The 60,948-nt window shown below is 41.1% G+C and overlaps 1 protein-coding gene across 1 annotated transcript; it reads left to right on the top strand.

Annotated features, from left to right (window-relative positions):
* Positions 1–7,253: 7,253 nt before the first annotated feature.
* LOC106606520 (somatostatin receptor type 5) lies at positions 7,254–26,027 on the top strand. Its single transcript, XM_014202779.3, has 3 exons — positions 7,254–7,784; positions 21,460–22,213; positions 22,961–26,027. Exons 2-3 carry the CDS (start codon positions 21,464–21,466, stop codon positions 23,462–23,464), a joined length of 1,254 nt encoding a protein of 417 aa, XP_014058254.2. The 5' UTR covers positions 7,254–7,784; positions 21,460–21,463; the 3' UTR covers positions 23,465–26,027.
* Positions 26,028–60,948: the final 34,921 nt, after the last annotated feature.

Raw genomic sequence — 60,948 nt, 5'->3', positions numbered from 1 at the left:
GATTACACATGGTGGTATTTTGCCTAACAGATGTGGGAGTTTATCAATGCTGGATTTGTTTTCAAATTCCTTGTGGGTCTGTGCAATCTGGGGGAAGTATGTGTCTCTAATGTGGTCATACATTTGGCAGGAGGTCAGGAAGTGCAGCTCAGTTTCCACCTCATTCTGTGGACAGTGGAGACATATCCTGTCTTCTCTTGTGAGCCAGGTCTGCCTATGGCAACGTCTCTCAATAGCAAGGCTATGCTCACTTAGCCTGTACATAGTCAATGATTTTCTTAATTTGGGGTCAGTCACAGTGGTCAGATATTTTGCCACTGTGTAGTCACTGCTCAGGGCCAAGTAGCATTCCAATTTGTTTGGCTGATTCTTTCCAGTGTGTCATTTAGTTATCTTTTTGCTTTCTCATAGTTTGGTTGGGTCTGTTTGTGTTTGTGAACAGAGCCCCAGAACCAGCTGGCTGAGGGGACTCTTCTCTAGGTTCATCTCTCTGTAGGTGAGGGCTTTGTGGTGGAATGTGTGGACATTGCTTCCTTTTAGGAGGTTGTAGAATTGAACATCTCTTTTCTGGATGTTGATAACTAGTGGGTGTAGTCCTCATTCTGCTCTGTATACATTGTTTGGGGTTTTGCGTTGAACACAAAGTATATTTTGTCAGAATTCTGCATGCGGATTCTCAATTGGGTGTTTGTCCCATTTCGTTAATTCTTGGTTGGTGAGTGGACCTCAGACCTGACAACCATAGAGGGCAATTGTTTTTATAACTGATTTAAGTATTTTAGGATGTCAAGTTTTATGTTCCTTTTAATGGCATAGAAGGCCCTCCTTGATTTGTCTTTTAGATCGTTCACAGCCTTGTGGAAGTTACCTGTGGTGTTGATTTTTAGGCCGAGGTAGGTATAATTCTTTGTGTGCTCGAGGGCAATAATCTCTCTCTCTCTCTCTGTCTCTCTCTCTCTCTCTCTGTGTCTCTCTCTCTCTGTCTCTCATATTACCACACTAGGCTCATACATACTGAGAATGCATCATCTAATGGGCAATTACTTTGATTCCCACCATTAGTTCATTTTAGAACAGTGCATCCACTTACCTGAGTATCAGCTTTTGTCAAACCCGTGGGTCTGGAAAGATGATTCTCTTCTTCAATAGTGTGCAGCAAATTCTTCTAGATGAAAAATCGAAATTAGTATGACATCCTGGCATTTAAAGCATACTCAATTGTAAAAAATGTGCATACCGAAAATGCCTACTATTTAGAACACGGGTATTCGGACACGGCCAGAGCGAGGGAGAGGGAGGGAGGGAGAGAGAGAGAGAGAGAGAGAGAGAGAAAGGGAAAGAGAGAGACAGGAAGAGATAGGAAGAGAGAAATGTACAGTCACTCTAACCTATAATAGTCCTTAGTAAGTGGTGACACGTAGCTATAGTGGTCCCTTGACCAGTGCTTCACACTGCCGCAGCCTGGAGGCTGCCCCGGGGCACTGGGCAATCTCATGGTGGTTAGCGGCCCATCTCAGGGCTACAGGAGACTGGTGGGGGCAGTTGGGGATGGTGGATTGAGATGTAAGGAAAAGGGGGATTTGAAGACTTGGAATGGAGAGAATAGGGCAGTGAGGAGGAGAAGAGGAGAGGGAAGGAAAGTACAGGAAGAGGTAGGCATATGTCTAAAAGAAGGTATAAGGTAGTGAGAAGGAGGGGAAGAGAGGAGAGGGGTGGTGGCAGTTTACCTCCTGGGTAAAGCAGGGCAATAGAGGTGGACTCTTAGACATATCAGTTCATTCGTCAGAGTGACAGCTATAAGGTGACTAGTCGGCCATCTTGAGTCAGATTGTCTCAGGAGACATCGTTCCCACTTCCCAGGAAATCACTATCAAATAACTTCACCTCCCCTTTCCTCTCTCTCTCTCTCCCTCCCTCAGCCCTCTTTCATCCCCCTTTCCTCCCTCTCGCTCTCTCCCTCCCTCAGCCCTCTTTCATCCCCCTTTCCTCCCTCCCTCTCTCCCTTCCTCAGCCCTCTTCATCCCCCTTTCTTCCCTCTCTCTCGCCCCTAGTGTAATATGTCTTTAAGCCCCACGCCACAATGCAATATCTTTCTTTCTTTCTTTCTTTCTTTCTCTTTCTTTCTTTCTTTCTTTCTTTCTTTCTTTCTTTCTTTCTTTCTTTCTTTCTCTTCTTTCTTTCTTTCTCGTCTGTCTGTCTGTCTCTTTCTCTCACTCTCCCTCTCTGACCCATTTCAGTTGAAGGCATTCAGTTGTACAACTGACTAGGTAGCCCCCCTTCTCTCTCTCTCTCTCTCTCTCTCAATTCAATTTAAGGGGCTTTATTGGCATGGGAAATATATGTTTACATTGCCAAAGCAAGTGAAATAGAAAATAAACAAAAGTGAAATAAACAATAAAAATGTACCTTAAACATTACACTCACAAAAGTTCCAAAATAATACAGATATTTCAAATGTCATATTATGTCTATATACAGTGTTGTAATGATGTGCAAAATTTGACATTTGAAATATCTTTATTATTTTGGAACTTTTGTAAGTGTAATGTTTAAGGTACATTTTTATTGTTTATTTCACTTTTGTTTATTTTCTATTTCACTATTTAATAGTTAAAGTACAAAAGGGAAAATAAATAAACATAAATATAGGTTGTATTTACAATGGTGTTTGTTCTTCACTTATTGCTCTTTTCTTGTGGCAACAGGTCAACAGGTTGCTGCTGTGATTGCACACTGTTGTATTGTTATTGCATTGCATTGTTATTTGGCTGCGTTTACACAGGCAGCCCAAATCTGATCTTTTTTTTTCACAAACTGGTCTTTTGTCCAATCACATCAGATCTTTTCACATCAGATCTTTTCAGAGCTGATCTGATTGGTCAAAAGACCAATGTCACAAGCGTCGTTGTAGGGAGCGGACCAAACTGCAGTAGGTATGTGAATGCTCATCTTCCTTTTACTGAAGAAAACCAAACAAAACACTTACACAAAAACAAACGACGAAAACAGTCCTGTAAGGTGCTCAGACTATACACGGAAACAACCACCCACAAACACAAGACAAAATAAACCCACTTACATATGGCCTCCAATTAGAAGCAACAACAACCTCTAATTGGAGGTCGTTCCCAAAACTAACATAGATATAGAAAAACTAGAAAACCCACATAGAAATAAAAAACATAGAACATAAACCAAAACCCCCGAAACACACTAAACAAACACCTCCTGCCACGCCCTGACCACACTACAATAACAAACAACCCCTTTTACTGGTCAGGACGTGACAACCAATTAGTGAAAAAAGTACCAGAATTGGGCTGCCTGTCTAAATGCATCCTTACTTTCTCTCTCTCTTTTCTCTCTGTTTCCTATATACGCTGAGTGCACAAAACATTCGGAACACATTCCTAATATTGAGTTGCACCCCCTTTCACCCTCAGAACAGCGTTCAATTCATCGGGGCATAGACTCCACAATGTGTCGAAAGCATTCCACAGGGATGCTGGCCCTTGTTGACGCCAATGCTTCCCAAAGTTCTGTCAGGTTGGCTGAATGTCCTTTGGGTGGTGGACCATTCTTGATACACACGGGAAACTGTTGAGCGTGAAAAACTCAGCAATGTTGCAGTTCTTGAGATACTCAAACCGGTGCACCTGGCATCTACTACCATACCCCGTTCAAAGACACTACAATATTTTTTATTGTCCATTCAACCTCTGAATGGCACACATATACAATCCAAGTCTCACTTAGAAATCCTTCTTTAACCTGGCCAGTCATGGAAAGAGCAGGTGTTCCTAATGTTTTGTACACTTAGTGTAGTTTTCCATATAATAAAAATAACCCAAGGGCATACTAAACAATAACACAAGGCAATGCTAAAACACAGGAAAATACAAAAACACTTCCCAGTAGCATAGGCAGGAAGTTGAGGGATGAGTCAAATATATAAACCGGTTTCTCATGGTACTGTTCCTGCCAAATCCAGATATATGAACATAATTAGTACAACTTTGGCCACATGGGATTGATAGATAGGCAATACTTAAACAAGTAATGGAGGGTACAGGTCAGTGTTTCCCAATCCCAGTCCTCTGAGAGAAGAAGAGGGAGAAGGGGAAGGAACAAAGGAGGAGCGAGGAGTTGGAAAAAACATGTTTTGTTTTGGAGTTCCTTGAAATTGCTGTTGTTTTGTGTTAAAGTAAAATGTTTGAAAGGAAGGATAATCTCACATTTATATGCTATGGAGTTCCCTTGACATTTCTGTTGTTTGTGTTTTGCATTGTGTGCGTTTTGTGTTTCTGTTGTAGATTTTCTGTTGTTGTTGGTGACTGTCATACATTTAAATTATAGAAGTAAAATCTTTGAAAAGAAGGATAATCACATTCATGTGCTATGCCAATAAAAATGCAGTCTGAGTGCCAGTCTGTTTGTGCTATCATGCCAACTCATTGTCACTCAATGGCTGCATTTACACAGGCAGCCCAATTCTGATCTCTTTTCCACTAATTGGTGTTTTGACCAGTCACATCAAATCTTTTCACTTCAGATCTTTTTCAGATCTGATCTTATTGGTCAAAAGACCAGTTAGTGGAAAAGAGATCAGAATTGGGCTGCCTGTGTAAATGCAGCCATTGAGTGACAATAAGATCAGAATTGGGAGGCCTACATGAAAGCAGCCATTAAGTCACATATATAAACCAGTTTTTCATGGTACTCTTCCTAACATTTCCATTGTCGGTTCACCACAGGGGTTCGAAGTAAATCCAGACATATGAACATAATCAGTAAAACTTTGGCCACAAGGGGCCACAAGCATAAATCAACTGATAGGGGCTAGTCAGTGTTTCCCAATCCTGGTCCTGGCCATGAGGACCATAAGGGGTGAATAATTTTGTTTTTACCATAGCACTAACACATTGAAACAAGTAATCAACTCATCATAAAGCCTTTTATCATGTCATAAAAGGCTGTGTTGGTGATAGGGCAAAAACTAAAATGTGCACCGCATTGGTTCCCCGGGACCAGAGTTTGTAATTTGAGAAACAACTGGTGCATGTGCTTTATAAGGATTTCAACTTGTGTGACTTGATGTGTGATGTGACTTGTCTAGGCCCAACTGCAGCAGAGACAGTAGTGGTTATACCAAGATGGATAATCTGTGGTTGTGGTTATTTCCCCTGGAAGGACTGGATACTGTATGTCTTCCAGGGGAAACTTGATAGGTTTCTGTGCATCTGGATCCCCGTGGTTCAGTATAGGGGAAAGGATGCAGTGTTGAGAGGGGTTGGCTAGCCCGTAAGAGAAGAAGACGAGGGACAAGGGAAGGAAAGGAAGAAAGAGTGATGAGTTGGAACATAGTGACAATGCTGGATTATTCTTCTTCTTCTTTTTCTAGTAGGTTTTTGGAGTTCCTTGACATTGTTGCTGTTGTGTTGTGTTGTACATTGTGTTTGTGTTGTATGTTTTCTGTTGTTGTTGGTGACTGTCACGTGTTTAAATTATAAAAGTAAAATGTTTGAAAGGAAGGATAATCTCACATTCATGTGTAAAAAAGTCATACAAATTTAGCATGAGTGTCAATCTGTTTGTGTTGTCATGCCAACTCCTTATCGCTCATTATCATGCCAAACATGTTTGGCTTGACCAGGCTAATGCCCACATTCCACCCTGACAATGATCTCTACTACGGCCACAAGGGTGTGACAGAGGGCCATAATCAATCATCTAATGGGGTGGATATTTTAGCTTTTGCCCTAGAACTAACACATTTTATTAACTTGATTCAACTCATCATCAAGCCTTTGATTATTTCAATCAGGTGTGTTGGTGATAGGGAAAAAATTATAATTTTGGGTTCCTAGGAAAAGGAAATGTAATTTGGGAAACAATTATGTATTTATTTAACTAGGCAAGTCAGTTAAGAACAAATACTTATTTACAATGACAGCCTAGGAACAGTGGGTTAACTGCATTGTTCAGGGGTAGAACAACAGATTTTTCCCTTGTTAGCTCGGGGATTCGGTGTAGCAACCTTCCGCTTACTAGTCCAATGCTCTAACCACTAGGCTACCTGCCACCCCGTGTATGTGCTTAAAGGGTATTCAAACATGTTTGGCTTGACAAGCACACAAACATAACTGGGACCAGGCTAATAAAAATGACTGGAATACATGTCCATGCAATATTGTATGTCTCAAACAAGATGAAAAGACCCCATGCTGGTAGAAGAATCAATTTTCTATGATCATAGTTCATTAGTGTCTGACACCCAAACCATACAACCATTCATCTGTCCACATAAAACAACATGAAAGCATTCCTTGCCAGAAATCACAGCCGTGGGTTTATCCTATGGGGAGAGAGTCTCAAATAATGAACTCTGTATTAGGAATATAGCCAATATAGTGATATAAACATCTTCCCTCTCAAATTAATGTCTTGAACCATACATCAATCCAAGTGTAGAATCTTTTTTTTATTTTTATAGTATCCTGGATAGTCCTAGCCTAATAAAAAACATATCCTTTTTAACAAAATATAAAAAAAAAAAAAAAAAAGTTAAGACTGATATTTGGAAAGCTGTAAATAAAGTTGATAATGCTAAAAACAGCTGCTGTGCAAAGATTTAATCAGTCAGCTTGGGCTCATAGAATAGACGTGACATAGTAAACGAAGATCAGAGTAACTCAATTTGTATGATATGTTACATTTGGTATGGTGACATATATAACGTGAATGTCTAGCGACCCAAAGGTTGCATGTTTGAATCTCATCACGGACTTTAGCACTTTAGGTAATTAGCAACTTATTAATGAACTACTTACTACTTTTTAGCTACTTTGCAACTACTTAGCATGTTAGCTAACCCTTCCTCTAACCATAACACTTTAACCTAATGCCTAACCTTAACCCTAACCTTAACCACCTAGCTAACGTTAGCAACAACAAATTGGAATTCGTAACATATCATACGCATTGCAAATTCACAACATATTGTATGAATTGCAATTCTTAACATATCATATGAATAGTAATTCATAACATATCATACAAAATTGATGATAGATATCCACAAATGTATAAATACCATACCAAATGTAACATATCATACTAATTTGAACAGCCACGATTGTCCTTTAATATGTTACGTCTAACCCTGAGTCCAGGTTGCATCAGTCCTATTGCCTTAGCTTGTGCAACAGGTGAGTACTGTATGTATGGCTTTATGGTGGATCAGTAGCTATTGGTGAGAGACCTGCACAGAAGCATGGTGACGTTGTCACGTTATTGTGATATATAAATACCAGCGCAGCAGCCAGCCTCCCTCTCCAAAAGGACTAGCCGAAAAGCTTCAGATGAATTAACTGCATTCCCACCTTCAAATGAATTCTGCACCCCGCAGAGCTGGAGCTTGCTGTTTTACTTTGCTAACAGTAAACTACCCATTCATCACAATCAAACAAGATACTTTGATTTGATAAGAAAATATATCTTAGTTTACATAACAATAATGATGAGATTGTAGGCGTTTTGAGATCAGCAAAGATGAAAAAACGGATTATTGAGTGTGTGCCGCTCTTGGAATTGAGACGAGGACTTGAACGTTGACTTCATCGTTGTGTGACAGTCAATTTCTTCAAAACATTTCGTTGCTTTGATACAAGTCTAACAGCACCACGTCGATAAAGGCGCGCGTCTGAAGTGGAAAATATATGGAAATGCGCACTGCGCGAATGGCTAAACTCGGACGTGCCATGGACAGTGTATGAAACGCTCAGGTAAGTCTTTCAATAGAAATGAATAAAGAGAGCAAATATGTTAGTTTTTTCATGGGAATTATTAAAACAAGATTAAAGTTACATTGTTTAATATGTCCCTAAGCAATGTAATATTAGGCTTGAAGGATTGGTGTGCTTGGTGAAAGCAAGACTACTCTAACACTCTTACAGAGGAGCTACTGTACACCTGGATGGCGCGTACCCAAACTGTGAACAGGACGTTAGTGCAGTAATTTTACACGCTACACCAGAGAGGGAAACAGATGCGTGGGTGGAAGCAGAATCAGTAGTACTAGATCTCTTCTGCAAGGAATCTATTGATTTTGGGTCCAATATGGGTATATGACTATATGACGACAGCCATATTTCTCATGACATCAAAAATAAAGTTGAGTAAAAATTCTACAACCATCTGCAGTTAATTCATTAACCTCATTCATTAATTAACAATTGAACAGTTGCTGGCTAGCTGCAGTGGTGGCCTGCCCATTTGGGCGTAAGGGGCAGATTGGTGTGATTGGTCAAATTGTAAAAAAAAAATATATATATATATATATATATATATATATATATATATATATATATATATATATATATTATATAATTCATGATTATGTTTTAAATGGTTCATAAAAGTGTGGCAAATGTGTACATTTTCATGTTTAAAAAATATATTGTTCAAAACAAGTGGTGCAGTTACTTACTCTGCCAGCAGCAGCAACTCCGTGGGCGTATAGGCTGTGCGAACATTGCTTGGATTGTTTTGCCACCTATTTGATATGAGGGAGAACTGCCCCAATGAAATCACTGAATTTTATAGCATACATTTTTACAGCACTAAGTAAATGGACCACCCTGGAGCGCTCAAATGTTCACTCAGTCAGAACTTCTGGGTCTGCTCTAGTCTTCCTCCCAATGAGTCTCTCACACCAGACAGCTTACTTCTGCTTGAGACTAGATCTGCTCTATCAGGTACAGATGATGCTAAAGCAAAAAGCTAATTGTATTTAACTTGTAAATAAATAATCATAACAGTCATGGGAGCTTGGGACCTGATAAACCGTACATCTACATCCAACAAGTCGAAGGACAGAGGGATACACTAGCTAGAACCTTCTCATCGCAGATCTGGTAGGGCAAAAAAGCATGACTGTGGCTGGTCAATTGTATTGTTTCCCCCATGATGTTTATCAGGCGACATGTTGTGTGTTGACTTACACAGCATAAATCTGGGTTCATCACAAAGCATGATCAAATTAGTTAGCTAGCCATAGTAACTTTGAGAAACATTGTGAACTAGTTTGGTAGTATCATGACACAAGGCGAGACCCAGATGCAGACAGAGGAGGCAGATGGTTGGAGTCGTACAATGTTTATTAATCCAAAAGGAGTAGGCAAGAGAATGGTCATGGACCGGCAAAAGGTCAAAACCAGATCAGAGTCCAGGAGGTACAGAGTGGCAGACAGGCTTGTGGTCAAGGCAGGTGGGTACAAAGTCCAGAAACAGGCAAGGGTCAAAACCAGGAGGACTAGAAAAAGGGAGAACAGGAAAACCGCTGGTTGACTTGGAAACATACAAGATGAACTGGCACAGAGTGACAGGAAACACAGGGATATATACACTGAGGAAAATCAGCGGCACCTGGAAGGGGCGGAGGCAATCACAAGGACAGGTGAAACAGATCAGGACGTGACAGGTAGATTTTTGGGTCAAATGAACCCTTTATCTACCTTTGATAAGCAGATAGCTAGCTATAGCTAGCTGGTAGCTTGTTAGCTAATTAGTTCCCATGCCAATTTCAAGTCTTTCTAAACTAATATCTGACTAACTTGGAAATAGGAAGTTATTTCAGAATGAAAGTTAACTTGCTAGCGCTTCATGCTTTGTGACATTATGTTAGCCATCCCCAGTTAGATCATGTGTTTTCACTTATAGCATCTGCATGCTTGTTGCATTCTCCCTGGGGCACTTGTTCATTTGTGAGCTGGCTGCTCATTCTAAATAGACCCACACCCCTGGGTTTCAACCAATCACAGCCGCCACTGGCTAGCTGTCTGTACTTTGCCGGCCAGAAGAAATGCACATCAATTGATTTTGTTGACAAAACATACCTTGTTCTCCGAGGACGGTTGCTACAGCATTCCATGCTTTTTCTTTGGACAAAGCGTCCTTGTATTTGGGGTTGCTGGGGTCGTACAGCAAAGGGTGCTTCTCAACTTCGATGATCAAACGGGTGTCATCCATTTTGCCAACTTTGTCCTGTCCTGTCAAATCAGAATAACTTCCAAGGAGGGTTGGAGGAGGGGTCTACTCTACAGCATCCTCTGCCTCAAAAGATAATACAAGGTAGACCATCAGCTCTGCAACTGCCTTTCTGTTCATCAGCTGGTTTGAATGTTTAAATGTTTCAAAAAAAAAGTGTTGCTACTATACATATAACAACCTACCTCCAGTTATGAACTAGGAAGACTACAATCAATCAATCAATCAATCAATCAATCAAATGTATTTATAAAGCCCTTCTTACATCAGCGGATGTCACAAAGTGTTGTACAGTAACCCAGCCTACAACCCCAAACAGCAAGCAATGCAGGTGTAGAAGCACCTAAAACTACACTTTCATTTATATTTGAATTTTATACAGGTAGCCTTCTACTATTGTATTGATGTTGCCTACTACTATTATTCATGTTTCTATTACATTTTCACTATGAAGCTGAGTGAATATGTTTTTAGGTGTCAAAAAAAGATTTAGGCACTTTGTATGGTGTTCACGCATGTGGATCCGCGAAAAATAGACTCCAAACCTAATTTTAGGTTGCTGCTACAGCAGCTGCACAACACCTATGCTTTATGCACGTGCTGATATAGCAAGTAACATTGACAACAGAATGACTCTTATCAACTCCGTATCAAGCAAGTCTCACGGAAATCCACGCGTGGCATAGCTGGGCCGTTACATGCTCTTATTATTATTAGTGTGCTTGCTGAAGGCAAGACCACTCTAGATCTCTTACATAATAATATGAATAATATTTTGGGGGGCATAAATTAACGTGGGCTTGAATGAGAACAATTGTAATACAGTGGTAGCTATTCAACATTGTCCAGCTCCTCAGCCAATTAAGCTACAAGACCAACTTTAAAATGTTCAGGCTATCCTAACTACAAAATTCTCTAAAACCTTTCTAAACTATATAAATAAATGTATTTGCATAAATTTGAATAACACTTAATGGATTCAATGCCAGCCATAAGAACACAGTGGTGGACATTTTAAAAGCTACCGCTCTTTAACCATTTCAGCTACAAATATTAAAACAACTTTAAAATTGTAAGAACTTTATAAATTATAACTATTGACATTTGCATAAATTACCATAACATTACCCATCTAAAATAGCAGTAACTCTTGAACCGTTCAAGCTAGAAACAACAAACCAACTTTTACATATTTAGGCTATCAATCAATAAATCAATTAATCTTTCAATCTACCTACTTTTTCAACTGTAACTGGTCACTACCGTTACTACTGCAGTCACTAGCACTACCATAAATACTTCAAGACAAGCTAGCAAGCACACACATATTTTTTAGGAAATGTACTTTTCTAGTATGTATGTGTTATTCTTTTCACATGGCTGAACCAACTTTATATGTATTATACAATTGTAAAATGTGAACAATTCAAAGCATGAACATTTTTTGCCTGCAGGCTTTTGCATTGATATGCAGCATTGCCTGTGTCTAGTTTTTTTTATTAGTTCAATGACTGACTGTGAAACTATCTGACTTGACGTTAGGTATCTGCCCAGCGTCACCTATCATAGCATTTTACTGACAGAAGTCACCCGGAGATCAGCTGATTTATTGCCAGGACATGCATGTCCTTAAAGATAAGAATGTTCCAATGTGGTTAGCTAAAACTGTCATAAGATAGTTTACAAGGCCATCATCCAGAGTTTCAAATGAACAGATATGCCACTTTTCCAGTTCGTTCTTATTGCAGGGCGCGTTGACAGGAATTAGAATTTGACTATAGAAAACCATGCCTTTGTTATGTGTGACATGACAATTGGAGAGAAAGAAGATTACACAGGCTGCCAAATTCTGATCTTTTGCCCAATTATTGTCAAAAGAGCTGATCTGATTGATCTGACCAATTAGCAGCAAAATATCAGAATTGGGCTGCCTGTGTAAATGCAGCCAAAGAAGAGGTGTGGAAAGAATGTCACCATGCAGGTTTGCAGATAGTTGTCACGTTTCCATCCAACCATTTTCTGTGTAAAAGGTAAGTGGTATGTAGGAGGGAAACATGATGGTATTCTGTTAATAGGCTATTTGCTCCAAAAAAGCATTTTCATCACCATGTGGATTTACACAAGTGATCACATAACCTTTCACATGTGAAACCATGTGGTTTTGGAACACTTCACACATGATGATATTTCACATTATGTCACGTTCTGACCAGTAAAGGGGTCATTTGTTATTGTAGTTTGGTCAGGACGTGGCAGGGGGTATTTGTTTTATGTGGTTCGGGGTGTGTGTTTATGTAGAGGGGTGTTTGTTTAGAATATTCCGGGGTTTTTGGGTTATGTTCTATGTGTCGTATTCTAGGTTCTATCTATGTTGTGTATTTCTTTGTGTTGGCCTGGTATGGCTCTCAATCAGGAACAGCTGTACATCGTTGTTGCTGATTGAGAGTCATACTTAGGTAGCCTGTTTTCACCTGTCCCTTTGTGGGAAGTTGTATTCGTGCACTGCTATGTTTAGCCTGCAGAACTGTTAGCTGTCGTTTGTTTTGTTGTTTTTGTGTGGTGTTCGTAATAAAATAAATATGAGCATTCACGTACTCGCTGCATTTTGGTCCACTTCCTACGACGGCCGTTACACATTAACCTTCACATGTGAATTAAAATGTTCACATAATGCACTGCAAGCAAAAATGTGTCGTTAGGATGTCCCCGGAACATCCTGAAATAGCCACAGTGTTTTCAACTTACAAATGTGATGTACATGATTACATTGTGTTTGTATATTTATACAGTCATTATTATTCAACATGTTCTCACCCGGGATTTGAACTCATAACTTCTTAGTTCCCGGTATTCTGATCCTCCTGCTACACCACCATGTCTGTGTGAATAACTGAGTTCACCTGTACACTGAGTTCACTTCCTACACTTTGGACTTCAAAGTAAATCTCAGCATTGTATGAAGAAAAATCAAATGGTTTATCATAGTGATTCAGGAGTAACATTTAAAAATAACATTAGACAACTATACAAAAAAAAGATCTAATTGCTGAAATAAGTAAATAGAATCAATGATGAGAGAATAGTCAGATTAACTGATAACTAAAATAGCAGTGCAGATGGTACTCTTTTGCTAAGTGCAGAGATGTTTTCTAGGTACTGAATGTGATGGGTCTTCTGAGAATGTTACAGACTTTGTGGTGCAGCAGAAACATCAGCATACCCAGGTGGGGTCATATTGAAAAGTCACTACTACGTGATCATGCCAAATGTAATCATATTGTCAATGATACAAGATTTGTACACAATTTTAGCTGAACAGCATACCACTTACCTTAAAACCTCCATTTCATTACTTCTCTTACAAAAAAAGAAATCACATGAAGAGAATAACATGTTTTCACTCATTTCAATTTTCACATGTGAAAATTAAATGAGCATTTTCACATGTGAAAAACTGTCACTTGAAAATGTAATTTGCACTTTAACGGGAAACACTTTCAAAAGCTGTCACATGGTTTCATGGTATCACATGATGAAATTTTACATCCCCATGTTGTCACATTTATTTCACATGAGATCATGTTTTCATATGTGTAATTTCATGTTGTCACATGTTTCTTTTACATGTTGTCACATGTTATCACATTAACTTCACATAAGATCACATATGAAATTCATATGGTTTTTCCTGCAAGGGTACTGCAGTCACTATCACTACTATAACTTATTTCAAAACTATAAATACTTTAAGACAAGCTATTGTCGTGTCTTTGGGGTACCATTAAACTGAAGACATGTTTATCAATTAACTCCCTGTAATTATTATCACGCGATTAAACTGATTAATCGTTTAATTGTAATTAACTAGGAGATCGGGGCACCAAGGAGAATATTCAGATTACAAAGTTATAATTTTCCTAATATAACTTTCCTATTTTATAATATAGGCCGATTATCTTCTGGTTTAAATGGTGTATTTTACCTCGCGTTCAGTCTCATTCCAAACGTCGTAAATTGTTGTATCTGCACGAACCCAGTCTTTACTAAAATCATCCATACATCAATTGTCTTAAAATCATTTATTTACTACACTAAGTAATTAACAGAAAACATACAAACAGTAATTATCGTCACAAAGGATTGGTATAGTAATGTGCCCTAATGGCTAACAGGCATGGCTGGTCTGTTAGACAATGGGTCATAAACGGTCAGCTGAGAATGCACACCTACAGAGTTCATTAATATTAACAATTGACAATTGAAGGCTCACTCATTTGGGAACAATTGCAATCAATATATATTTACGCTCAGTGTGTCGTTCTGATTCTTGTTGGAGAGTTCTGTTCTGTTGGGGAGTTTTGTCCGCGTTCTCTCTCTCTCTCTCTCGGTTAGGATGGATCTTTCAGAGCGACATTCATTAATGTCGTCATAGAATGGATGTTTCGTTGGTCTTCGCGTTCGATGATATAATTTACTTAGCTGCAGACTAATAATTAATATCAAAGACTTGTTCTTATTCTGTCGGTATCAATAGTCTAAAAGTTAACCACGTGGTATGGTTCACTTTCAGTAGAGGAATTGGATGGTAAAACCTATTGGCCATGGAGTGGAGGCCTGGTCTGGAGAAATGGAAATCAGGGTGGGTTTTATAGTGACCCTTGAACAGGCTTGTCAAATGACGCCTGGTCCTGTATGTGTCCCTGGGGGCGTGCCTATGACTGAGTTAGACTTGGTTACAGAAATACAATTCTATCACATTACATCAGTACATAGCATCTCAATGTATTACAAAAGCTTTATCCTTATTAATACATTCTATACTACCATTATGATGCAAGTCTCAAGCTGAGGCTATTATATAAACTGTTTTATGGTAATATGGCTATATTGTCTCTTCTGAGTATCACAAAATTGTACCAAGCGGACCAGTTCGTAGCTGGATTCTTCACCAATCTTCCATACCTTCTCCAGAACACAAATGTCGCTTGGCTCCCCAATTCTGTGAGTTGGAAGAATTTCCTGTGTCTCTCTATGGGCCATGTGGCCAGAGACTCTCCTGGAATTTTAGAGTTTTTACAACCCTTTCACACAGGGCCTGGGTTGGGGGGAAGGTAGGTTGGGTGGTGGTGCAAAAGGGAGGGGGTCAACTGTCCTCCCTGTACCAAAAGAGGCCAACGTCATGACACTATCAAGAACACAAATGTTCTTTAGGAAATTTACTTTTGTAGTTTGTCTATTTATTCCACTCACTCTAGCACTTAAACCGCTAACGCATTCAACACTAAACAAACTATAGAATGGGTAGACAGCCCCAACACACATTCAACGCTAAACAAACTATAGAATGGGTAGACAGCCCCAACACACATTCAACACTAAACAAACTATAGAATGGGTAGACAGCCCCAACACACATTCAACACTAAACAAACTATAGAATGGGTAGACAGCCCCAACACACATTCAACACTAAACAAACCATAGAATGGGTAGACAGCCCCAACACACATTCAACACTAAACAAACTATAGAATGGATAGACAGCCCCAACACACATTCAACGCTAAACAAACTATAGAATGGGTAGACAGCCCCAACACACATTCAACGCTAAACAAACTATAGAATGGGTAGACAGCCCCAACACACATTCAACGCTAAACAAACTATAGAATGGGTAGACAGCCCCAACACACATTCAACGCTAAACAAACTATAGAATGGGTAGACAGCCCCAACACACATTCAACACTAAACAAACTATAGAATGGGTAGACAGCCCCAACACACATTCAACACTAAACAAACCATAGAATGGATAGACAGCCCCAACACACATTCAACACTAAACAAACCATACAATGGGTAGACAGCCCCAACACACATTCAACACTAAACAAACTATAGAATGGGTAGACAGCCCCAACACACATTCAACACTAAACAAACTATAGAATGGGTAGACAGCCCCAACTTCGATTGCTTGAGATTTTTCCCCCTTCTATTTATACCTTTTCTACTACAACAATTCTTAAATGCATTTCACCAAATGCTTTTCAATGGCAATAAAAGTGCCTGTAACACTTTATTTTAAGGGTACATAATGAACCATTTATAAGGCATTTATAAGGCATTTGCTCACCATGTATTAATCATTACTCCCACATTTGTAAACGTTAGTAAGATAATTATTCACACGTATATATATTTCCTTCAACATCCTGTGTTGTTGTCTTATTCTTTTACCAGGTACTACAGGAATGTCTACCAATGGCATGCCCATCTTTTTTTACACTGGTCACTCAAAACATTTATGCAATATTTATATACATAGCACTCACTTTAGATGAAAAATGCAAAAATACTTCACTTGATTAGTAAATGGTTTATTCATGTGGGAGTAATGCTTAATAAATGGTGAACAAACAATTTATAAATGGCTAATAAATGGTTTGTTACAGACCCTTGAAATACCACTTGAATGGTCAAAACTTAACGCTACTCCTCTTGAACCGTTTAAGCTATCAAAACCAAACAAATGTTGAAATATGCAGACTGAAACAATATAATAATTGCGCACAGCTTTTTGATACTATTTATACTTTTCGAACCATAAACATTTTAAATGTGCATTATAATGGAAAAAATTAAGACGCTAGCATACATCCAAATGAGTAAAAAATGTATTACCCTTCAGAAATACTTGTAATAGGCCTTTGATTATTGATAAAAACATTTTTTTTAAAGGGCAGATTGCATCATCTGTGGATCTATTGAGGGGGTATGCAAATTGGAGTGGGTCTAGCGTTTCCGGGATGATGGAGTTGATATGAGCCATCACTAGCCTTTCAAAGCGGTAGTCATTTAGGCAGATTACCTTCGCTTTCTTGGGCACAGGGACTTTGGTGGTTTTGTCTGAAATGGCAAAATGTATCAACTTGACCAATCCACATTTTGTATTTTGCCCTCAAAAACATACATTTTTTAAAAGATCAACTGTTTTGTGGATTTTCTATGTAACTTTATTTTAGTAATATTTTGTTGTCCTTTATGGTTTAACTTGGAGACATACCAGGGTTTAAATTGGACCCGGTCTGCCAGGTAACACTCCAAATGAATGGCTCAGAAATAAGAAATAATCATTTCTAACACACTTTAATTATTATACTCAGATAAGTTGCCTTTTTACAGAATGGCATTACAGAATTTACACTTCCATATGTGGAAACATTGCTACTGCAACATGTTAACACCACCTTTTCACGTGAGGAGAATAACACTATTTCACCATCACATGTGAAAGGGAGATTTTCACCTGTGGAGTTTTTGTACATGTGGGGGGGGGGGGGCGCGCAACTCAATATTAGGAAGGTGTTCCTACTGTTTGGTATACTCTATGTTTATAGACATAATGCTAATAAACTTTAACCACTTCAGCTACAAATATTAAAACCACTTTACATTTTTAAAAACGTTAAATTATACAGAGTGGCTACGCTAAAGATACTGAGATTTTGGCGCATGTGCAGGATCGAGTCCTTTCAGCTGTTGCCTTAGTGCTCACTCAGTTCGTGACTCCCCTGCCGCTTGTTCAAACAAACTTAGTTCATTGTCTGTTGTAACAGTAATCAAAGCAAACATGAGAACGACACAACAGGCAGTCTAGCAATTTCATGTTCTTTTTTTCAGGAGGGGAGTTGGCGTACATGCAGCTATTTAGGCAAGCTAGATGTACACAGCATATCAAAAAGCAAGCCACAGACAGGCAGTAAGTAGCGATTCGATGTGCAAGCATTGGCTATAGGGAGACAGAGTTCTTATTTTAGCAACTGGCTGTATGGCAGCATAACTATAAAGATTACATCATCACAAAAAATGCTGTTGGTTTTTCCCCAATGCAATGTGTAGACTGCGTCTTGCTTGTGCAACGGCAATATCCGTTACAACAGACAGATAGCCTTCATATATATATACACTGAGTGGACAAAACGTTAGGAACATCTGCTCTTTCCACGAAATAGACTGACCAGGTGAATCTAGGTGAAAGCTATGATCCTTTATTGATATCAATTGTTAAATCCACCTGAGTCAAGTGTAGATGAAGGGAAGGAGATGGGATAAAGAAGGATGTTCAAGCCTTGAGACAATTGAGACATGGATTGTGTACATGTGCCATTCAGAGGTTGAATGGACAAGAAAAAAGATTGAAGTGACATTGAATGGGGTATGGTAGTAGGGTCTATGCCCCGACGAATTGAGGCTGTTCTGAGGGCAAAAGGGGATGGTACTCAATGTTAGGAATGTGTTGTTGATGTCTTGTACTCTCAGTGTTTATATTTTTTGAATGTTTGTTCAAATCGCCAACAAGTTTTTATTTGAGCTGTTCAGAAATATGAGGCAGAGACATAGGTAACATCATCATGTCGATCAAAGTGGTTGAGGCTTCAGAAGAGGGTGACTAAAGCATAGAGTAAAGAGACAAACTTGAATGTGTGTATTAAATAACATGCGCAGAACATGATTCTGATTATTTGTTTCGGGGAAAAAGTTTCCAGAACATGAATGTACTGTAAGTATTTTGTTGGATGGTGTATACCTGTCACGCCCTGACCTGAGAGAGACTGTTTGTTTCTCTATGTGGTTAGGTCAGGGTGTGGGGTGGGCATTCTATGGTGTCTATTTCTTTGTGTTGAGCCGAGTATGGTTCCTAATCAGAGGCAGCTGCCTATCGTTGTCTCTGATTAGGAATCATACTTAGGCAGCCTTTCCCCCCACCTGTAGTTGTGGGATGTTATTTTTGTACTGCTTGTTGTAGCCTGCAAGACGTGACGGTCGTTTGTTTAGGATTTTGTTTAAAGTGTTCTGGTTTATAATAAATGAAGATGAACACTCACCACGCTGCACCTTGGTCTACTCCTTTGGACGGTCGTTACAATACCATGTGTATTCTGTAAATATCATTTATAAAACTTGACATTTTAAACTTGAACCGCACAAGCTAGACACCAAACCAACTTTCACATTTTCAGGCTATCCTATCCTATCACCCATAAATACATCAAGACAAGCTGGAAAGCACACACATTGTCTTAGGAAGAGTCCTTTTCTATTTCTTTTAACTACAATAATGAGTTTTTCACTACTGTGGGCTTATGCCAATCATGGACACTTCATAGCTTTTTCCAACATCTTAAGTGGGAATGACTGTCACTGTATAATATACTGTTATTAATCTGCATAAGAAATTAGGCTTATAAGAAATTAAAATCAACCCACTGGCAGTTTATCTTCAATGTGTCCTTTATTAATCTTTTATGGACAGACTATGTAAACAAAAAAACAGATTACGTGTGATTTTAGGTCTGGGTTAACCGAGATTGGTCCTTTATAGATAGCAAAGTGTAGTTTGAAGGGGCAATCTGCAGTTCAAAATATTACAAAGCAGTCACCCCGCTACTTGTTTTGGTAAACAGCTGAGGGGTGGGGCTTGAGTAATATAACCCCTCACAAATTCATAGACAAAGCTATGGATGTAAGGATTTACCATCCATGAGATTGAAATGATAGTTTCACCATGTTTTAAAGCTATAGTGGTTGTTTACATTGACTTTGTTTACAAACATTGGAGTAAAACGAGCTTATATTTTGGCTTCTGATGGGCTCCTACAGTTGAATTAAGCTCATGAGGCATTGATAAAGTATATTATTCAAGAATCAATGCCTATATATCAATCATTTAACGGTCCAAAAATGGAAGTAGTAACTGCGGATTGCCTCTGTAAATGGCACAAACATGAGTTATTAAAGTCATGTTATGTTTTCTTTATAAATTAGAATATTATATAACCAACTTTTGGGCACTGGAAAGTGCAATTTTTCATGAGTGAAAATAGAAACTGTCATGATTTTGCGCTAATAGAGTCAGACAATTATGTCCCTACAATAGTTTTGACTTAGATTGACAGAAATGTCAAACCGATTTATGCAACTTCGCCTCCATGCCACATGCAATTGTTTATAGTCACAACACTAGGCTGTTGAATGGACGTCATTCCAATGTTTTGGACTGCGGTTCAATGAATCCCCACATCAGACCACTTATTGGCGCAACAGGTTTCAGCAGCTAGGGCTAGGGGTTTACTCAGAAACACTGACCCATCTTGAACAAGAACATGTCAACCCTTGACCTAGCCTTGACTGAGTCTTCAATCAGATACACCCAGCATTGTCCAGGACTTGCACGCCATTGACAGACTAGCCAGCCTACTAAAATTGTGCTGATTGGAACCTGCTTGTCCATTTCTGTCTTAACCTAAAGTAGGGGCAATCTGCGATTGTTACGTCCATTTTTGGACTTCAGAATTCATCATATAAACCCATTGAAGAGTATAAGAGTTTAGTTCCATTGTCTTACCGCATCGGAACCAAACAGAACCCCATCAGAACCCAAATATAACCATGTTTTACCCCTTTGTTTGTAAACAATGGTTAAAAGTATAATTTGGATATCTTGGATGGTCAGTCCTTGCATCCATAGCTCTGTCTATGAACTTCAGAGTGGTTACATTTCTCCATCAGCTATTTACCAGGTCAGTGGCAGGGTGACCACTTTGGTTACATTTCTCCAGCCCCATCCATCAGCTATTTACCAGGTCAGTGGCAGGGTGACCACTTTGGTTACATTTCTCCAGCCCCATCCTTCAGCTATTTACCAGGTCAGTGGCAGGGTGACCACTTTGGTTACATTTCTCCAGCCCCATCCTTCAGCTATTTACCAGGTCAGTGGCAGGGTGACCACTTTGGTTACATTTCTCCAGCCCCATCCATCAGCTATTTACCAGGTCAGTGGCAGGGTGACCACTTTGGTTACATTTCTCCAGCCCCATCCTTCAGCTATTTACCAGGTCAGTGGCAGGGTGACCACTTTGGTTACATTTCTCCAGCCCCATCCTTCAGCTATTTACCAAGTCAGTGGCAGGGTGACTGCTTTGTAGTAAAGCGGCATGGGGAATACGTGGAAGAAGCGCATGGATGTATGCCTGCCTGAGGTAGTCCATGGAAATTTGCTGTTTTTTTTATGAAGTACACAGTGAACAGTGTCAATATGGGCCCCCTGCCCAGAGAATGTCCATGTGCTGTTGTGGGTGAACAAAGTGGAGTAGTGAAGCAGTATAGTGGAAAAGGTGAAATAACACACTATTACATAACAAAAACATTGAAACATCACTCAACCCCTCATCCATAAGATGGTTTTCATAGACAAATGTCAGAATGACTAATGATGTTCAATTCTATTCTAATTTATTATATATTCTTCTTCTATTCTGTTCTTTTCAAAATGTCCATTAATTTAGGCTACTAGAATGTCTATTTTCCATCCTCAAAAACTGACAGTTCTATTTTTATTTTCAGCTTTATGGGCCATTTCCTGATTCATCTTCCTGACTTCCAACCCCACCCCCACCTTCCCGCTATGAATCCCCAAGACTGCACCTCCATCCCTGGGGATTTCAACCTCTCCTCCTCCAGGGGCTACTCCACGGTCACCAACCTCTTCATGAACGAGTCCGGCGAGAGCGCTCCCTTCCAGGACAGCAGCACCGTTATCACTGCAGTAATCTCTATGACTGTATTCATGGTGGGCCTCATGGGCAACATGCTGGCCATCTACGTGGTCCTGCGCTATGCCAAGATGAAGACTGTCACCAACATGTACCTTCTGAACTTAGCCCTGGCAGATGAATTGTACATCCTAGGACTTCCCTTCCTGACCACCCAGAACGTGCTCTCTTATTGGCCGTTCGGGCAGTTTCTGTGCCGCGTGGTCATGACGGTAGACTCCATCAACCAGTTCACCAGCACCTTCTGCCTGACCGTGATGAGCATTGACCGCTACCTGGCCGTGGTGCACCCCATTCGGAGCGTCAAGTGGCGGCAGCCGAAGGTGGCTAAGATCATCAACGGGCTGGTGTGGGTGGTGTCGTTCGTGGTGGTGCTGCCGGTCACCATCTACTCAGATGTTCAGGACCGCTTCAACTCGTGCAACATGAGCTGGCCTGATCCCCAGGACCTGTGGTCAACGGTCTTCATCCTCTACACGGCCATTTTGGGCTTCTTCGGCCCCCTGCTGATCATCTGCCTCTGCTACCTGCTCATCATCATCAAGGTATAGTTGGGTTGTATTATAACCCACATCCTCTTTTAGTCTTATGTTGTTCATTGTTTGTTCATTGTTTAAGGCCCCTTTCATTTGTTTGAGACCCCATTCCATTTGTTTGAGGATCCATTCCTTTGTTTGAGACCCTATTCCATTTGTTTGAGACCCCATTCCATTTGTTTGAGGATCCATTCCATTTGTTTGAGACCCCATTCCATTTGTTTGAGACCCCATTCCATTTGTTTGAGGATCCAGTCCATTTGTTTGAGACCCCATTCCATTTGTTTGAGACCCCATTCCATTTGTTTGAGGATTCAGTCAATTTGTTTGAAGCCCCCTTCCATTTGTTTGAAGCCCCCTTCCATTTGTTTGAGGCCGCCTTCCATTTGTTTGAGACCCCATCCCATTTGTTTGAGGATTCAGTCCATTTGTTTGAGGCCCCATTCCATTTGTTTGAAGCCCCCTTCCATTTGTTTGAAGCCGCCTTCCATTTGTTTGAGGCCCCAATCCATTTGTTTGAGGCCCCATTCATTTGAGTCCTTAATCCCTGCTTCTTACTGTCCCAAACTGAATTCTAATGGTTCTTAGGTTTGTTTCTATTTCCAAACCCAATGGACCAGTGCCTTAGACCCTGGCCTGGGCCTAAAACCTCTCCAAACCACTATAAAACCTCTCAATATAGTGATCTTCAAAGGTGTCTATGTCCAAAGGTATTCCTTCACAAAGTCACAGACCAAAACCTCCCATTCATTACAGGTGAAGTCTGCCGGGGCCAGGGCGGGCCTGACCAGGCGGCGCCGCTCCGAACGCAAAGTCACCCGCATGGTGGTCATCATCGTGGTGGTCTTCGTCATCTGCTGGCTGCCCTTCTTCACCACCAACATCGTCAACCTCGTCTTCATCATACCAGAGAACAGTGTCACTGCCGGCGTCTACTTCTTCCTGGTCATCATGACCTACGTCAACTCCTGTGCCAACCCGCTCCTCTATGGCTTCCTGTCTGACAACTTCAAGCAGAGCTTCAGGAAGGTCCTGTGTCTCCACAAGGCGAACGGGGTTGGGGTGGGGGACGGAGGAGACATGGGGAGTGGAGGGGGACGTCCCATATCCCCTAGGCTGGAGAGGGTGGAGACGACTCAGCAGCATGACCCGCTCTTCACCCCCCGGATCATGGACTTCAACAATGGACACATGCAGAACAACCAAGTAGGTAAATCTATAGAAATAAAACGAGTAGAACGGACATTAGCAATAAAGTGAACGTTCTGTGATGGGTGGACTACTAATTCTATGGGTCAATATTCTACCCAAGAACTGTGAATGGCTGTCAGGTATCAATTATTTTGGTCAGTCTGCCAAAGATAATCTTGAAGGCTGTCAGTTTCATTCATTGGTAGTCAACCGCAGCATACAATATAACTAGATTCACAGCCAATTTATATGTAATTTATATTAATCTAAATCAGTCCTTCTCAAATAGTGGGGCGCGCCCCCCTGGGGGGGCTCGGAGCGATGCCGGGGGGGGCGCGTGTGACCCCAGGGAACATGCTTTTTGTTGCCGCAGGGAGTAGGGTTTTTTTGCACCAAAAAAGAGCACACAGCACAAAGCAGGAGATATGAAGTGCAGATAACAAACCCTTAAGAGACACCATGGAAAAATATTTAACAGGGATGAAAAGAAAGGCAGAGAGAGACGGAGATAATGAGGCAAACGTAAGTCTCCCGAAAGCTAAGACGAGGAAATATGACGAAGCGTATGTAGCGCTTGGCTTCACTGTGACTATGGTGGGAGACGAGGAAAGACCGGTATGTTTACTGTGTCTAAAAATGTTGGCAGCGGACAGCATGAAGCCAAATAAATTAAGGCGTCACTTATAGACATTACACCCCAATCACGCTGATGAGCCGCTTGAGTTTTTTCAGCGAAAACGTGCCGAATATTGCCAACAATCGTCCCGCTTATATGTTAGCATCATATAAGGTGGCATACCAAATTGCTCAGTGCAAAAAAACCCACTCCATAGCAGAGGAGCTGATACTGCCTGCAGCATTAGACATGGTCTCTGTCATGCTGGATGACGCAAGTGCTGCAAAAATAAAAACTATCCCTCTGTCCAATGACACTGTCGCCAGACGTATAAATGACATTGCTAACGATCTTAAAGAACAGCTGGTAGATAAACTCAAAGACAAACTTTTTGCCTTACAGTTCGATGAAGCAACTGACAGCAACAAAGACTGTTTGTTTATCGCTTATGAACGTTTTGACATGACAAACTCCCTGTGTGAGGATCTACTTTTTTGTAAATATGTCAGAGACAGAGCCACAGCTGAAGAGCTATTCAAAATGCTGGACTGCTTCCTGACTGAGAATGGGCTAAAGTGGGAGAACTGCATTGGTGTTTGCAGTGATGGTGCACAGACCATGGCAGGCATAAGAAAATTACTTCGGGCACTCATCAAGAAGGCCTCACCTAATGCTGAGGGGACACACTGTGCTATACACAGAGAAGCACTGGCATGAAGGCACCTTTCCTCTGAATTAAGTGAGGTTATGATTGACATTGTAGGCATAGTAAATTTTATAAAGACCAGACCACTAAAAACAAGTCTTCTCTGCGATCTGTGAGGAGATGGGAGCTGAACATCAAGCTGTGCTGTTTCACAGTGAAGCAAGGTGGCTGTCACGAGGAAAAGTCTTGTCCCGAGTTTTTGAGCTCAGAGAGCAGATAAGAATGTTTTCGGAGCAGGAGCACAAGTATGACCTCGCAGAAAAATTTTGTGATGAGAACTTCCTGGCAAAACTGGCCTACCTGAGTGACATATTTGGAAAGCTAAATGAACTAAATCTACAGCTTCAAGGGAAAGATAAACACCTCCCTCAGGTCACAGACAAGATCAGCTCTTTCAATCGAAAGCTTGCAATGTGGGGCAGGCGACTTGATGAAGGAAATACTGATTCATTCCAGAACCTGCATGAATTTGTTGACAAATCAAATCAAATTTATTTTTATATAGCCCTTCGTACATCAGCTGATATTCTCAAAGTGCTGTACAGAAACCCAGCCTAAAACCCCAAACAGCAAGCAAAGCATGTGAAAGAAGCACGGTGGCTAGGAAAAACTCCCTAGGAAAAACTCCCTAGAAAGGCCAAAAACCTAGGAAGAAACCTAGAGAGGAACCAGGCTATGAGGGGTGGCCAGTCCTCTTCTGGCTGTGCAGGGTGGATATTAAAACAGAACATGGTCAAAATGTTAAAATGTTAAAATGTTCATAAATGACCAGCATGGTCAAATAATAATAATCATAGTAGTTGTCGAGGGTGCAACAAGCACGTCCGGTGAACAGGTCAGGGTTCCATAGCCGCAGGCAGAACAGTTGAAACTGGAGCAGCAGCACGGCCAGGTGGACTGGGGACAGCAAGGAGTCATCATACCAGGTAGTCCTGAGGCATGGTCCTAGGGCTCAGGTCCTCCGAGAGAAAGACAGAAAGAGAGAAAGAGAGAATTAGAGAGAGCATATTTAAATACACACAGGACACCGGATAAGACAAGAGAAATACTCCAGATGTAACAGACTGACCCTAGCCCCCCGACACATAAACTACTGCAGCATAAATACTGGAGGCTGAGACAGGAGGGATCAGAAGACACTGTGGCCCCATCCGATGATACCCCCGGACAGGGCCAAACAGGCAGGATATAACCCCACCCACTTTGCCAAAGCACAGCCCCCACACCACTAGAGGGATGTCTCCAACCACCAACTTACCGTCCTAAGACAAGGCCGAGTATAGCCCACAACGATCTCCGCCATGGCACAACCCAAGGGGGGGGGGGGGGGGGGGGCGCCAACCCAGACAGGAAGACCACGTCAGTGACTCAACCCACTCAAGTGACGCACCCCTCCCATGGACGGCATGGAAGAACACCAGTAGGCCAGTGACTCAGCCTCTGTAAAAGGGTTAGAGGCAGAGAATCCCAGTGGAAAGAGGGGAACCGGCAAGGCAGAGACAGCAAGGGCGGTTCGTTGCTCCAGCCTTTCCGTTCACCTTCACACTCCTGGGCCAGACTATACTTAATCATAGGACCTACTGAAGAGATAAGTCTTCAGTAAAGACTTAAAGGTTGAGACTGAGTCTGCGTCTCTCACATTGGTAGGCAGACCATTCCATAAAAATGGAGCTCTATAGGAGAAAGCCCTACCTCCAGCCGTTTGCTTAGAAATTCTAGGGACAATTAGGAGGCCTGCGTCTTGTGACCGTAGCGTACGTGTAGGTATGTACGGCAGGACCAAATCGGAAAGATAGGTAGGAGCAAGCCCATGTAATGCTTTGTAGGTTAGCAGTAAAACCTTGAAATCAGCCCTTGCCTTAACAGGAAGCCAGTGTAGGGAGGCTAACACTGGAGTAATATGATCAAATTTTTTGGTTCTAGTCAGGATTCTAGCAGCCGTATTTAGCACTAACTGAAGTTTATTTAGTGCTTTATCCGGGTAGCCGGAAAGTAGAGCATTGCAGTAGTCCAGCCTAGAAGTAACAAAAGCATGGATTAATTTTTCTGCGTCATTTTTGGACAGAAAATTTCTGATTTTTGCAATGTTACGTAGATGGAAAAAAGCTGTCCTTGAAACAGTCTTGATATGTTCTTCAAAAGAGAGATCAGGGTCCAGAGTAACGCCGAGGTCCTTCACAGTTTTATTTGAGACGACTGTACAACCATCCAGATTAATTGTCAGATTCAACAGAAGATCTCTTTGTTTCTTGGGACCTAGAACAAGCATCTCTGTTTTGTCCGAGTTTAAAAGTAGAAAGTTTGCAGCCATCCACTTCTTTATGTCTGAAACACAGGCTTCTAGCGAGGGCAATTTTGGGGCTTCACCATGTTTCATTGAAATGTACAGCTGTGTGTCGTCTGCATAGCAGTGAAATTTAACATTATGTTTTCGAATGACATCCCCAAGAGGTAAAATATATAGTGAAAACAATAGTGGTCCTAAAACGGAACCTTGAGGAACACCGAAATTTACAATTGATTTGTCAGAGGACAAACCATTCACAGAGACAAACTGATATCTTTCCGACAGATAAGATCTAAACCAGGCCAGAACTTGTCCATGTAGACCAATTTGGGTTTCCAATCTCTCCAAAAGAATGTGGTGATCGATGGTATCAAAAGCGGCACTAAGATCTAGGAGCACGAGGACAGATGCAGAGCCTCGGTCTGACGTCATTAAAAGGTCATTTACCACCTTCACAAGTGCAGTCTCAGTGCTATGATGGGGTCTAAAACCAGACTGAAGCGTTTCGTATACATTGTTTGTCTTCAGGAAGGCAGTCAGTTGCTGTGCAACAGCTTTTTCTAAAATTTTGGAGAGGAATGGAAGATTCGATATAGGCCGATAGTTTTTTATAATTTCTGGATCAAGATTCGGCTTTTTCAAGAGAGGCTTTATTACTGCCACTTTTAGTGAGCTTGGTACACATCCGGTGGATAGAGAGCCGTTTATTATGTTCAACATAGGAGGGCCAAGCACAGGAAGCAGCTCTTTCAGTAGTTTAGTTGGAATAGGGTCCAGTATGCAGCTTGAGGGTTTGGAGGCCATGATTATTTTCATCATTGCGTCAAGAGATATAGTACTAAAACACTTTAGTATCTCCCTTGATCCTAGGTCCTGGCAGAGTTGTGCAGACTCAGGACAATGGAGCTTTGGAGGAATACCCAGATTTAAAGAGGAGTCTGTAATTTGCTTTCTAATGATCATGATCTTTTCCTCAAAGAAGTTCATAAATTTATTACTGCTGAAGTGAAAGCCATCCTCCATTTGCGAAGGCTGCTTTTTAGTTAGCTTTGCGACAGTATCAAAAAGAAATTTCGGATTGTTCTTATTTTCCTCAATTAAGTTGGAAAAATAGGATGATCGAGCAGCAGTAAGGGCTCTTCGATACTGCACGGTACTGTCTTTCCAAGCTAGTTGGAAGACTTCCAGTTTGGTGTGGCGCCATTTCCGTTCCAATTTTCTGGAAGCTTGCTTCAGAGCTCGTGTATTTTCTGTATACCAGGGAGCTAGTTTCTTATGACAGATGTTTTTAGTTTTTAGGGGTGCAACTGCATCTAGGGTATTGCGCAAGGTTAAATTGAGTTCCTCGGTTAGGTGGTTAACTGATTTTTGTCCTCTGACGTCCTTGGGTAGGCAGAGGCAGTCTGGAAGGGCATCAAGGAATCTTTGGGTTGTCTGAGAATTTATAGCACGACTTTTAATGCTCCTTGGTTGGGGTCTGAGCAGATTATTTGTTGCAATTGCAAACGTAATAAAATGGTGGTCCGATAGTCCAGGATTATGAGGAAAAACATTTAGATCCACAACATTTATTCCATGGGACAAAACTAGGTCCAGAGTATGACTGTGGCAGTGAGTAGGTCCAGAGACATGTTGGACAAAACCCACTGAGTCGATGATGGCTCCGAAAGCCTTTTGGAGTGGGTCTGTGGACTTTTCCATGTGAATGTTAAAGTCACCAAAAATTAGAATATTATCTGCTATGACTACAAGATCCGATAGGAATTCAGGGAACTCAGTGAGGAACACTGCATATGGCCCAGGAGGCCTATAAACAGTAGCTATAAAAAGTGAGTGAGTAGGCTGCATAGATTTCATGACTAGAAGCTCAAAAGACGAAAACGTCATTGTTGTTTTTTTTTTTGTAAATTGAAATTTGCTATCGTAAATGTTAGCAACACCTCCGCCTTTGCCGGATGCACGGGGGGTATGGTCACTAATGTAACCTGGGGGTGAGGCCTCATTTAACACAGTAAATTCATCAGGCTTAAGCCATGTTTCAGTCAGGCCAATCACATCAAGATTATTATCAGTGATTAGTTCATTGACTATAACTGCCTTGGAAGTGAGGGATCTAACATTAAGTAACCCAATTTTGAGATGTGAGGTATCACAATCTCTTTCAATAATGGCAGGAATGGAGGAGGTCTTTATACTAGTGAGATTGCTAAAGCGAACACCGCCATTTTTAATTTTGCCCAACCTAGATCGAGGCACAGACACGGTCTCAATGGGGGAAGCTGAGCTGACTACACTGACTGTGCTAGTGGCAGACTCCACTAAGCTGGCAGGCTGGCTAACAGCCTGCTGCCTGGCCTGCACCCTATTTCATTGTGGAGCTAGAGGAGTTAGAGCCCTGTCTATGTTCGTAGATAAGATGAGAGCACCCCTCCAGCTAGGATGGAGTCCGTCACTCCTCAACAGGCCAGGCTTGGTCCTGTTTGTGGGTGAGTCCCAGAAAGAGGGCCAATTATCTACAAATTCTATCTTTTGGGAGGGGCAGAAAACAGTTTTCAACCAGCGATTGAGTTGTGAGACTCTGCTGTAGAGCTCATCACTCCCCCTAACTGGGAGGGGGCCAGAGACAATTAATCGATGCCGACACATCTTTCTAGCTGATTTACACGCTGAAGCTATGTTGCGCTTGGTGACCTCTGACTGTTTCATCCTAACATCGTTGGTGCCGACGTGACACTACTGACTATGATGCCAACTCAGTGATTCCATATATTAAGGAGCATATTTCATCACTGATGGGATTCTTTAAAAAGTACTTCCCTGAAAACAGTTCCCAATATGACTGGGTGAGAGATCCTTTCAATGCACCAGCTCCAACTGGTTTCAGCTCTGCAGAGGAGGACCAGTTCATTGATATGACATCTGACTCCACATTGAGACTGAGGTTCACATCACAGACACTGAGTGAATTCTGGCTGAGTGTAGAGAGGCAGTATCCACTCTTAGGGCAGAGGGCCATGGGCATTCTTCTTCCTTTTGCAACATCTTATCTTTGTGAGACTGGCTTCTCTGCTGTTGCTGCACTGAAGACCAAGTACAGGTCCCAGCTAAACATTGAGCAGGAGCTGAGAGTTGCAGTATCATGCTTCAAACCCCCCTTCGAAAAGCTGTGCTCTGCACAACGTGCTCATTGTAGCCATTAATCCTGACTTCCTCATTCTGATAAAAAAAAATCTGCACAAATTGTTTTATTCATTTTTGTTTTATATGTCAAAGTGTTTCATATATTGTGCTCCTGAGTTAATGTTGCTGATCAATTTGAATGTATTATTATTTATTGATTATATTTTATTTTATTTTTCAGTATCAAATGGTCCCCAAAAAAATTACAGTTTAAATAAGGATTACATTTTTTTTTTTTATTTCAGGCAAATTGATGCACTTTAAGTATTTTCTGTTACAGACTAAAAAACAATGTTAATAAATGTATTCTTTGTTGTAAGTTGATCTATATTTCTTTCTTTTTTATTTTTTATTTTCTTTAACGTTAATAAGGAAACAATGTTATGCAGAGGTGTACTTATAACAATTTTATAGACAAATGATACTATTTACAGTCACGGCGGAGAGTTGGGGGGCGCGAAATGTTTACTTCTTCCTAGGGGGGGGGTGTAACAGAAAATAATTGAGAAGCACTGATCTAAATGATAGTACTTGATAGTTTTGTTCACCTGCAGAGCATCTTAAGAAGTAGAATAGATTAATAAGCACTTACTACACAGGGTGTTTACCCTTCTCCTTGGCCCACAACTGCTTTACAGCATAGAGGGTGAGAGGAGCTGAAAAATCACTCTGGAAGCCTAACATAGTAAACCCTCCTGATCAGAAGCTTTGACGCTGAGGGGATCCAGTGTACTGTGTGCTGGTAGTTAGTTACACCAACTAGTACTGTAAATGGGTACCACTGATTTCTCCTCTACGGTTGATGCTTCCAGCGTATTTCATTTTTTTTAAATGAAAAAAAATCACAACATTGAAGTGTAAGGGGCTTCCAGTTTTTTAGGTAGACTGGGTCTTTATATTTGCCATCTGGGTCTTGTTTTAATAATAGAGAAATCAGACCTTCCTGCTGAGTACCTGACAGACTACCATTTCTATAGGAGTAGTTAAAACAATCTAACAATGGCGCTTTTAGTATTTAAAAAAAGGCTTGATATACCTCTACCGGTATGCCATCAAGCCCTGGGGTTTTTCCAGACTGAAAGGATTTAATAGCATCAAAAAGTTCTTCCTCTGTAATTTGGCCTTCGCACTGATCTTTCTGTACATTTGTTAATTTTCAATTTTTTATATTATTTGGAAAGAATTCCTTACTGTAATCTTCATTCAGTGGGAGAGGATGAGACGGAAAAGAGAACATCTGCCTAAAATAATTAGCTTCCTCTTTTAAAATACCATTCGGAGAATCATAGATGACTGTCTTCAGTGACGAGTTTCTGCAAATTATTTTTGTTAGTGTTCCTGTATTGGAGATTCAGGAAGAATTTTGTGAATTTTTCTCCATATTCCATACAGTTTGCTTTATTTTTGTAATAGATTACATTAGATCGTTCTTGAATAAGTTCCTCAAGTTCTTTTTGTTTTTTCTCTAACTTATTTTGTATCTCTGTAGTATTGTTTTTATTGCTATCTACCTGTACTAATAGTTAATGTATATCCCTTGTTAGTCTTGTCTCTTTAGCCAGAAACTGTTTTTTTATTTTTATTATTGATGAATATTGAATTGAATGTATCCCATTTAAAGGTATCCCAAACAATAAGGGGATTTGCTGAACCTGTACTATACTGGAAAAATTCAGTTATAAATGATTTTGTTTTAGTTAAAAATAAGTTGTCCTCCTGTAAACTTTGATTACATTTCCAATATCCCCGTCCATGTGGAAAATATATAAGAGTTATGTGAATACCAATTAGATGATGATCCGATCACATTCTGTTTCCTATTAAAACTTTTTTGCAAGAGAGAAAGAGACAAGAAAGTAGTCAAGACGACTAGCTTGATTAAGTCTCCTCCATGTATATCTCACTAGGTTGGGGTTTTTTAGTCTCCAAATATCCACTATTTCTAATGCATCCATAATATTTGTGATTTCCTTAGGGGCACGGTGATGATAGTTTGTAGAGTGATTACTTTTACGGTCTATTGAGATATTCAAAAGGATCCACCTTCCTTGCGAATCATTCCTGAAAATTTGCACATTCAGATCAACATTTTTATTAATTTATATCATCACACCTTTTGAGTTCCTTTGTCCATGACAGAAAAGTATTTCACCACCCCATTCCTTTTTCCACACAACTTCATCTAAGGATGTAGAGTGAGTTTCCTGTAAACATTATATGCTATATTCCTTTTCTTTTAGCCATGAAAAGACTGATCTTCTTTTTTTTATCTGCTAAACCGTTACATTATATATTTTTTATTTTATTTATTTATTTATTTCACCTTTATTTAACAAGGTAGACTAGTTGAGAACAAGTTCTCATTTACAACTGCAACCTGGCCAAGATAATGCAAAGCAGTGAGACACAAACAACAACACAGAGTTACACATGGAATAAACAAACATACAGTCAATTATACAATAGAAAAAGTCTATATACAGTGTGTGCAAATGAGGTAGGATAAGGGAGGAAAGGCAATAAATAGGCCATAGTGGTGAAATAATTACATTATAGCAATTAAACACTGGAGTGATAGATGTGCAGAAGATGAGTGTGCAAGTAGAGATACTGGGGTGCAAAGGAGCAAAATAAATCAAATAAATAACAATATGGGGATGAGGTAGTTGGATGGGCTATTTACAGATGGGCTATGTACAGGTGCAGTGATCTGTGAGCTGCTCTGACAGCTGGTGCTCAAAGTTAGTGAGGGAGATATGAGTCTCCAGCTTCAGTGATTTTTGCAGTTCGTTCCAGTCATTGGCAGCAGAGAACTGGAAGGAGAGGCGGCCAAAGGAGGAATTGGCTTTGTGGGTGACCAGTGAAATATACCTGCTGGAGCACGTGCTACGGGTGGGTGCTGCTATGGTGACCAGTGAGCTGAGATAAGGCGGGGCTTTACCTAGCAGAGACTTATAGATGGAGCCAGTGGGTTTGGCGACGAATATGAAGCGAGGGCCAGCCAACGAGAGCATACAGGTTGCAGTGGTGGGTAGTATATGGGGCTTTGGTGACAAAACGGATGGTACTGTGATAGACTGCATCCAATTTGCTGAGTAGAGTGTTGGAGGCTATTTTGTAAATGACATCGCCGAAGTCAAGGATCGGTACGATAGTCAGTTTTACGAGGGTATGTTTGGCATCATGAGTGAAGGATGCTTTGTTGAGAAATAGGAAGCCGATTCTAGATTTAATTTTGGATTGGAGATGTTTAATGTGAGTCTGGAAGGAGAGGTTACAGTCTAACCAGACAACTAGGTGTTTGTAGTTGTCCACATATTCTAAGTCAGAACCGTCCAGAGTAGTGATGCTGGACGGGCGAGCAGGTTTGGCGTTGAAGACCATGCATTTAGTTTTACTTGCATTTAAGAGCAGTTGGAAGTTGGAGGCCACGGAAGGAGAGTTGTATGGCATTGAAGGTCGTCTGGAGGTTAGTTAGCACAGTGTCCAAAGAAGGGCCAGAAGTATACAGAATGGTACCGTCTGCCTAGAGGTGGATCAGAGAATCACCAGCAGCAAGAGCGACATCATTGATGTATATAGAGAAAAGAGTCTGCCCGAGAATTGAACCCTGTGGCACCCCCATAGAGACTGCCAGAGGTCCAGACAACAGGCCTTCCGATTTGACACACTGAACTCTGTCTGAGAAGTAGTTGGTGAACCAGGCGAGCCAGTCATTTGAGAAACCAAGGCAGTTGAGTCTGCCAAGGTGATTGACAGAGTCAAAAGCCTTGGCCAGGTCGATGAATACAGCTGCACAGTATTGTCTCTTATCGATGGCGGTTATGATATCGTTAAGGACCTTGAGCGTGGCAGAATTATAACTGGCTATACTTATTTCACCCCTTACCATAACTAGATACTATTCTCAGTCTAAATTGACCATATTTTAGTGCTTGTAAAATTACTGCCATCCGAGGTATTATGACGGCCAAAACTAGAGCTTTCAAATGTCTGATATTTAGAATTCAAGAAATAGGTTCTAGCAATATTTGTTTTATTCCCTTGCCTGTTTGCATGTGCCACAGATGTTAGAATATTGAGACAAGAGATTATGTGTGTAGTAAATCTGAGTAGGTTGATGTGTGATATTGGATGTGATTTAGTGAGAGTGTGTACGATGTCTATATAAGAGTAAGACTATAATGTGTGATGTCCAAATAAATGATAACTCCACCAATTTGCATGGTTGAGTGTCTATGTGTGCAACATGTAGTGCGTATAGTCATAATATTCATGATGATAATTGTAATCCATATCGTATCACCGTCATAGTTGAATCATAATTACCTTTAACATCATTGAAAAACACATCCCAGCACTTCCATAGCAATTAACGTTTCACATGATCATGAAAGAGACCTTGCATTACTCTAGAGATGGCTTCACTACAGTACAAATATATTCCGTACAATATGTTATTATTCCCCAATGCCCCTATTCTGATATCTTCCCCTTGCTTGTTGAAAATATATATAAACTTGTCGACAAATACATAAAAAAGATAGATCTACAATAAATACATTAAATTATAAAACAATTCTCAACAAAAGAGAGAGAGGGAGAGAAGAGAAGAGAAAAGAGAGAGAAAGAGAGAGTGAAAGAAGAGTGTGAGATCAGGTGTGTGTGTGTGTATGTATAAATCCGTATGTGTAAGCGAGCATGTAATTGAGTGCGTGTGTGTTCATATCCATTTCATAATGTTCAGATATTTCTACAGTTCCCATGCTTTCTTTTTTTTGTAACCTGAAGTCCCTGTAGAATTTAGTACAGCCATGGTATCATCCATGTCCTTATCAGTCGTATATACACTACCAGTCAAAGGTTTTCTTTATTATGACTATGTTCTACATTGTAAAATAATAGTGAAGACATCAAAACTATGAAATAACACAAAGCATTTTATATTTGAGATTCTTCAAATAGCCACCCTTTGCCTTGATGACAGATTGCACACTCTTGGCATTCTCTCAACCAGCTTCATGAGGTACTCACCTGGAATGCATTTCAATTAACAGGTGTGCCTTCTTAAAAGTTATTTGTGGAATTTATTTCCTTCTTAATGCGTTTTAGCCAATCAGATGTGTTGTGACAGGGTAGGAGGTTACACAGAAGATAGCCCTATTTGGTAATAGACCAAGTCCATATTATGGAAAATTTAGCTCAAATAAGCAAAGAGAAATGACAGTCCATCATTACTTTAAGACACTAAGGTCAGTCAATCTGGAAAATTTCAAGAACTTTGAAAGTTTCTTGAAGTTCAGTTGCAAAAAAAAAAAGTTACCAGCCTCAGGCATTGCAGCCCAAATAAAGGCCAAATAAAGTTTGAGTAATAGTAATAGACGCATCAAAGAAACCACTACTAAAGGACACCAATAATAAGAAGAGACTTGCTTGAACCAAGGAACACAAGCAATGGACATTTGACCGGTGGAAATGTTGAGATTTTTGGTTCCAACCGCCATGTCTTTGTGAGACGCAGTGTGGATGAACGGATGATCTCTGCATGTGTATTTCCCACCGTAAAACATGGAGGAGGAGGTGTTATGGTGTGGGGGTGGTTTGCTGGTGACACTGTCTGTGATTTATTTAGAATTCAAGGCACACTTAACCAGCATGGCTACCACAGCATTCTGCAGCGATACACCATCCCATCTGGTTTGGGCTTAGTGGGACTATCATTTGTTTTTCAACAGGACAATGACCCAACACACCTCCAGGCTGTGTAAGGGCTATTTGACCAAGAAGGAGCGTGATGGAGTGCTGCATCAGATGACCTGGCGTCCACAATCCTCCGACCTCAACCAAATTGAGATGGTTTGGGATGAGTTGGACCGCAGAGTGAAGGAAAAGCAGCCAACAAGTGCTCACCATATGTGGGAACTCCTTCAAGACTGTTGGACAAGCATTCCAGGTGAAGCTGGTTGAGAGTACAAAAAAAAAACATGAAATGAAATGTATGCATTCACTACTGTAAGTCGCTCTGGATAAGAGCGTCTGCTAAATGACTAAAATGTAAATGTAAAAATGAGAGAATGCCAAGAGTGTGCAATGCTGTCATCAAGGCAAAGGGTAGCTATTTGAAGAATGTTAAATGTAATACTTCTGTGTTTACTACGTGATTCTATTTGTGTTATTTCATAGTTTTGATGTCTTCACTATTATTCCATAATGTAGAAAATAGTAAAAATAAAGAAAAACCCTTGAATGAGTAGGTGTTCTAAAACTTTTGACCGGTAGTGTACATCTAGCTGTCTTTTGTAGGCACCGAACGGCAGCTGCGGGTAGGTTAAGGGGGAAGAGGTGTGTGTCTTTCTTAACATCAGCAGGTGCACAATCTCTAATGTTAATAAGGAAGTCTGAGGTTTCGCTTGCCTGAGTTAGAATACCTCATGATAAACTGCAGACCATATTATTATATTTTTCGTACATGTCTATTTATCACCACAAACCGAGGCTGGCACTAAGACCGGGCTCAACAAGAAAATGCACATCCAGAGGCTTCGCTCCTAGCGACCAGTGATTTGAATGTAGGGAAACTCCAATCTGTCTTACCTCCTTTTTAACAGCATGTCAGCTGTGCAACTAGATGCCAAAAAAACTCTAGATCACTATTACTCCACACACAAAAACGCATACAAAGCTCTCCCTTGCCCTCCATTTGGCAACTCTAACCATAACTCTATCGTCCTGATTCCTACTTACAAGCAAAAACTCAAAAAGTAAGTACCAGTGATGTGCTCAATATGGAAGTGGTCCAATGAAGTGGATGCTAAGCTACAGGACTGTTATGCTGGCACATTCAATAACATTGAGGAGTTTACCACATCAGTCACCAGCTTCATTAATAAGTGCATTAACAACGTTGTCACCAAAGTAACTATACATACATATCCCAACCAGAAGCCATGGATTACAGGCAACATCCAAACTGAGCTAAAGGCTAGATCTGCCGCTTTCAAGGAGCGGGACACTAATCGGGGCGCTTATAAAAAAATCCTGCTATGACCTCCAGCAAGCCATCAAACATTCAAATCTTCCATACAGGACTAAGATCGAATCCTACTATGCTGGCTCTGATGCTTGTCGGATGTGGCAGGGCTTGCAAACTATCAACGATTAAAAAGGGAAACCTGCCCAGTGACTTGAGCCTACCAGACGAGCTAAATTCCTTCTATGCTCATTTCGAGGCAAGCAACACTGAGCCATGCATGAGAGCACCAGCAGTTCCGGACGACTGTGTGATATCGCTCTCCATAGCAGATGTGAGTAAGACCTTTAAGCACGTTAACATTCACAAGGCCGTGGGGCCAGACGGATTACCAGAATGCGTACTTTGAGTATCCACTGGCCAGCTTGCAAGTGTCTTCACTGACACTTTCAACCTCTCCCTGACCCAGTCTGTAATACCTACATGTTTCAAGCAGACTACCATCGTCCCTGTGCCCAAGAACGCCAAGGTAACCTGTCTAGATGACTATCGCCCAGTAGCACTTACATCGATAGCCATGAAATGCTTTAAAAGGCTGGTCATGGCAAAGACCATCCTTTCAGACACCCTGGACCCACTCCAATTCGCAACAACACATCCTCCACACTGACCCTTAACATGGGGGCCCCTTAGGGGTGCATGCTTAGTCCCCTCCTGTACTTCCTGTTCACCCACGACTGTGTGGCCGCACACAACTCCAACACCATCATTCAGTTTGCTGAAGACACAACGATGGTTTGCCTGATAACCAACAATGATGAGACAGCCTATAGGGTGGAATTCAGTGACCTGTCAGTGCTGTGCCAGGACAATAACCTCTCCCTATACATTAGCAAGACAAAGGACCTGATCATGTACTACCGGAACTAAAGAGCCAAGCATTCCCCCATCCACATCGACGGGGCTGTTGTAGAGTGGGTTGAGAGCTTCAAGTTCCTCGGTGTCCACATCACTAAGGAATTATCATGGTCCACACACACCAACACAGGCGCGAAGAAGGCACAACAATACTTCTTCCCCCTCAGGAGGCTGAAAAGATTTGGGCAAGGGCCCTTAGAAAGTTCTACAGCTGCAGCACTGAGAGCATCTTAACTGGCTGCACCCCCACTTGATATGGCAACTACTTGACATCTGAACGCAAGGCGCTAAAGAGGGTACATCACTGGGGCCAAACTCCCTGCCATCCAGGACCTCTATAGCAGGCGGTGTCAGAAGAAGACCTTAAAAATTGTCAAGGACTCCAGCCACCCAAGTCATAGACTGTTCTCTCTGCTACCACATGGGAAGCGATACTGATGCACCAAGTCTGGTACCAAAAGGACCCTTAACAGCTTCTACCCCCAAGCCATAAGACTACTAAATAGTTAGTCCGGGTAGCTATTGGTTAACTATTTAACTATCTGCATTGACCCTTTTTAGCACTAACTCTTGCATTTACGTTGCTTTTACTGTTTATTATCTATCCTGTTGCCTAGTCACTTTATCCCTATAAATATGTACACATCTACTTCAATTACCTCATACCCCTGTACATCGACTTGGTTCTGGTACCCCGTGTATATAGCCAAGTTATCGTTACTCATTGTGTATTTATTCCTCGTGTTATTATTTATCTTTTTTTCTCCCAGCATTGTTGGGAAGGGGCCGTAAGTAATCATTTCACTGTTAGTCTACACCTGTTGTTTACGATGCATGTGGCAAATACATTTTCATTGGATTTGATTCAACACCAAGCTCAGAGCCTTGGGTCTGGACACCACCTCTGCAACTGGATCCTGGACATCCTGACGGGCAGACGACAAGTTGCCAGGATTGACAAGCCAATCTCCACCACACTGACTCTTAACACAAGGGCCCCCCAGGGGTGTGTCCTGAGCCCTCTGCTGTGGGTCTAATAACCAACAACGGTGAATCAGCCTATAAGGAGGAAGTAAGTGAACTGGCATTGTGATGCCAGGACAACAACCTTTCCTCAACATCAGCAAAACAAAGGAGTTGATTGTTGACTTCAGGAAGCAGAGGGGGGAACATGCCTGATCCACATCAATGGGACTACAGTAGAGTCATGTTCCTCGCTGTCCACATCACCAAGGACATGACATGGACCAACAACACCACCACAACACCGTCTCTACTTCCTAAGGCGGCTGAAGAAATTCCAAATAGTACTGCTGACCTGTTGCATCACGGCCTGGCACGGGAATTGCTCCATCCACGACCGCAAGGCCCTCCAGCTGTTGGTGAAGAAGGCCCAGTACATCACTGGGACCGTATTCCCACCCATCCAGGACATCTACTCAAAACGTTGCCTGGGGGCGGGCGGCAGCATCACCAAGGAACTCACACACTCCAGTCACTCCTTTACCGTCGGGCAGATGGTATCGGAGCATGAGGTCTGATAGCAACAGACTCAGAGACAGTTTCTATCTACAAGCCATCAGACTGCTGAACAACTGGTCTGACCACCTCCACTGACTCTCCACACCTTAGCACATATGCACTCACTTACTCACTCACACAACCTCCCAGATATGCAGTCATCCACACACACACACGCACACACAATCACACACATTCATGCTACACACACATCACAACTGCTGCTACCAGACTCTTATTATCATTGTTAAATACTGCACAGTTTATACACTTGCCCACCAATCGCCCCTTCCCAAAACACGTGTAAATATTGGACTACAAACTGTGCCTTCCTATATTATACTTATGCAAAAATAAAAATTATATTCTACTGAGCCATTTACTTTATATTTGAATTCTTATCTTTTATTATGTCTTACTGTTGTTGCGTTGTCAAGAAGGAACCTGCAAGTAAGCATTTCATTGGATGATGTATACCATGTGTGTCCTGTACATAAGACTAATAAAACATAAAACTTTACTTGTTTGTGCGTGTGTGATAGATTTTTGGTGATCTCCATGGAGTGACATGTCTCCATCTGAGAGCTGTGTCTGTGTCTAGTACTCCCTGTCAGTGTGATTGTGTATCTTTGATGCCATAATGTGAGAACACACAACAAATCATCAAAGCAGCGCTGTGTGACATATCAGACAGAAGATGCTCAGAGAGATGTTCTCTTTTCTATTATATCTTAGAAGAGATTTATTGTCTCTTTTACAGTTTGAAGATTAAAAACAAATCGTGACTGACAGGGGGTGGGGGGGGGGGGCAGACGAGGGGGGACAGATGGACGGACGGGGGGCGGAGGGGGATGGGGGGGTGTATGTCATAAGCTTTGTCCATCCAAGCAGTCCATGATAGAGTGTGCTGGTCGTTGTTTGTAATGTCTAAAATGTATCTCTTGCTGTGTGTTCAAATTGAGACTTGTGGCAACATGACGACGGAACTTCTGCCCTTAGAGAGCCCAGTGATTGATCAGTCTACTCTATGATGAGGCCTGATTGGTCAGTCTATGCTATGATGAGGCCTGATTGGTCAGTCTACGCTATGATGAGGCCTGATTGGTCAGTCTATGCTATGATGAGCCCTGATTGGTCAGTCTACGCTTTGATAAGCCCTGATTGGTCTGTCTACGCTTTGATGAACCCTGATTGGTGAGTCTACGCTTTGATAAGCCCTGATTGGTTAGTCTATGCTTTGATGAGCCAAGCCACCTCCCTCTCCATCACGACAAACAATCCATCATCTGGAGTCCTCCCATTGTCAACCCATGTAGCTCTTGACCAATGACCTTTCTCGGACGATACAGCAAGAAGAGGTACATGGGACTTCAAAGAACACTTCCTGTTCTGACACTACACTGAACGATTTCTGCCATGACACCTCTCCTGTTTGTCAGTATAAACCTCAGACATTTACAGCACATTGCACCACTGGAAGGGGCTGAGGGGAGGACGGCTCATAATAATGGCTGGAACAGCGCGAATGGAATGACATCAAACACATGTTTTCAATGTATTTTATACCATTCCACTGATTCCGCTCCAGCCATTACCACAAGCCCGTCCTCCTCGATGAAGGTGCCACCAACCGCCTGTGCATTGCACCAGCTTGGTGTCATGGAACCAGCAAGAGCATTATCTTCCATGTACTTTATAGATTCCTTACATATACGATAAGGAAAGACTATTTTTTTAGACTGTGAATGGGCAAAAACTTGCCTTAGATTAAAATGCCCTAGAAAATGAACCTGAGTATTCCATTCACTTTAGATGAACTGGATCATTTCATTTCATCAGAAATGTTCTGAATTGAAATGGATTGTCCTCTTCGTGAGCTTGGAACTTTCTGTATGTATTCCATCACTATGTAGGTAAATGACAGGAACGTACTACACAGACTGTCTATGACCCTTGTCCATTTGTCACTATGATCACCTGTAACAAGTCCCAAAGGCTCATAATGCCCACCTATGGACTCATGGATGGTTTCTGCTCTGGGCAAAGTTAGTTCAAGCTGGGATGACCAATGAAATGGTACTAGAGGAAACCTGCATTGTGGAAAACGAACACTGTCCCCGAACAGAGAGAGTGATGATAATGATGATGTCAATCAAAGAGATGAATCTGGCTTACAGTACTCACTGTATCTATGGCATAATGTTATAACTGGGGATCCTATTCATATTATTGATGAATTATTGTTATTTATTGGGTATTATTGCTATAAACTTGGGTAGTTGTTCCAAGTGTTTTGATTATTTGAATGTGTTTATTTGAGATGAATGGATCCCCTTGACCTTTTATTGGAGATTGAAGCACCGGTGCAACTTCATTGCGCTTGGCCTTACCTGGGGTCGTGTTCTTTAGGCACCATACGGAATAAAACTGACTGAAACAGGGAGGGACTACCTCCTAGACTAATGTCCAGTAAGATACACATATTTTAATTTCCCATCTTGAAATGTTTTCCCTTGCATGCCCTACTGAACAATCTGCATAGTCGTCGCTGTCTGATGAAAAGCACTAATCTCCAAAACAGATTTATTTTAGGAAATGGAAGAAATTACCATATTGTCCCGTTAATGAACACACAATTATGAAACTTCAGGAGCTATTTTGAATACATTTTCTTGGTCCTAGAGTCATTAAATGTTCAGAGTACATTGAGGGGAGTTACTGCTTTCAATAAATAAATAAAAATGTAAATGGCAAAAATGGAGTTACAAGGTTTTCATCAGACAGCGACTCAATGATTAATCTTCTGTACACACATGCAGTATTTTATGGATTAGCTTTAACTGTATTGATTTCAATGAGCACACAATCCACACTGACTGTTTTACAGTCATGTATGACAGGTTCAAGATTTATACAGTAAGTTATTATCTGTGTATTCTACTCTGGGATTACACCGTGGTCAAGTATATTTAAAAAAAGTTGCTGTTACTTATGCTAATTATTGCTAATGTGCACCATCTGGACATGTGTTCAAAATGTTTCATTTCAGTGTTATTGTTTTAATAAAATGACAAAAATACAATTGGTTCAATCAATATGCATGTAGTCTGAGTACCAGTCTTTTTAGCTAACATTCCACTCCTTGCCACTCCTTTGGAAAATGACAGGAGTGGCAAGGAGTAGAATGTAAAAGCTGAACAGATACTGCGACCAGGCTAATATGCATGCTCTTTGGATGGATGTCGCTCCCCCTGTCTCTGTCTCTCTGTCTGTCTTTCTTTCTTTCTTTCTCTCTATATGCCCTTCTTTCATCTCCTATCCTCCCATGATCCCTCCCTCTCACCAACCGCCTTGGTGCTTTCTCTTTCTCTTCCTCTTCACCCCTATCTCCAGTGTATTTACAGGCAACGTGTCCCAGTGGCTTACTACTGCAGGTGTATGGGTGAAAACAACAAGCTCCCTTTTAAACCTCTAGGCCCTAGGCTACACCTAACTGTTTGACTGGCATGTTTTCCACCCCTCAATGTCAGGGGAAAGGACAGAAGGAGAGCAGTAGGGTATTTGAAGGTCTGTTCTCTAATCTTCCTATATAGGTTAGCTAGCCATCACATGGACCATTGAAGGAAGCTCACGGTGTGTTGACGAGCTTTGCTGTGTAGTCTTACTTCATATCTGTTGGTAACAATGGCTATGTTTTGAGACTTATCTCAATTAGGTCAACGTTATAGCTTCAAGAAAAGGTCCAATGCGGCACACACTGCCATAGTGCTGCAGTTTTAACGTTCTCCAATTATACAAACAAATGGTGGAGTTTAAAAGTGTAATACTTTTTAATAATACAATAATAATAAAAATGATTTAAGTTTAAATATACCAAGTAGGCAACAGTTCCATCAATTTCTGCTTACAGGAGAGCAAGGGATTAGTTATAACTGTGGTATTGTCCGACACAGGCCCCGTGGGTCTTAAGAGGTCGCAGGTGTGGGGGGAATTGCTTTTTCCACCCATAAATGTTTATTCAATAGGAAATAAACAAACCTGCAATTAAATTGGTTCTTGCGGTGGTGTCAAGCACGGCTTGCCTCTAGTGATGAATCGGTAGCCTCCATACTCTGGCTTGAACAGTGATGAGACTATGAGGTCTCAGAGGAAGATGTAATGTTGTGGGGAAGAGGAGAGAGGAAGACCTAACACACATTGCTCTTTTTCACTAATGTAATGGACCCCCATCCTTGATGCACCAAACGTCATGACAACCCTTCAGCAGCCCACTAGCAACCCACTGCTTTATGGGGTGGCTCTGATGCTTATTGATGCCCAGTGTTGACTAGACAAAATGACTGAGATGCCGTCGGCCAGCTTCCCCAGGCTCCACAGCCCATTCCTAGGTTGAGGAGCGGATTGTTTCCCTCGGCCTGACAGGCTAGCCTGGGTGGAAGGTGTTGTGATGGGGATGGCTGCTGACTTTTCAAGCCTTCAGACTCTCTCGTCAGCGGCACAACGCTATCCTGCAGAACTGGGTTTTCTTTCAAATACTTTAGCAACGCTTGACAGTATTTGAACCCACGACTGCTATCCTGAAGGTGTTCAAGACAGCTGTACTGTAGTCAGACAATTGTTTCCAAAATATAACATATACCTACAAGTATCGTTTGACAGGCATAGGACTTCCTCCTCCTATAGAGGAAATACGCATGGAGGATATTTAATTTGGTGCACGATATCCGATCTGTTTTACCAATTGAGATGTCGTGATTGTGTGTTCTTGTATCCTCCAAGCTGCAACAACCGTTCTGCCTCAATATTAACATTTAATAAATTGCTTTTCCAAGGCCACAATTATTTGCTTCAAACAAAGCTCTTGTCTAAAAGTTAGCGTCTGAGGTGACTACCTGTAAAGCACCCTCCCTGTAACTGAACGTGTCGTGTGTTCTCAGCTCTCCAAATGATTTATTTCCGGGTTTTGCAGAGAAATGCGAGTGGTAAGCAAGGTCACTATAGGAGAGTTCAAAGGATTTCCTCAATCTGATTTAAAGGCTACAGCAAGGCTTTGCTGTATCTTGGCCTGTTAACTCAAAGGAATTGAGCTTGAGGTCTTTGACCTTGACCCACTAGAATTACTGCAGTGTAATCTTACGAAAGAAGTGAAACATAATGAGCCTACTCTGCAGCCATTAGAAAACACAGGAAGAAAAGTTGAAATGGTTTAATTTGTTACTGTTTTTTTCTCCACTATACAGGCATAGTTGTTATCTCCACATGGCTGCTTAAGAAAGGTAAAGCCTTAACCCATTACCAGTGTCTTCAAGTAGACACCCTGAGAGTCAAGTGAACATTTCTGGTTTTGTCCTTCTTTTTTCCTCACTCTGGAGGGGGCGGGGGGCAGCCCACTTTTCTTCTGTGGCAGCTCCCTCACGACGCCAGGACAGCGGAGTCAATCACCACCTTCCGGAGACACCTGAAACCCCACCTCTTCAAGGAATACCTGGGATAGGATAAGGTAATCCTTCTAATCCCCCCCCTTAAAAGATTTAGATGCACTATTGTAAAGTGGTTGTTCCACTGGATATTATAGGTGAATGCACCAATTTGTAAGTCGCTCTGGATAAGAGCGTCTGCTAAATGACTAAAATGTAAATGTAAATCTAGGAGTATGAGCACCACCACTTCTCAATTATGTGGAGAAACGTTTTCCATGGGGCGAAAAGAAGGGGAAGAACAGAGGGGATGGAAGTAGGAATGAGAAGGAGGACAGAAGGAGAGATGAGATAAGGCAGACAAGGAGGAGGTATAAGGTTTCTGTTCTACACATTCTCAGGACCGAAAGCCTTCTATCGTTCGCTCCGGTGTTCCTCCCCACAGGTGTTTCTGTGATGGACAGATGGGTCCAGAGGGCTCGATGGGGACGTGTGGCTGAATAATCATTTATTGATTTGTCTAATGACGGAATGGATGACTGTTTAACAGAGGTGATAAGTAACCTTGCCTGTGGCCTGTAGATTTGAGTTTGTCCTCAAGTTAATGCTAAAGCTTAAAGATGGAATCTGGTGAAACTGCCACATCTGTTTGGGCTATTACAACAACAAAGAAGGTACTGCAAACAACAAATACTGTTTTTTTCCCCCTCAGACAAAACTGCACGCGAGGTAGAACAGAACAATATGTACTGAATGTTTTTTTACCACGCTCCTCCTCTCCGTTTGGAAGCTCCTCACCTCCGTTTAGTCAACAAAACAAAAACCATAACAAAGGCGCTGGGGTGAACAGTGACGCTGTTTCCCCTACTGCAGATTCCATCTTTAATTGGTGAAACTGCCATGTCCGTTTGGGATAGTACAACAACAAAGAAGTCACTACAAAACCATAAACACTGTTTTTTTCTCCTCAGACATCACTGCCTGATCTAACTTTTTTTTACCACACTGTGCGGACGCTCCTCTTTTCAGTTTTCCCTCCATTTCATGAACAAAACAAAAACAATAACAAAGGCTGTGGGGCGAAGAGTGGTGCAGTTTCCCTTAATGCAGATTCCAGATTTAAGCTTCACTGGCTGTAATGTGGTTTACTGTGTTAGCCTGCTGAGTTTAAAGCGCAACTGAAGGCAATAAACAACTTATCTGATCGAAAACGGCCTATTGTTATTATTCAGAAACATTTATTCTAGTGTCAAAATTGACTACAAAGTGTAAATAGGATAAAATGTTTAATAAAGTCAGGCTCGTCCAAAACTGAGTTTTGTACGTGAGTTTGTCATTACTAACTTGAGTGCTGGGTTTTGATTTTGACAATGCTCACTTGCCCACTAACACAGGATACACAGCTGCATTGATTGCTCTCTATCCAATCCTACCACAGAACACACAGACAATGAGACAAACCTGCCCAGCAGTGCAGCGGATCGTACTTTGTTTACATAAGACAACACATTGCTAGATGTACAATTGGGTGACTAAAACCTCCTCAGTAAAAACTTCAAAATGAATTACAGATTTCTTGAGTTATCTTAGATTCCTTCTGACTATTTTGGGGAAATAACACTATTTCACCACCACATGTGAAATTGTAATTCCACATGTAAAAGTGAGATTTCAACATGCGGAGTTTATCATATGTGAAGCATATCTGATTTTCATATGTGAAAGCGCAAGTTTGACAGGTCGTTTTTTTGTAAGGGAGTACTGGCTTTGTTCCTATGGTTTGTCATGGGAGACAAACATCAGTAACTGCCACATCAAATCATATCCCCAAGACTGAAATATTTTTTGTTTAATGAGCCACAGAGTGGCACTGCATCTCAGTGCTAGAGGCATCACTACAGACCCAGGTTTGATTCCAGGCTGTATCACAACCGGTGGAGATTGGGAGTCCCATAGGGCTGCGCACAATTGGCCCAGCATCATCCGGGTTAGGGTTTGGCCGGGGTAGGCTGTCATTGTAAATAAGAATTTGTTCTTAACTGACTTGCCTAGTTAAATAAAGGTTAAATTAAAAAATGTAAAAACACATGCGGAATCGGTGCGTTCAGTCACTCTTTAAGCCCAGGCATTAGCTTGCTCAGGGAGCTTATGCAAGTCTTCAGGTCTCTAATTTTTGGATGGGTAGGCCTATGTGTTACGGAGGTGATTCGGTGAACCACACTTGCTTGATGAGTCACCTTGTCTGAGACCTGGAGACTTGAGTAAGCTCCCCAAACTAGCTAATTGCTAGGCTTTAGCTCGGCGGCTACTGCAGTCTTGTGGCATGCAGGAGACTCGGATTCGAACCCAGTCACAGGGAAGTATATGAGTAATTCAACTCATTGGTAACTGTATAACTGATGAAGACCATGGGGTTTCAAACATCAACATTAACACACTGTCTGGTTTGGTAAATAGAAATGTGATTTTTATTTTCTACACATCCAAGAACAGGCTGTGAGGTCTAAAGTGAGAGACATGTCAATAGTAATCTGATGTCTATTAATTTTCTGTCTACAAACATGTTGAATATTCAGATGTGTTTGACCCTGAGTCAAAGCAAATGTAGCAATGTCTAATTTAACAGAGATTAGCATGTTATTTTCAATGGTAATTTAGAGCTTCTGTTTCGGTTTAACAACTTAAAAAAATGTCTTGGAAGTATACTGCTCCAAAAAATAAAGGGAACACTTAAACAACACATCCTAGATCTGAATGAAAGAAATAATCTTATTAAATACTTTTTTCTTTACATAGTTGAATGTGATGACAACAAAATCACACAAAAATAATCAATGGAAATCCAATTTATCAACCCATGGAGGTCTGGATTTGGAGTCACACTCAAAATTAAAGTGGAAAACCACACTACAGGCTGATCCAACTTTGATGTAATGTCATTAAAACAAGTAAAAATGAGGCTCAGTAGTGTGTGTGGCCTCCACGTGCCTGTATGACGTCCCTGCAATGCCTGGGCATGCTCCTGATGAGGTGGCGGATGGTCTCCTGAGGGATCTCCTCCCAGACCTGGACTAAAGCATCCGCCAACTCCTGGACAGTCTGTGGTGCAACGTGGCGTTGGTGGATGGAGCGAGACATGATGTCCCAGATGTGCTCAATTGGATTCAGGTCTGGGGAACGAGCGGGCCAGTCCGTAGCATCAATTTCTTCCTCTTGCAGGAACTGCTGACACACTCCAGCCACATGAGGTCTAGCATTGTCTTGCATTAGGAGGAACCCAGGGCCAACCGCACCAGCATATGGTCTCACAAGGGGTCTGAGGATCTCATCTCGGTACCTAATGGCAGTCAGGCTACCTCTGGCGAGCACATGGAGGGCTGTGCGGCCCCCCCAAAGAAATGCCACCCCACACCATGACTGACCCACCGCCAAACCGGTCATGCTGGAGGATGTTTCAGGCAGCAGAACGTTCTCCACGGCGTCTCCAGACTCTGTCACGTCTATCACGTGCTCAGTGTGAACCTGCTTTCATCTGTGAAGAGCACAGGGCGCCAGTGGCGAATTTGCCAATCTTGGTGTTCTCTGGCAAATGCCAAACGTCCTGCACGGTGTTGGGCGAGCACACCCCCACCTGTGGACATCGGGCCCTCATACCACCCTCATGGAGTCTGTTTCTGACCGTTTGAGCAGACACATGCACATTTGTGGCCTGCTGGAGGTCATTTTGCAGGGCTCTGGCAGTGCTTCTCCTGCTCCTCCTTGCACAAAGGCGGAGGTAGCGGTCCTGCTGCTGGGTTGTTGCCCTCCTACGGCCTCCTCCACGTCTCCTGTGGTACTGGCCTGTCTCCTGGTAGCGCCTCCATGCTCTGGACACTACGCTGACAGACACAGCAAACCTTCTTGCCACAGCTCGCATTGATGTGCCATCCTGGATGAGCTGCACTACCTGAGCCACTTGTGAGGGTTCGTAGACTCCGTCTCATGCTACCACTAGAGTGAAAGCACCGCCAGCATTCAAAAGTGACCAAAACATCAGCCAGGAAGCATAGGAACTGAGAAGTGGTCTGTGGTCCCCACCTGCAGAACCACTCCTTTATTGGGGGTGTCTTGCTAATTGCCTATAATTTCCACCTGTTGTCTATTCCATTTGCACAACAGCATGTGAAATGTATTGTCAATCAGTGTTGCTTCCTAAGTGGACAGTTTGATTTCACAGAAGTGTGATTGACTTGGAGTTACATTGTGTTGTTTAAGTGTTCCCGTAATTTTTTTGAGCAGTGTATTTAGAGATGTCAGGTTTTAAATAGCATAGATGAGCTAATGATGATACATGCATCCAATGTGTTCCAATCAATCAAAAATGGATAACAGGCTGCCCGAGATGAGGAAGGATGTTTTTAAATTAGAATTGTTCTTTGCGATGGAACAGACCGTGAGGTCGTGCTGAACTTTTCAGGTTAGCTGCTAGTTAGCAGGAGAGAATAAATGTGGTTTGTTTAAATTGGTAAATGATACATACAATAGCCTACCAACACTGCTATGCACAGACAGGAATGGAGAGTGTAGTCTTCTTGGATAGAACATAGAGGGGGAGGATGTTATGGACGAAATATGGAAGAGATCAGGTGAGGAAATAGGAGGTGTGGGGGGGCGCAGTATTAGGGATGATGGGAAAAAGCTGATAATAGAGAGAAAAAGATAAGAGTTGTTGGGGAAACAGGAGAGGAGAGAAGGGAAGTGAAAAAATAAAGAACACTGGTGGTACAGTATGCTCTTGCTTCTGTTGCACGCTACACTTGAATAAAGTATCATTTTAAATTAAAGTCATTTATTAGATTTGTTTATGTGGTAATTAAGGTATTTTTTTTACGCTTCAGAAACAGCTAATAGCATCAATGTGATGGATCAACTCATGACTAAATCTCTTCAGCCTGGTTCGTCGAAAGCAACTGATTTAATGGTTCCTGGTTTTCCAAGTAATTCTCTGTTTTTCCCACTGCCCTCACTGTCTGTGTTTCAAACATGAGCTTGTCCGAGGTGTCGTGTCGCACTCGACGACAGTTGCTATCCATTGGAGCTCTGAGATTGGTTGCCCAAAATTCTGCGTCGGGGCTTAGTGAAGGGTCCATTCAACTCACAGGTAACTGTATAACTGAAAAGGCCATGGGGTTTCAAACATCATCAACATTAACACAATGTCTGTTCTGGTGAATAGAAATTTGATTTAGATTTTCTATTCATCCAAGAGCATGCTGTGTCTAAAGAACGTGAGAGACGTGTCAATAGCAATCTGATGTCTATTCATTTCCTTTCTACGAACATGTTGTTGCCTCAGTTGCGTGATACATTTGGATGAAGTAACGTTTTAAATGAACATTTAAAAAAAGAAAAAATTTAAGTGGCAATAAAAAATCTAAGTGATATTAAAAAAGATTATTGCATGAAATTAGGCAATTCTTTCCCAGGACAGGCAAATTATAGTTTCCAGGTTCCCACCTCAGTGCTTTCACCAATCTAACCATGTCAGGATCCGATCGGTCATCAAAAGAAGGAAGTAGCACTATCACACATGCGCCCAATTTGTTCCAATCACTCTCAAAATGGCTGACGGGCTGCTTGAGATGATGAAGGATGATTTGAAATTGTTCTTTGTGACGGAGCAGACCGTGAGGTTGTGATTAACTTTTCAAGTTAGCTGTTAGTTAGCAGGAGAGGGTATGTCAGTTTTTTTATTGGAAATTGCATATACAATAGCCTACATAGACATTGCTACACATAATCAAGAATGGGAATGTATTTTGGGAGAGATAAGAGAGGGTAGGGTATGTGATGGAGGAAATATGGAAGAGGTCATGTGTCATGTGAGGAAATCGGGGTGTGGGGGGTGCCGTATGAGGGATGATGGGAAAAAGGGGATGATAGAGAGAAAAAGATAAGAGAGGAGAGAGGTGATAAAATACTGGCTGTACACAGAGACATGTGTGATGGTGTGTGTGTGTGTGTGTGTGTGTGTGTGTGTGTGTGTGTGTGTGTGTGTGTGTGTGTGTGTGTGTGTGTGTGTGTGTGTGTGTGTGTGTGTGTGTGTGTGTGTGTGTGTGTGTGTGTGGGTGTCAATATTTTCTAGGTGTGTGTGTTCCAGGTAGAACCCTTTTTGTTTCCAGGTAGAACTATTTTGGGTTCCACGTACAACTCTCTGAGTAAAGGGTTCAACATAACTCAAAAGGGTTCTACCTGGAACTAAAAAGGGTTATTCAAAGGTTGATCCTATTGGGACAGCTGAAGAACCCTTTTAGGATTAGATTAGATTATGTTATTAGTCACAGGGTCACAGATGTAGTCGCAGGGTACAGTGAAATTCTTATGCTCCAACAGTGCATGTCAAAAAAAGAGAAGTGTATGAATGAAAACAATTATATATATATATACAGTACCAGTCAAACGTTTGGACACACCTACTCATTCAAGGCCTTTTCTTTATTTTTTTGAATTTTCTGCAGTGTAGAATAATAGTGAAGACATCAACACAAAACTATGAAATAACACATGGAATCATGTAGTAACCAAAAAAGTGTTAAACAAATCAAAATATATTTTATATTTGAGATTCTTCAAAATAGCCACCCTTTGCCTTGATGACAGCTTTGCACTCTTGGCATTCTCTCAACCAGCTTCACCTGGAATGCTTTTCCAACAGTCTTGAAGGAGTTCCAACATAGGCTGAGCACTTGTTGCCTGCTTTTCCTTCACTCTGTGGCCCAACTCATCCCAAACCATCTCAATTGGGTTGAGGTCAGGTGATTGTGGAGGCCAGGTCATCTGATGCAGCACTCCATTACTCTCCTTCTTGGTCAAATAGCCCTTACACAGCCTGGAGGTGTGTTGGGTCATTGTCCTATTGAAAAACAAATTATAGTTCTACTAAGCGCAAACTATATGGAATGGCGTATCACTGCAGAATGATGTAGTAGCCATGCTGGTTATGTTTGCCTTGAATTCTAAATAAATCACTGACAGTGTCACCAGCAAAGCACCCCCACACCATCACACCTCCTCCTCCATGCGTCATGGTGGGAGCCACACATGCACAGATCATCTGTTCACCTACTCTGCGTCTCACAAAGACATGGTGTTTGGAACCAAAAATCTAAAATTTGGACTCAGATCAAAGGACAGATTTCCACAAGTCTAATGTCCATTACTCGTGTTTCTTGGACCAAGCAAATCTCTTCTTATTATTCTGTATTAACTGCCCTTCATGTCTTAAAGTAATGATGGACTGTCGTTTCTCTTTGCTTATTTGACCTGTTCTTGCCATAATATGGACTTGGTCTTTTACCAAATAGGGCTATCTTCTGTATACCACCCCTACCTTGTCACAACACAACTGATTGGCTAAAACACATTAAGAAGGAAATAAATTCCACAAATAACTTTTAACAAGGCACACCTGTTAATTGAAATGCATTCCAGGTGAAGCTGGTTGAGAGAATGCTAAGCGTGTGCAAAGCTGTCATCAAGGCAAAGGGTGGCTACTTTGAAGAATCTCAAATATAACATATATTTTGATTTGTTTATCACATTTTTGCTTACTACATGATTCCATATGTGTTATTTCATAGTTTTGATGTCTTCACTATTATTCTAAAACGTAGAAAATAGTAAAAATAAAGAAAAACCTTGGAATGAGTAGTTGTGTGGGGGGGGGGGGGAGTGTCAGAAGTGTATATAAACAACAATAATACATACAAAAAAATATTTACATTGAGCTCCAAATGGATTGGGACAGTGACCATTTTGTGGTTGTTTTGGATCTGTACTCCAGCACTTTGGATTTGAAATGATACAATGACTATGAGGTTAAAGTGCAGACTGTCAGGTCTAATTTGAGGGTATTTTCATCCATATCAGGTTAACCATAAAGAAATCAGGGGGGAGGAGGGTGCAGCAAATCAAACATGCTAATTTAGTGGTTAAACTACATGACACTACTCTGGGTGATACTACTGTAAGGTGGACAAATGATACTGTCCACCTTGCAGAGACTGAGAATGATTTGCAATGTATGTTGAACACTGTCAATCTCTGGTGTACAAAGTGGAGATTATTGATCAACCAAGATAAAACCCAGATAAACACTTCATAAAAAAGGGTACAGTAAGGAGTATTCATCACTATCCGTTTGGAGCAATACTTTTCTCCTCACTCTGCTGACGAGTATTTTCTCATCTCATACAAGAGTAATGAAGACCTAGTGCATTATTTTGCTGATTTATTTTTATATTTATTTTATATTCTTTTATATTGTGATTTATCAGAGGGTTCTGCAGCACCCTCAGCACCCCAAATATCCGTGGCTATGAATATATGACCTTTGGAGTGTATAAAGTCCTAATCTGATTCTGCAGGTTAAGCGTTGGAGTCTGTTGCTAGATAATAGAAAATCTGTAAAGACTTTGGTTATTGTACATGTTCACAGCTCTGTAATTCATGTGTGTGTCCATATTGAACCTGGAGTTCTGGAGTAAGGAAGACAAAACAGCAAACTCTATTTAAAACAGATGTTTCCTTGGGGTGTATAAACTTGCTCCAAGCCGGGCTATTCAAGGAGACATTGGGATGGGAGCCCAATGAAATAAAGTTATGGAACCATCTTATCGACATGCCAGAGGACAGAATAACTCAAAAGGCTTTCAACTGGGATAAAATACACAATTACCCATGGACAAAGGAACTCAATGACATAAGGAAGCTGATCTACAACACATATTTTGAAACAAGTTGTGATGCAATCACAGGAGGTTGGTGGCACTTTAATTGGGGAGGACGGGCTCGTTGTAATAGCTGGAGTGGAATAGGTGGTATGGTATCAAATACATTCCAGCTGTGCCGGTTCCAGACATTTATATAAGCCGTCCTCCCCTCAGCAGCCTCCACTGGATGCAATGTCAACATGAGCAAACACAAGTTTACCCTTAGCAACAAAGAAAAATGTTGATATATGACTAAAACCAAAGCTCAGAACGTAAAACCAGATAAAGAACACCTACAGTATGATCCATAACCCTATGTCACCGATCACCTAACAAGAAGTCAAAGATCCTTGTGTACCCAGTTGAGAACTGGGACACTCCCTCTGGCAATTGAAGTAGGAATGCTTAAAGGTAAGGGAATATTTCTAATGTTATTTATGATTTTAGATGATTCCAACATGGCGGCTATCTGTATTGCGTAGTGTATTTTTCTGAGCAGAGTACTCAGATTATTGCAAAGTGTGCTTTCCCAGTAAAGTTATTTTGAAATCTGTCAATGCGGTTGCATTCAGGAGATGTTAATCTATAATTTTTTGAATAACAGTTTAATACTTTAACCACGTTTTATAATGAGTATTTTTTGTAAATTCACTGGCAGTTTTGGGGGAGACACATTTTCTCAACGACACGCGCCGATGTAAAATGCTGTTTTTGGATATAAATATGAACTTGATAGAACAAAAAATGCATGTATTGTCTAACATAATGTCCTAGGAGTGTCATCTGGTGAAGATTGTCAAAGGTTAGTGCATAATTTTAGCTGGTTTTCTATTTTTGGTGACACCTGTCCTTGAATTGAAAATGGATGTGTGTACTTTTTTGGCTATGTACTCTCCTAACATAATCTAACTTTATGCTTTCGCCGTAAAGCCTCTTTGAAATCGGACAATGTGGTTCGATTAAGATGTTTATCTTTCAAATGGTGTAAAATAGTTGATTGTTTGAGAAATTGAAATTATTAGATTTTTGCTGTTTTGAATTTCCAGCCTTGCTAGCAATCCCGTCAGTGGGATTCTATCCCCAAGAGGTCCCTAACAGGTTTTTAAACAAGATAAAATAAAAAAAGAGGATAATATTTTACAGCTGTATCATTCTAAATATAAACCATCAACTTAGTTTAATATAATTGTTTCAGCATGAAATATCCTTTATTGCAAACTATATTTTGTTATGTCAACATGTATTTGTTGTCAATGTTTTGGCGTTAAACTGGTGGCAGTTGTGAATAAAGTCAATAGTTGGAAGACTTGCAGAGGTAATTTATTTATGTATTTAACCTTTATTTTATCAGAGAGTCATACTGAGACCAAGGTCTCTGTAACAATATTTGTCGTCTGAAGAAGATGAATCATCGGACCAAAACGCAGCGTGGTAAGTGTTCATGCTTCTTTTAATAACTGAACACTAAGACAAAAATAACAAAGAGAATACTGAAACAGTTCCGTAAGGTGCAAACACTAAACAGAAATAAACTACCCACAAAAACCCTATGGGAAAAGGCTACCTAAGTATGGTTCCCAATCAGAGACAACGATAGACAGCTGTCCCTGATTGACAACCATACCTGGCCAAAACAAAGAAATACACAAAACATAGAAAATGGCACATAGAATGCCCACCCTAGTCACACCCTGGCCTAACCAAAATAGAGAACAAAACCCTCTCTATGGTCAGGGCGTGACAGTCTCTTTTACAGGTGAGCCCTGAATTACAGCAACTATAGAAAATACACGTATCAAAATATAAATACAAAATGCAAGCAGAAAGAAAGAAAAACATGGTCATAAAAAAGAAACCCATTCATCAGTAATAAGGTCCTCAATCATCTTTCTGAATTGCCCTACGGGCACCAAAACATCACATGTAATAACATTTTGAAGATTGTTCCACAAATAAGGCGCAAGAAAGCTAAAAGCTGATAACTCAGTAGAGACCAAAGGAACTTCCAGAGTTAGCCATCCCTGAGCCTGTTGTGGTAACTCATGTCTAAAGTTTAGTAATGATGTTAGGTACAGTGGGACTTTTTCTAAAATGGCTTTATACTGTATATGAAAACATAGCAATGTATCAACCTACAGTGAGGGAAAAAAGTATTTGATCCCCTGCTGATTTTGTACGTTTGCCACTGACAAAGAAATGATCAGTCTATAATTTTAATGGTAGGTTTATTTGAACAGTGAGAGACAGAATAACAACAACAAAATCCAGAAAAACGCATGTCAAAATGTTTTTAAATTGATTTGCATTTTAATGAGGGAAATAAGTATTTGACCCCTCTGCAAAACATGACTTAGTACTTGGTGGCAAAACCCTTGTTGGCAATCACAGAGGTCAGACGTTTCTTGTAGTTGGCCACCAGGTTTGCACACATCTCAGGAGGGATTTTGTTCCACTCCTCTTTGCAGATCTTCTCCAAGTCATTAAGGTTTCGAGGCTGACGTTTGGCAACTCGAACCTTCAGCTCCCTCCACAGATTTTCTATGGGATTAAGCTCTGGAGACTGGCTAGGCCACTCCAGGACCTTAATGTGCTTCTTCTTGAGCCACTCCTTTGTTGCCTTGGCCGTGTGTTTTGGGTCATTGTCATGCTGGAATACCCATCCACGACCCATTTTCAATGCCCTGGCTGAGGGAAGGAGGTTCTCACCCAAGATTTTACGGTACATGGTCCCGTCTATCGTCCCTTTGATGCGGTGAAGTTGTCCTGTCCCCTTAGCAGAAAAACAGCCCCAAAGCATAATGTTTCCACCTCCATGTTTGACGATGGGAATGGTGTTCTTGGGGTCATAGGCAGCATTCCTCCTCCTCCAAACACGGTGAGTTGAGTTGATGCCAAAGAGCTCCATTTTGGTCTCATCTGACCACAACACTTTCACCCAGTTGTCCTCTGAATCATTCAGATGTTCATTGGCAAACTTCAGACGGGCATGTATATGTGCTTTCTTGAGCAGGGGGACCTTGCGGGTGCTGCAGGATTTCAGTCCTTCACGTGTTAACAATTGTGTGTTAACAATTGTTTTCTTGGTGACTATGGTCCCAGCTGCCTTAAGATCATTGACAAGATCCTCCCGTGTAGTTCTGGGCTGATTCCTTACCGTTCTCATGATCATTGCAACTCCACGAGGTGAGATCTTGCATGGAGCCCCAGGCTGAGGGAGATTGACAGTTATTTTGTGTTTCTTCCATTTGCGAATAATCACACCCACTGTTGTCACCTTTTCCCTCACTGTATGTGACATCAAAGAGGGCGTACCAACTTTCTGGTTGAGAATGCAGTAATTAGTAAAACTGTCGCTTTAAACGGCAGCTGCGTTCATATAGATGATGTTGCAATAGTCTAGGACTGATAGGCTCGTTGACTGAATAATCTGCTTTCTACTATTTAGCATGAGGCAGGACCTATTTCTATAGAAGAGCCCATTTTTATTCTCAGCTTCTTACATTTACATTTTAGTCATTTAGCAGACACTCTTATCCAGAGCAACTTACAGAAGTGAATGCATACATTTCATCATTATTTAGGTCACAAGAGTCACCACCTTTGTGAAGAGGGAGTACTGTACATGGTTTGCCTTCCAAACCTTAGGGATAGTACCAGATATAATAGTCTGGTTACAAATATGGGTTAATGATTCAGGATCAGGGGGGCAGAGAGCTGCAGCAAAAATGGATCAAGCATATCTGCCCCAATGGATTTTTTTTTACATCAATATTAACCTGTTTAGGATAGGGGGCAGTATTGACACGGCTGGATAAAAAACATACCCGATTTAATCTGGTTACCACTCCTACCCAGTAACTAGAATATGCATATACTTATTACATATGGATAGAAAACACCCTACATTTTCTAAAACTGTTTGAATGGTGTCTGTGAGTATAACAGAACTCAAATGGCAGGTCAAAACCTGAGAGATTCCTTTACAGGAAGTGGCCTGTCTGACCATTTCTTGAACTTCTTTTCCATCTCTATCATTTACTAAGGATCTCTGCTCTAACGTGACACTTCCCACGTCGTCCATAGGCGCTCAGAGCCCGGGAAAAAACAGAATGTCGTCATTCCAGCCCCAGGCTGAAACACATTATCGCCTTTCTCAAGTGGCCGATCAAGGGACACTGGGCTTAGGCGTGTGACCCGACCGCCCCCGCCTTTGGGATTTTTTCCTCTGTTTGCCGAAAAGGAGATTCCCTGTCGGAATATTATCGCTTTTCTACGAGAAAAATTTCGTAAAAATTGATTTTAAACAGCGGTTGACATGCTTCGAAGTACGGTAATGGAATATTTAGAATTTTATTGTCACGAATTGCGCCATGCGCGCGACACTTCTTTACTATTTCGGATAGTGTCTGGAACGCACGAACAAAACGCCGCTATTCGGATACAACGATGGATTATTTTGGACCAAACCAACATTTGTTATTGAAGTAGCAGTCCTGGGTGTGCATTCTGACGAAGACAACAAAAGGTAATCAAACTTTTATAATAGTAAATATGATTATGGTGAGTGCTAAACTTGCCGGGTGTCTAAATAGCGAGCCCGTGATGCCTGGGCTATGTACTTAGAATATTGCAAAATGTGCTTTCACCAAAAAGCTATTTTAAAATCGGACATATCGAGTGCATAGATGATTCCCCGGAAGTTTGCGGGGGGTATGCTAGTTCTGAACGTCACATGCTAATGTAAAAAGCTGGTTTTTGATATAAATATGAACTTGATTGAACAAAACATGCATGTATTGTATAACATAATGTCCTAGGGTTGTCATCTGATGAAGATCATCAAAGGTGAGTGCTGCATTTAGCTGTCTTCTGGGTTTTGGTGACATTATATGCAGGCTTGAAAAATGGGTGTCTGATTATTTCTGGCTTGGTACTCTGCTGACATAATCTAATGTTTTGCTTTCGTTGTAAAGCCTTTTTGAAATCGGACAGTGTGGTTAGATTAACGAGAGTCTTGTCTTTAAATAGCTGTAAAATAGTCATATGTTTGAGAAATTGAAGTAATAGGATTTTTAAGGTTTTGAAAATCGCGCCACAGGCTGCCAGTGGCTGTTACGTAGGTGGGACGAATTCGTCCCGCCTAGCCCAGAGAGGGCAAGGCATTTAGCACATTACAAGTAGTAAATTGTTGAAATGAAAACAAAGATTTCTTAGAAGTTGACGGGTTAAACGTCATGACAGCTAGAGGCTGGCAGAGGGAAGAGCAGTTGATTGACTGAACAGGGTCAATTAAACCACCGTTTCTCTCAAATAAAAAGCCTGCCAAAATAAAATGACGATTAAAGCCTCACTTATCCCATTCTTCTCAGTTATGATGCCAGTCAGAGAGAACTTGCTTAGTCAGGGAAGAAGAGGAATTTGCAAGCATCAGTGCATTTACTGTCCAAAATTTAGAAAGATAATTCGTAGAGTCAGAGATAGAGCTTAAAAAGTAGCTTGACTTAGTTTTCTTAGTCAAGATAGTACATCTGTTTCTCAATTGTCTGAAAGATTGCCAGTCACTATAGAGCCAGTTTTCTTTGCTTTGGCCCAGGCCTGATTTCTCATCTGAATGAGCTCAGATAGATTTAACCCTTGGTTTTCTTTTGAGCTATCTTTGACTCTGAATTGAAAATAATGTCATTGTTGGTTAAATTATTTTTTAAATTATTAATTAGGCTATTTTCTCTTGAACCATGTGGTCTATCTACTAGAAAGTCATGGACAATATGGACACAGATATAATACAGATGTAGGATCTTCATTCTATCACCCGGTTGCAGGAAAACCGTCCTGCAATGCAGGAAATGTAAAACTTGTAGTGTATCTGAGGTTTAAAAAGGCTTCTGAAGTTTGTAATTTCCACATAGAAATTTCAGACTTGGTTTTCCCTTACAAAAATGTACTGTATCAACTCCTACATTTTTAAAAAATTAATTATAATCCACATAATAATTCACATTTCCTGTTGCTGCAGGATTATTTTCCTGCTGTAGCAAACTGGCTCAAATTAAAGTGGAACTGACAGCATTTTAGCAATGTTAAATCTTATTCATATCTGTTCATATACAGCCCCAGGAAGTATATTACACATTTTTTACATTTTCTGACAAGCAAGCGCTTAGATATTGGAGTTTTCATGTGTTCATCAATTCATATAATGTTTGGGAATTACGTATAGTAAAGCATTTGTGAAAATTCTATAGCAATATAGAGTGGGAAAGCGGTGTTTGAACAATTAAATGACACTGCAGTAACCCCCCCAAAAAACGGTATTGTTGTCACGTTCTGACCAGTATAAGGGGTTATTTGTTATTGCAGTTTGGTCAGGACGTGGCAGGGGGTGTTTGTTTTATGTGGTTCGGGGTTTGTTGGGCTATGTTCCTATGTAAGAGGGGTGTTTGTTTAAAGTGTTTCGGGGTTTGTTGGACTATGTTCTTGTTAGTTTATTTCTATGTTAGTTCTAGTCTTTCTATTTCTATGTTTAGTTAATGGGGTTGACCTTCAATTGGAAGCAGCTGCTCCTCGTTGCTTCTAATTGAAGGTCTTACTTAAGAGGGGTGTTTTTTCTATGGGATTTGTGGGTAGTTGTTTCCTGTTTTGTGTCTGTGCACCTGACAGGACTGTTGAGTGGTGTTTGTTGTTTTGTATATGTGATTTTTTTTTTTTTTTCCCCTTCTTTTGATTTAATAAAGAAGATGAGTATACACGTTCCCGCTGCATTTTGGTCTAATCCTTTCGACGCCCGTTACAATTATCCAGGACCGGACTCTACGCAGACCAGTGCGCCATAGCCAATCAGAGCTAGTAGGCCTATATGGACCAGCCATCATTCACTTTGAACTGGACTGTATGTTTACAGGCAGTAGCAACAGCGTGACTTTAGATCATTGGAACGCATTTGCCAAAAGCCACAAAATACACCTGAATGGATTTCTGCAAATATGTAAATACCAAAGGAGTCCTATTACATTTCGGAACTTCACTATTGATCAAACAACCATGAGAAGTTAGGCTCTCTCTCCCTCAGTTACTTATGCACGTCAACAACAACAAGATCAACAACTAATGCTAGCAAGAGCGAGATGAGCTAAAATCTAACGAGGGAGAGATACTTTTTCAGCTAGTTGGCAGTCAAAAGAAGCTAAC

Source organism: Salmo salar, chromosome 06 (assembly GCF_965601325.2).
Source record: "Salmo salar chromosome 06, fSalSal1, whole genome shotgun sequence".
Taxonomy (NCBI): Eukaryota; Metazoa; Chordata; class Actinopteri; order Salmoniformes; family Salmonidae; genus Salmo; species Salmo salar.
Note: the sequence above shows the minus strand (reverse complement) of the source record. Positions and strands in the feature narration are given on the sequence as shown.

What these genes read in the sequence shown, in the direction of transcription:
- LOC106606520 (XM_014202779.3), top strand. Translation starts at nt 21,464, where the DNA reads ATGGGCCATTTCCTGATTCATCTTCCTGACTTCCAACCCCACCCCCAC. An exon ending in ACCTGCTCATCATCATCAAG is followed by an intron (nt 22,214 to 22,960) that starts GTATAGTTGGGT and finishes CATTCATTACAG; the next exon opens with GTGAAGTCTGCCGGGGCCAG.